Source organism: Curcuma longa, chromosome 1 (assembly GCF_044706935.1).
Source record: "Curcuma longa cultivar G26 ecotype Majalengka, Jawa Barat chromosome 1, ITB_CL_G26_1.1, whole genome shotgun sequence".
NCBI classification, from domain to species: Eukaryota; Viridiplantae; Streptophyta; class Magnoliopsida; order Zingiberales; family Zingiberaceae; genus Curcuma; species Curcuma longa.
The window spans coordinates 26,385,569-26,457,657 of record NC_133861.1 but is presented as its reverse complement, the minus strand read 5'-3'; the positions used below and the strand labels follow the sequence as shown (position 1 = coordinate 26,457,657).

The window sequence follows — 72,089 nt, the reverse complement described above, 5'->3', positions numbered from 1 at the left end:
TCTTCTGGTTTCTGGTTCAGGTGGTGCGCGGCAGGTGGTTCATGTTCTTCTCCTCATTCCTGATCATGGCCGCCGCCGGCACCACCTACATCTTCTCCATATGCTCCAAGGACATCAAGACTTCCTTTGGCTACTACCAATCCACCCTCAACACCCTCCTTCTTCAAGGACCTTGCCGCCAACGTCAGAACCCTCTGCAGCTTCAAAAAGGATAATGTTGATATATAGTTTTTATTTGTACAAAGTTGAGTGTGAGAGCATTTGTACAAATGAGATTTAAATTGGCTAGATTAGTTTCAAACTAAATCTTAGAATTAACTTAATCATCAACATATGCATTTTAATTAAAGCTTGAGTCGACTAGTCAATTGGTCCAAAATAAATAGAATATTTTTATTTGTCTCTGTTTATAATCCAGTTGAATAATACTTAAAGCAGTTGACTGATATTAGTTTGGGGCAATTAAAGAATGTTTTGTATTTACCTTTACTTGTAATTCAGTCGATCAATCAATTGATTGATACAAATTTGACTTAACGAAAAAAATAGTTTTTGTTATAATAGAACAATTAGTTTGTTGGTACTATTGAAATCTCAAAGTTTCTATAAGGTTAATTTATTGAGCATTGAGTGAACTAATGGACTAGTTTAATAGTTGTAATGGAATACTTACATGTTACAACAATGATAATCTAACGCCTTCATGGAAGATTAGTAGATTGATATATATGGCTAGTAAAATTGTTGAGCGACAAATAAAAGTCAACTAAACCAGTGTAGAGAAGACATTTTAAGGGTTGGATGAAGGTTTGATGAGCTACAAAATAAACTACTAAAAGTGCTTAAACTCTACTATTTTCTCAAGCTTAACTTTATTCTCTTGCTCTAATTGTAGCTTTTCTCTTACGCCAAAAGTTTCCTTTGTAAGAAGAGATATTCTAAGAGGTTTCTCTACTTTTGAAAAATATCTAAAAATGAGAAAATTAGTGAAATCTTGGGATCGAATGGTCAAGGTCATGAAGTAGAAGTCGGTGCTATTGAACCATGTAAATTCTCTTATCAACATTATTTTTATACTTGTCTTTATATTTGATTTTGTTTGTACGTGTTTTGTGTTATCATTTTTTTTTTACTACGCACTAACCTATTATAAGTTACTATTAACTATATATTCACCCACCCATGCACTTGTTCTAATCTTTTTTTGATCTTGCAATTGGTATCAGAGCAGAGCTTTATTTATTTCTAAAAAACTAATTTCCCAAGGAAGATCTTCTTCACATGGCAATGCAAAAAGGAATTAGTGCAGCACAACCATTCTACCTTGATGGCGCGAACTCCTTTTATTAAAAAGATAGAATGGAGTATTAAATGATATAATTGGTTTAGTGTTGTAGAAGGATTTGAAATGCCCATGGATGAGTTTATATATTCAATCAAATCGAATAATTAGATGGTGGAGATGAAGAAAAAGGTCAAGCAACAACAACTCTCTAATTTGACTTATTTCCTGAGCAATAAACTAAACTTGGACCCTTAAAGAGTATCCAAGATTTATACGACAAACTCATTGAACTTCATGAAAGTACACACCAAGATAGGATTATATGAAGGATTTTAGTTTGGTTCACTACCACTCTATTCGCCTTTAATTTGCATAAACTCATTCACTAGCAAAGAAAATAAGAGTAGTTATTTATTCTCTTCTTTCTTGTTTGTTATACCTATTAGATGTTATTTATCATTATTGCATAAACTTGTTACATAGATAATTAAATAAAAATTAACTGACTTGTATGATTAATAATATAATGTGTTCGTCAACAAAGCTTAACAGTAATATATATGGAAGATTGATCCCACGTACCATTTGCTTAGCCATTAGACATGCATATTGAAATAAAAAATAAAAAAATTTGGAAAATTATGAAATTTATTTGTTCTTTTATTGTACTTAGATGTTTGACTATCAAAGTATAGTGTAACTACCCAAATTCTTCCTGATTTATAAGGCTTGGCCTCAAAGGGGTTTTCACCCAATAAACCTAGTTTTCTTCAATTGGATCCTGAACCAAAGTTGTAGAGCATCAAATTATCTTCAATTTGGATGGTAGACTGACCCATAACTCCATTTGAGCCGAAAGTTATGTTGGTTCGAAGTTTGGTCTGCAGTTTGGGCAAAGCACCCAGCGCGACCGTGGTCAGGAGGCACGGCCGTGCCATTTAGCATGGCCTAGAGAAGTCATCGTTCTGTACACCCTGAAGCAAAGTTGTAGATCTTGAAGTTAGCTACATTTTGGTAGGTGGCACGGCCTGTGGATCCACTTGAACTGAAAGTTATATCCATTTTACTTTAAGTCTACAAAACTGTCCAGAAGGGAGACACGCCCCGTGCTTTCCGTCACACGGCCGTGCCTAATAGGCACGGCCTGAATAGGCATGCTTCAGGAAAATAGGCACGGCCTTCACCTGGTACGCCTCTGGAAATGAGGCACAACCGTGCCTCATAGGCACGGCCCTGGTGTGGTCCTGTGGTGGAAGTGGGCACGACCGTGCCTGATAGGCACGACCCCTTGCTATCTTCATTCTGTTGGAGGGACACGGCCGTGGGTATGTGAGGCACGGCCGTGTTCTGCTTTGTTGCTCCTTCTCCTCCATTTCTTCGTGTTTGCTACATAAGAGACTCGCTCGTAATGACGAGCACGACCAGTGCGAATCTCTTTTCTCCGCTTTTTGCTCCACCATCAATAATGCATCGTTTTGGCTCTAAATCGCATCCTATCAATCAAAATATACAAAAAAACAGATCTCTAAGCAAAAGAGTATAAATAAGCAATAATAAATGAAATAGGTATGACAAAGTAGATTATATGCAATGAATTACAAATAGATGAGCGTTAAACAATGCTAAAAAAATCATATATGACATACGCTCATCAGTGCTCGGAGAGAAAGAAAGCGGAGAAGAAACCGAAATTAGGGGATGAGATTTCGGTAAGTTCATTTAATTGCAAAAATACCCATAGGGTTTCCATGTTATATTTAATTGTGTTAAAAAGTAAGATAATTTTGATAATTCATAATTAAAAATTAATAAAAATAATAATTTCAAAAATTCAATAATAGATAACTTAAATAACTTAAAAAATTTAAATCTAGATAAATTAGAAATTTTAAATAATTTAAAAAATTCAAATCTAGATAAATTAAAATTATTAAATAATTTAAAAAATTCAAATCTAGATAAATTAAAAATTTTAAATAATTAAAAAAATAAATTTAGATAATTCAAAATTTTTAAATAAATTAAAAAAATTTAAATCTAGATAACTTAGAAAATTTAAATAAATTTGAACAATTGAAATTTAAAAAATTTAAATTTAGATAATTTAAATAATTCAAATTTGACCAATTTAAATAATTCTAAATTAATTAATTTCAAAAATTCAAACATAGAACTTATCAACAATAAAAATCCATCTGATTTGAATAAACTAATTAATAATTCTGAATTAAATAATAATTTTACTAATTCAAATTTCACAAATTCAATCATTAATAATTCAAACCTAAATTTAATACATATAAATAAAAAATTAGATCAATTTTTTAAATTATAATTCATAATTAAATAATTTAAATTTAAATAATTTAATAAATCTAAAAATTAATAAAAATTTAACTAAATAAGATAAAATTAATAACATTCAAGATAAATTGAATAATTCAAATTTACTTAATAATTTAAAATTAAATAATTAAGATAATCTTAATAATAAGATAAATTCAAACTCCACCAAGATAAATTCTAAAATTAATAATTTAATAACTAAAAATTTAAAATTAAATCTTAAAAATTCTTACAATAAATATTCAAACCTTAAAAATAATCATTCAAATTTAAATTTTAAAAATTTAAAATTAAATAATAAAGTTAATTACAATCGTATACCCATTAATTTTGAAACAATGAATAATTTTAAAAATTTAAAATTAAATCTAAAAATTTGAAATTAAATCTTAAAATTCAAGAAGATAAATCTATAAATTATAACAAGTCAAATTTAAAAACTTGAATTTATATAATAAAATTAATTATCATCAAATTTCATTTAATTATGGAACAAAACTTAATCTAAAAATTAAATCCCCAACCTTAAAAATTGATAATTAAATATTAAAATTCAAATTCAAAATTCACTTTAAAAATTAAATTAAAATTTTAACGTTAAAATTCAACTTTAAAAATATTCAAAACAAATTTAAAAAAAAACCAAAATTCAAAATTCAAAAATAAATTAAAAATTCAAATTTAAAAGCCATGAATCTAATTATAATAAAAATATTTATAATTATGAAACTAAATTAAAATATTACAAAATGAAATAAAATTAAACTAAAATTCAAAGTGTGTCAAAGTGGGTTGACACATTCGTGGGTCCACATGAAATGTATCAAATCAAGAATTTGATACATTATTAGAAAAAAATGCTCGAATTGTCTAACTCATGCATACTTGTCATGCACATGCATATCTTTTATTTTAAATGCACATAAATATCATGTCATCATATTTACTTATTGCTTAATCTAGAATGGTTAGTTAAGGATACATGAATGATTGACACTTGCCAACATAGTACCAAAGTGGGGTGAGATTATAGTACATTAGAGAAGCTTGTTCTAAGTAGTCAAGTGAGATAAGAGGTACCTTGCTTGGTCTGCTTAGCTAAGTGGAACTGACCGAAGCTACCTCACCACATCCTAGACTAGTTAGACAAAGATTTCTCAAGAAGTTGATTAAGGTCATAATTTCTTAAAAAGGCTTTATCTAAGGAAGTGGTCGTTGTTCCGATAACTAAGAAGACCCTTGCCTTGCCACGACCTGAAAGTCAATTTTTGAAATGTGGACTTAATTTACTGACGGTTAAACCTGAATCTAATACAAGGTCAAACTCTCATTAGAACTTAACTGAAAATTAATAAAGATAAAATTGATAATCCATCTCATAAAACTCATAAGTTAACCCTTGTATGTCATGTACTGAGACACTTAGAATGGGTAAGATGATAAGGATAATTAAAATACAAAATTTTGGAAAACTTTTTCAAAAATTATTATAACTATTTGTATAAAAACTATTTTTGAAAAATTGATACTTACTTGAAATATAGTTTTCAAAATATTATATTTGAAAATTGGTTGACCAACACTTAGACACAAATCTCTAGGTCAAAACTAAGTCAAGAACTCTAAGACACATAGGCAGAAAATCCTTATGGATAACAAGGATGTCCTAAGAAGGTGTCTAGTTGAAGGGGAGGTTATTCTTGGAAGACCTTATTTTCAAAAGACTTTTTCAAAACTTGTTGGAAAACTTATGTTGAAAATATTTTTTAAAAAATAAATGTGTTGAAAATTTTACAAATTGTGTTTTTAACTTGGAACAACCCCTAAGACACCATAGAGAGATATCTTTGTAGTTAACAAGTAGTCCTAAGGGAGTGTCAGATTTAGGGAGAGTCCAAACTTAAAAGTTCAATTAAAAATCATATTTTGAAAAAACTTTCAAAAAATCATAAGTTATTTACTCTATTTTGTTTAGATTAACCTCTAAGATAATTAGGGAATTTATCTTGTGGTTAATAAGGAGCCATAAGAAAGTGTCAGATTTAGAGGAAGGTTCAAATCAAAAGAGTAAAATTATTTCAAAATTATTTCTTATAAGCTCCTCAAAATTAGTTTTTGAAAAATATTTCAAAATCTTTAAAAATTATTTCAAAATGATTTCTATATTATCCATTATCCTTTTGATTTGGGTCAAATCCTAAGACATACATGGAGATTGCTTTATGGTTAACGAAGAACCTTGAGGACGTGTCAGGTTAAGGGAGAGATTCTAACTTAAAAGAGTAATAACTAACTTTTCAAAAACTATCTATTTTAGAAATACCTATTTTGAAAATACTCTTGCAAAACTATTTTGAAAAAGCCTTTCAAAAATTATTTTGAGGAAAACTTTGAAAAATTAATTTAACATCTTTTTTCAAACATATTTTGAAAATCATCTCAAAATTTATGCTGGAAATACTATTTCAAAAGAAATTATTTCAATATTTATTTTGAAAACTTTATTGCACAACTATGTTATCTTTCAAAAACTTAGTTTGAAAATTTTTTGAGAAATTATTTTGAAAAGGGTTTTTGAAAATTATGATAAATTATTATGAAAATATTTTTGTGAAAAACTCTTTTCAAAATTATTTGAAATCCACCATGGTCTTTCAAGAACTGTCAAGACTAAGTTGTGACCATAGGCATTACCATAATTGTTGGTGCAATATTGAATTAAAAATATTCTATCTTTCTAATGTGTGAAAAGGGGGAGAAGGGATTGAAGTTAATCATATAGAATTCTCCCAGATTGTTAAATCCTGATTTGAATTAACTTAAAAAATTGTCAAACATCAAAAGGGGGGAAATTGTTGGTGTAAGAAGCACTAGATTTGGCCCTAGAGTTTTGATGTTTGATAATACACCTAGGTCTGGTCAGTTTGACCAAGGGTTGATTCAAACATGACCTAATATTTGGATGTGAGTGAAGTCTAGTCAGGTCAGTTTGACTAGAAGACTAGCGAGAAGTCATAGTCGGTTAGACCAGGCAAGAAGAAGTCCTAGTTGAGGATAGGCAGGGAAAGTCCTAGTGTGGAGTCTAGGCAAAGAAAAGTCCTAGTGTGAAGTCTAGGCAAAGGGAAATCCTGGTCTGGAGGACTACGCAGAAGTCTTGACGGATTAAGTGCACCAGGTGAAAGTCTAAGCAGGTCAGGTGGACCAGATACATGGTGGGAAATCCAGGCAGGTCAGGTGAACCAGATGTCGAGTGAAAGTCTATGCAGGTCAAGTGGGCCAGATGTCTAGCAACAAATCCTGGGAGACGATGATTGAGGCTAAGCGGAAGTCCAACAAGTCTGGAGGACTTGATTGATAGGTAAATTTTTCCGAGTGGAGTGGGTAAGGGCGCATTCCTAGTGTGGAATAGTAGGCGTCAGTCTAACTCAGGATTTCATTAGAAATGCGAAGTTAGGTTGCTTGTGTATTTGGATGCTTCTTTGCAGGAACCAGGAGCTGGAAGCAAGATGGAGAAAACATAATTGGAGCAAACAAAGGCAGCCGAACCAAGCCTGGGGTCAACTCAGGTCAAACTCGAGTTGACTGGATCCAGACACTGTAAAAATTTTCAGGTGTCTGGTCGGTCCAGGCACCCCTATCTCTTCCAAGCACCCCGATCCAGAAGACTCAGCCCGGATAAGATCGAGGAGATCGGATTGGATCAGATCTTATCCAGGCGCCCAAATAAAATTTCCAAACGCCCAAAAAGGGCTATATAAGGGATCTCGGCGTGAACCACAAAGATACAACTTCTCAAAGCCATTGTCTTCATCCACTGGCGCTGCTAAACGTGAACGAGGCTAGACTCGTGTAATCGGGGAAGTTCCAAGAGGAGTGCGTGGCGCTCAGGATTTCTGGATTGCTACTACATGTGTTTGGAGTCTAAGTGAGTTGGGGCGTTCGAAAATGATCCAAACACCTCTGTGCACTCAATCGCGGACGAAAATTACTCACCAAAAAATGTACATGGTATTAAAATCCTATATATATAGTCATATAATAATACCAAATCAATATAAAAATTATTAGTAAGTTTAATAATCTATTATAATATTTGAAATGGATAAATAATAATAAATCTGATCTAATTTAAATTAATAATAATTTTAATAACCTAGTCTAAACGAATTATTTGAATATGTTTTGGGATCGTATCAAACTTCTAGCAATTACAAAGCTTCCGACTTCAACAAATTAATTATTGAAATTTAATATTACCTGATATAAATAATATTTTATTTTTTACACTTATTTATTTTAAATTTTAATCTATCACTAATATTTAAAGCCGTCAATTTAGATTAGATCCACGGTGGTCCGCCCAACTAAATAATTTAGATAAATTACGTTATAATTTTATCAATTCATTTTAAGATGTGTTCAAATAGATTAACTTACTTAGGCTCACGATGACCTACGTGGATTCGTCCACGAACTTGAGTTGATTTACGAATTGAAAAAGTTTATTTATTTATTTTAAATTTTAAAATTAAAATAAAAAATTTAATAAATTAATGAATTTGATCTATGTAAATATAAATTATAATTTAAACGCTCGTATAATAACCTGGTAATAAACGCTACTTTTAAAGCACACCTAAGCCCTAATCTATTCTCATTCTCGTTCGTCCCCTGCGATCGACGCACGCCGTCGGTCGACCCGTTCCCGAAATTTCAAGGTCTCCTGGAGGTTCGTCTCAGTCCTCCCCCCTTCTACAGTCCATACGTCGTCATTTGCCAAGGAAACTTGCTTCCCTACAAGACACTTCAGGTACCGTGCTGCTCCCCATTTTGGGGGTCACATGTTTGGTTCCCACTTTAATGTTTTCCTCCTATACGTTGATCATCACTTAGTTGAGAGTATATTTTCAGGAGATTAGAACTTCTGATAGAGAAAAACTTCTAATTATATTTTATACAAAGGATGGACAATTTGATGGAGGGAATTGAATGAACACCTCCTAACTTAAAAGTACTTTATCAGTATCAAGCACTACAAGGGAAAGAGAAGTTGTCAATATTATTCCCACTGTATCTAGGTAGGGACAAAAGATCAGTGTAATTGTTTTCCTAAAATCATTACTGCCCTAAACAATCAAATGCTTGATAGGGGGTTTGGTAGTCACTGAATATACTTAAAAACATATAACAATTACGACTACCGTATCCAGTGCTTGATAATAACAGTTCTCCTAACAAAAGTTTAATGATTTTCTTACCAAACCTCTTAGTATTGATATTCCTGATCCTTAGTTTTTTTTTCCCTTTTTTTTCCCATTCAGAACGCCGTATGTTGTATGCTATTGATATCATCCTAGTTCAAACACTTCTGTATAATTTTATGTGACATACATAAGAAAAGCAATTTATTTCTGTAGAGTAGCTCATTTAGACAATTAAGTTTGAAAGGTGGGTTGAGATAGATACTTGTTGCAAAAGATAGTCCTTGGGCTTTACTGGTATGCATGTACCAGACTTGGAGTTCAATGTCACATAAGGAAATGATGCATCAACCCTGTGGTATAGAGATAATGACATTAAGATACTGAATAAAGCTCCATAGTTTCCTTATCAATTAAATAGATCAAAAAATAAAGAAAACATATTCATTTGGTATAAACTTGCTGGCAGTAATGAAACAATCATTCTTTCAGAATTGATTAATCAATAGAGAAGCAAATGTTTGCAAATAGAAGATGTAGGAAGTGGAAATAAAACATCCATGTCTTATATTGCTCGAGGTGTCAACTAGACTAGGCCACAACCAACCCGATCCAGATGAAAATGGGCTTGGTCGAGCTCGGTACCAAAAGTGAACCTATAATGCATGGGGTAGTGAACCCAAGCCAATTGAATTAGTATCATATATAAAATATTTTTAATAATATAATAATAATGCTATAAGAGTGAAGATTCCACATGAATTAATTGAATCATTTCCTATAAAGATAGTGTTATATCGAGGACACATCTAAGATATGTTAGTATGGTGCATATTATTTGCAGATGATATTGTTTTGGATGATGAAATACTTGAAGAAGTAAATGCTAAGCTCGATTTGGCAGGAAACAGTCTAGGTAAAAGGTTTTAAGCTTAGTAGAGTAAAAATTGAATATATGAAATTTAAGTTTAATAATATTAGACATAGCAAGATAATTATAAAGATAGGAGATGATAAATTACTTTTAACTGAGAGCTTTAAGTATCTAGGATTGTTTTTGCGAAAGGATGAAGGGATTGATAGAGCAGTTTTACATATAATACAAGCAGGATTGTTGAAATGGAGGGATTTGTAAGGTGTTCTTTATAATCGTAAGGTATTTTTAAAACTTAAAGGGAAGTTTTACAAAATAGTAGTTAGGCTTACTACGTTATATGAAGTTGAATGCTAGATTATAAGTCAATTACACGAGCAGAAGATGAAAGTCGTAGAGATAAAAATGTTAAAGTAGATGTACGCGGATGGACAAATAAGAAATGAGAATATTAGAGAGAAAGTTAGGACTGCACTTATTATTGAGAGAAAACTTTGAAAGATGTGTCTATGATGATATAAATTATATACTTAGACGACTAATAAATGCTCCAGTTAAGTGATGTAAGATTTTGACAAATATACAAATTAATTAAGAGACACCAAGCAAGACTTGATTAGTAACGATAAAATAGGATAAAATTCATTCAAATATATATGAGGATATAGTAGGAGATCGTGTCCAATGACGTAGGATGATCCATATACCCAACCCCACTTAGTGTGATAAAAGTTTGATTATTATTGTATATAATAATAATAAATTTACTAATATTTATTTTAAGTTTATTTTTTAGTAATTTTAAAAATAATTATTGTTGTTGGCATGATAATTGCCCAACCACAACAAATTGTAAAATGTGAATCTAAATTGGCACCACCAATATTAGCTCAAGCTTGGCAGTTGGAACGATCAAAATTATCAGAATAGGTTGGCATGGTTCGAGCTGCCCATGCTTGGCATAGTTCGAGCTGCCCATGCTTGGCATGGATCGAGTTGCATGTGGTTGGCATGGTCCAAGCTGCCTATGCTTAGGACGGTCCGAGGTGCCTGTGCTTGGCACGGTCCGAGCTACACATGCTTGCACGGTTAGAGCTCTCTCTGCTTGAGTCCACTATATTTTGACTTGAGTCTACTAAATGGTCAAATAGTTAACTGAAGTTGCCCAAGTTGACTGTTAAGCTGACTTATATCTAACTTTGAATTTGAAATTGATTAGGAACACTTAGATGACTTTTTTTTGCCAAAGAAGCTTGTGGTATAGGATATGAGTCGATTGAAAGTATTTCAAGTCAATTAAAATATTGACAATGGTGAAAATATTAAAGATGTATCCAAATGAGTCGACTAATGATATAGATAGTCGACTGATGGTATAGATAGTTGACTAATGTCAATTGTCGGAAGATCGGTCCCAAATCTATTCAAATGAGTTGACTGATGACGTAGATAGTTGAGTAAGTCTCTGCATTTACAAGAGCAACAAAAGAAATTTGAAGGTTGCATCTATCAATCTTCTTTTAAACGCATGATGTTCTCAACAAGTTGTATCAGAGTTGTTTAGCTTTGAGTGGACTTACAATCGACATAGTAGAATTAAAATTTTATTTTATAAATGATGCTCTAAGAGGGTTACAACATGGCTCAACCTTTGTTCTCGACTTCTATTCTTTGATAGGCAAACTTTTCATATTTTAAATCTATAATGCAATATTTCTTAATGACATAATTCAAGAATTGGATTGTCATGGACAACTCCCATTGATGAGCTCGAAGAACCTCTGCTATACAAGCTATGGATGAATTAAGCAAAGGAGGCACAAGTAAACACAAAAGCTATTCTTGTTTTGCATTGTGGGCCTTCTCTAAATTAGTTGAGCCCTTTAATAATGCTAAGGATCTAATGGATAAGCTTCTTGAACTTCATGAAGGTACATCAAACTCATACCTCCTCATCGAGCAACTGCAAAAATTCCAAATGAAGGATGGAAAAATGATTAACCATATACATGTCTGGTTCATAGAAATTATAAACAGTCTTCATGCCATAGTTTTGCACGTTAACAACCACGACAAAATAAGGTATATTTTAAAATCATCCCCTATAACTCACCTTTGGACATCAATGGTAAGAAATCTTTTGACTTATCTACCATTAAATTGGATGGCTGCTTCTGTGAAATAGGACTACATTAACAATCTAACCTAAATGCAAAAAAAGAAAGAAAAAAAAGAAGAAAGTTATAGCTTTTGTTGTAGATGATGAGAGTGTTGTGCATCTAGAAAGGGGATGAATAGATGTAATATGTAATTTCAAATCTCTCGCTGCTCTTGCAAATGCAATGGCTTAGTAGCAATATGATAGTAGTTCAACTATTAGAAGTAATGTAACGGAAAAATTAACAATAAATTATGTTAACACGGATCTTTTTACGTGGTTTAGAAATCCCTAGGCTTCTATTTTATGACCTATGACTTGTTCCTTGAATCAGTAATCAAATATACTTATCCTTTTAAGAGGTGGAGAAACCTCCTAGTTTTGTTTTTACAAATAAACAATATAGGATAAGATAAATTATAATAAAAATAACTTGATCAAAGAACCTTCATTGGTTTAGAGTGAAACACTTTAGATCATAGAATACCAATAAATAGGTGCACAAAACGGAGCAATATAGACGTGATCAAGACTTCAATGTTCAAAGTGCCTTCGCTCGATATTTATAAAACGAAGCACATGACTAACAGTCGATTGAAAATTCCAACTAGTTGCTTGATTCATCAATTTTGGAGCCCTATTCACCACAACTATTACTCAATTAGTCAACTCAAACCTACTATCAATTTTTTTTATTAGTCAACTTAACCGCGTTCTTATCGACTCCTCTAGTTTAACCTTTAACTTGGACCCAATTTTCAGACGACTATGTCATTATTTGATTATCTTAGATAAACTTTTGATTTTTTTTACCGTTAATAAGGTTATAATTGATTCCAAATGGTTTTAGTCGACTCACATTCTCTACCATGAGCTTATCCTGCATAGATAAAGTTATGTAGTCGTTCTTGGTCAATTTCAAATTCAAACTTAGATATTAGTCGACTCAAGTCTATTGGCTCAAGCCAGAACAAAGAAGTGTTCGTTCTCAAACAAGTTGACAATTGACTACAGTGTTGGATCTAATTAATCAACTGCAATCAAAATTGATCTTGCTTGACCTCAAGCAAATTCATCAACTTTATCCTAAATAACTTCTATCTAAAAGCCAAAATACATTTCACTCGATTATTCATCTCATATGTTCATGTTGATCATGCTCCTCCTTTCGAGACCTCCTCGATAAGCCTCTATCCATAGAGGTTTGCCTTTGAGTTCTACTCGAGTTGGGTTTACGGTAGCCAACACCTCTTTAGACATGTAGATGATTTTTAACATACGTTGAAGTTGCCAATAGTTCCACCTCACAATATTTTTTCCTGCATTATATTGTTGCATTGTTTTTTTATAATTATAATTATTAGTATTTAAATAGGCATGATAAGCAAAAACACTATAACTATTACTAGATATTAGTGAGATCTAAATTTTAGTAGTGAGATATATTAACCACACTATACTCATATGAGGACTAGAACAAACTATTTTAGCAATTTAATAGTTATTATTCTTCAAACACCTTTTAAATTATGGAATAACATGTGCACAAATTCATAATCACATTATCCTATGTCTAGGAAAGCATTAAATTATTTTTCTAAAAAATAATAATTATTGTACATCTATGGTGCCTCCACTTTGCACTTGTATACAACATGACGCTTTAATGCACCTAGGATTTTAAACCTATTTAAAATATCATTGAAAAGATTAAAAGTTGTCTAAGTCATCAAATTTTTTTAACTCGGTTATATTTCTAGAAATAGTTAGGGACTTTTTAGAATAGTTGAATTGATTTTTAGAAAAAATCAATTAGTTTTATTAAGTCATTTATTATTTTATGAGGAATAGCACAAGTGTTATTGTCATTTTGAAAGAAACCACATATAATTCCATATATCAAACGGTTTTTGGATTAATACCTTTATTCTCTTAGTGATGTTTTATTCTTAGCTGTGAGGTTCGCCTTCTTATTCATCCATTTGGCTCCCCCCCCTAATGACAAATGCTCATTCTGAAAATCAAAAATGAAACATTTCATCACAATTTATGTTCTTTGGATCAGTGCTGAAATGACAACTTGTGTTGAATGGCATGTGAATCAACTTATTTGGACCAAACAACAGTAAGTTCACTTATATCTTATTCTTTGTTATCATCAGGTCTTCCAGTCTTGTGTATTATGGATATGGACATTCAGGGAGTTGAAAATGAAGCCTTTGGTTTCCTTGTGAAACAGGGGGCAGAAGCTGTCAGTACTAGTGCACTTTGTGCATTGTATTTTTGTGTTTATATAATATCTGATGCGTATTAGCTCTTTTCAGAGGGTGTTCAAATCAACTTTTGTGGGTCGTTTGTCAATTGTGAAACAACGTTTCTCCAAGAAATATAGGCACCCCTTACTTGATGCAAAGTTGACAGTGAAGCGCTTGAACATGGTTTGTTTACTTACACACATCCTTTATTATCCTGAATGCCTTCAATTAACAGAGGTAACTATTTAGTGTAACTTCCAAGATCTAACATATAAAAAATTACTGACTTTTATTGACCCCACTTAGTGGGATAATGTTTGGTTGTTGTTGTTGTTGTTGTACTGACTTTTATTGACCATTTTTAGAATTTCTTTTCGTCGCCAAAATGTCGATAATTTTTAAGATAAATGCCCTGTTGATCAGCCAAAATATATTTCTTTGGTTTTTTTCCATATGCTTTCATCTTGTAGGCAGTTTGTCGAAATGAGAATTATATCCATACATGGTTTTAATATTTGTCAATATAGGAAAAGAATAGTTGCATATTAATCTTGGATTTAGATCTCCAAAAGATTCAATCATATTTATATATTATGTTTGTTTATTGTGAAGCTATTTTTGGATATGAATCGATTTTAGGAGATTTCACGGATGTTTGGACTGAATGATGACCATAACTCAGAAACTGTTTTGAAAACTTATCATGTTATAACGATGACGGGAATAATTTATAGTTAAGTTGGCGACGAATTAATTTTCGTCGCAAAATTCGTTGTCAATTGGCAACGAAACTGTAGTTCATTGCTAATTGGCAACGAAAATAGTGTTTGTCGCCAAACTGCGACGAATAATTTCGTCGCCAATTTACGACGAACGCCATTTTCGTTGCAGATTGGCGTCGAAAATGATTTTCGTCGCCAAATTCGTCGCCAAAATGTCGATAATTTTTAAGATAAATATCCTGTTGATTGCCAAAATGCATTTATTTATATTTTTTCGTTGCCTTTCATGTTGTAGGCAGTTCGTCGAAATGAGAATTATATCCATACATGGTTTTAATATTTATTTTGGCCGATATAGGAAAAAAATGGTTGCATACTAATCTTGGATTCAGATCTCCAAAAGCTTCAATCCTATTTATAGATTATGTTTGTTTATTGTGAAGCTATTTTAGGATATGAATCGATTTCAGGAGATTTCGCGGATGTTTGGATTGAATGATGACCATAACTCAGAAACTGTTTTGAAGACTTATCATGTTATAACGATGGACGAAGAAATGTATAGTCAAGTTTACGACAAATTTAGCAACGAAAAACTCATTCGTTGCTGATTTTGCGACGAAATTGAGTTCGTTGCAGATTAGCAACGACTTTAGTAACGAAAATAATTTTCGTTGCTAATTTTGACTAAAAATTTTCTGCCGTTGTTTGTGGTCAAAATGAATTCTCTTATATTTTTTAACTAACCCATTATAAAGACATCATAACAAAGTTGTCAAATAAAGTAAAATATTTTTAAAAAACAGGATAACATTACCAAATTTCGCATTTCATCTCCTTCTTTCATTTGACAAGATAGTTAAGAAATGGACACCATATCAATTGTGTTATCTTTTCCGAATCAATTTTCGTAAATAATAAATTAAGTTTCTAACTGGTTGTATACTAAACAATATATACGCTATTGGTAAAGGAGATAATAATCAAGATTTGTAAAAAATTAATATAAAAGGCATTTGTGGGTTGAATATGAAGTGGAGTGGGATGTTTAGTAAGGTTGGCGACGAAAATAAATTCGTTGCCAAATTCATCGTCAATTGGCAACGAAAACTATGTTCGTTGCCAATTAGCAATGAAAATGATTTTCATCGCAGATCTGCGATGAACCTATTCGTCGCAAATCTGCGACGAAAATCATTTTCGTTACAAATCTGTAATCGATCATCGAATTGATTACCGAACATTCTGTAAAAAATGAGATATCCCATAGAACCCATCGTAATCGATCTCTTGATCGATTACGGACAAAGGTAATTGATTCTTTGATCGATTAGAGGCCACGCTTTACTGAGAAAAGAATTTACGACATTTAATCGATCATTTGATCAATTATATTGAGCCGTAATCGATCATCCGATCAATTAAGGCATCTGCGACTAAAAAATTTTCGTTGCAAACAATTTCCCGAAAATTTTGCCGCCAGTAATTTTTTTCTCCAAATTTTTTCAATTGGCGACGAAAAGTTATTTTCGTCACTATTTTGGCGACGAAACATTAAATTCGTCGCCAATTTGGCGACGAAACTTGATTTTGCCAATTTGGCGACGAATTTGGCGACGAACTCTATTTCATCGCAAAATGCCCTAACTTAACCATTCGCCCGACCCCTTTTCTTCCTTCGCGATTTTCCTTCCAACTGTAATAGAGCACCAACTCAACCTCTTTACGGGAGCCCGACCTATCCGACAAAAGAGGTGGCACTTCTCACCCGACCAGGATAAAATAATCAAGGAAGAGGTCAATAAGCTATTAAAAGTCGGACAAATCAGAGAAGTGCAATTTCTGACCTGGCTGGCCAATGTGGTTTTGGTGAGTTCCTTTTGGATTTCCTTCTTGATCAATGACAACCGCAGCATTGTCATCATATCGTATTATGATACCGTTGTCACGTTTGAGTTCTTTACAAGTACGTATTCGAATACACATCAATTCTCGGGCTCCGCTGTTATCCGCTACATTCAAAAGGGTTTGAGGTTGAATCATATCATTTTATTGGAATCTGTTATTTTAATGGAAAGGATGAAGGAAAGAAAAAAAGAAATATTTTCTGTCCAGAAATAAATAAACTTGTAGTTGTTTTTTCATCCTCAATATACCATTTAGTTCTACATCTCCATCCTGACAAATTTAGTTTGTATAGGCATTTTGGACGCAGCTAGTGAAATAGCTGCTCTGGCTACAGTTTCAGATACTCCACCCATTTCATAAAGTATTCGACCTGGTTTAACAACGGATACCCAATATTCGGGGGATCCCTTCCCCGAACCCATACGTGTTTCTGCGGGTCTTACTGTAACAGGTTTGTCGGGAAATATGCGTACCCATATTTTTCCACCACGACGCACATATCGTGTCATTGCTCTTCGCCCTGCTTCTATTTGTCTAGCTGTGATCCAAGTGGGTTCGAGTGCTTTAAGAGCGTATCTGCCGAAACAAATATGATTGCCGCGACAAGATATTCCCTTCATTCTTCCTCTATGTTTTTTTTTATATTTTATTTATTTATATTTCATTTATATATTTATATCAGTATTGATTATATCAGTATTGATGCTTTATCACACTGCCTTTTATGAGGTGATTCATAGACCATACATATTGGAATCATATATCATTGATATTTTTGTTCTCTCTTTCTATCATCCTTCCATTTATCCACATCCCTTTATTTTTGCTTCACAACCCATAATCATCTTTCTTTTTTATGGAAAAAATGGAAGTTGCTACAACTATATGATCGATCCACCCATATAGTGACTGTTTCTTGGGATTTTGACAATACGAAGCAATAAGTTGGTTATTAATTTATATGGTTACTAAGTTCATAGTAGGGGTTAGTCTATTTTTTTTTTTTTGAATCTCAACCCTAAACTCTAAAGAAAAAACTAACGAGTCACACACTAAGCATAGCAATTATACTAAATGGTCAATCGAATTTTTATTCAACCTTATAGAATTAGAATTGCTCATTTTTGTTTGATTTAACGGAAAAAGAATGAAACAGTTTGTAATTTTTTGTTCTATCACTGGACAGAATGGCAAGACAAATGAAGGTCTATTATTTCTCGTTTACAAATATCCACTCGTTTACAAATATCCAAATTTTGATGCCTAATACTCCATAAATAGTTCGAATTGTATAGGAACAATGATCAATTTTAGCGCGAATTGTTTGTAGGGGAACCCTACCCTCTCTGATCCATTCGACATGTGCAATTTCTTTTCCGTCGATACGCCCTGCGATTTGCACTTGAATTCCTTTTGTATCTGTTTGTTCAGTTAATTCAATAGCTTTTTTCATTGCCTTTCGAAACGAAACTCTATTTTTTAACTGTAAAGCTATATATTCTGCAAGAATATTTGGTTGTCCATAAGGTTTTTCAATTCTTGTGATAGCAATGTTGAGTCTCCGGTTCACAGAATGAAATTCCTTTTGTACATTCATCTGTAATTCTTCGATTCCTCGTGTTTGGCCCTCTATAAAAGCTTTGTGATAGGCAAGAAACTCAAGCTTTACATCAAGATATCCCACAACCAAGCCGGATAAAAAAAAAAGGTCAGAATCCTTGATTTCACAGCTTAAACTTTGCAATAGAGTTTAAAGTCATGTCCAGAATACTTAGAAATTTAACAATAAGGTAGACTGCAAAGAAAGCTCTTAATATTATTAGTTACTTCTCAGCCTACACGCCTTTCATGAAAATAAGGAGGGTGGCCATCCAAAGACTTAACAAATCGTCCCTGACCCTTAAACTGAGCATCCGACAACCGGAGCTTAGTAGTAGACATATATTCCAAAAAGTCGAAGCGCCGTTGTAGCTCACCATCCTTATATGCCCGCAACTCTGCTCTAGCCATTTCACCCTCGGAGCGGACTTTGTTCAATTCTCTCCTCAGCATCCGACAAACTTCTTCCACCTTCTCGGCCCGGGAATATTGAAAGTCGGATGATGCCTTAGCTTCAGCTTCTGACCCTTGCAGTTGTGTGATTAACCAATTCGAGAAATATTTTTCCTCGGCCAAAGCACGTTCCAAATCACGCACTTGGGCCCGGGTTTTTGATAGTTCAAGTTCCAGCCCTTCGATTTGCCTGCAATAGCTAGCCGATGTGACCGACCATTTTCCTGCAGCAAGCTCGGCTTCCTTTTTCTCCCCTTGCAAGCGTTGTAATTGGTCGGAAAGAGAAGAGAAATCCATAACTTATCGGAAAGTATAGGAGAATTGGATAAAAAAACTAGTGGTACTCGATCGATATATATATAGGGAAGGAGGAGGAGACGAATCGACCCTGCAATTAATATTTTGAAAGAGCGAAATACGAGGAGATACAGTCGTCTTTAATGATCTAAGGCAAGCAATAACATATACTCGTCATCATGATGAAGTCTTCTCGACCATTAGATTGTCGGGAAGTCTCTTATTGTCTTATCTTTTAAGTAGTGGGATGAAAGTATTTGTGTCGAATTTAAGTACAGCGTGCGAGTGGGAACTTAGAATAATAGTATTTCTATGATTGGCAGATAGTCTTCATCCGACCTTTAACCCGTCGGTATCATTATATCATGACGAATTAGTTGGATCTATCATCACAATATTAGCTTGGAAAAGATCAGTCTCATTAAAGCATTAGGAGCTTTACAGATAACAAGATAAGTACATTAAGTTTAGGTAGATGGTCGGTCAGTAGGCGCTGATAGTTGGTCGGCGAACACTGGAAGCTGATCAGATGGCGTTGATTGGTCGGCTGGAGCTTGGTCTGCTGAAGCTGAGAGATGAATATCAGAAGCTGGAGCCTGGTCGTCAGGAGCAAGGAGCAGGTTAGATGGCATCAATTGGTCGGTGGCAAGCTGAGCAATTGAAGATGATTCCAATAAACCGACCGATTCTACCGACACAATAAGGGCTTTAGAAGAAGATGGAAGACTCGGTATGGTCGGAGCTGTTAACTCTGGTGGAAAGTCTGCTCGTTCAGACTCAGGTAAGTCGAACCAAACTTTCCTCAGATCCAAGAATTCGAGGTCGTCTTCCTCTTCATCAATGAGATCTGAGTCCAGAAATTGTCGGATGGCCCCTTCAAAACCAAGTTTCAGCATCTTACTTGATCTTACCGCCAGCAAATCAAAAAATTCCTGAGAAGCCAAGAAAGTCTGCTTGAAGTTGGTCAACCGAGTATTTTCTGCAGACTGGAGCTCCTCCATCGCTATTTGGGCTGCATCAAGTTCAGAAGTGAGCTTCTCATTGCTAGCCCTAGCTTCAGTTAATTGTCGGTTCAGCTCCTCTATCTCTTGCTTAGAAGTAGTCTGCAGCTGGGTAAAACGATTCTCGGCCAAGGATGCCTCGACATCTCGTTGAGCAGCCCATGTTTCTGCTCGATGACAAGATTCCCGAGCTTCCTTCTCAGACTGACGAACTCTTGTAACCTCCGCGTCAATTTTAGCAATCTCTTGCTCTAGCTCTTGGACCCGAGACGAAAACTTCTCGGCTTTAGACTGCCATTTTTCTCTTTGAGCCTCTGCTATAGATGTCTCGACTCGGGCCCTGTCGACGTCTGCTAACGCCTCAGATAAACCAACTTGTGGGGGTCGGTCCGCTAGCTCAACTCGCAGGTTGGTATTGTCTTCTTCCAACCGAGCAAGGCGCTTACTTGCTCGGACAATTTGGCGGTGTAGAGCTTTTTGCTCTAAGCCAGCCTATAAAAGTGAATACTCGGTTAAAAAAAAAAGGACTCGTAGAAAGGAGAGGGAAGCTCAACCAAGAAACTTACCTTTATAAAGGACTCGTAGAGATGGTCGCTTACTTCGACCATCCCAAGGTCGGAGATGGCTGCCTGATGTTCCTCAAGGCGAGTCGCGACCTCCTCATTAACTTGCCTTGCGAAAAGGCTCGCGGGGTTGATTAGAGGACGCCCGGGTGATGTGGTAGAAGTGGGAGGAGGAGGAGAAGGAGCTGTGGTCCCTCGATCACCACTAGGTCCCTCCATGACCAAGGGAGGAGGAAAAACGGATGAAAGAGGAAGGGTGTCAGATGTCTCATCCAGCCGACCTTTGTCTCTTGAAGTGGTCGGCTGAAAGGAGGGAATCCCCTCAGTAGTATCTTCAACAGAAGCCAAATGCTTCCGCTTCTTGGACTGTTCGGCCTCCGCGGTGGCATTACACGGAGTCTTTGAAGATTTTTGCCGACCTTCTTCCGAAGGTCGGAGCTGAGAAGGACCTTCGGCCCCAGAGGAAGGCCGGACCTGAGATGGATCGTCGGCCCTGGAGGAAGGTTGGGGCTGACTCGAACTTTCAGCTGCGGTAGTCTTCTTTGATTTGGGAGGACGTGGTGGAGCCTTCTTTTTCTTAGGAGGAGGAGCTTCTGCCGTTCCGGCCGAGCGGCTGGAAGGTGACACCCGAGAAGGGGGAAGAGCACCGGGATCCTCTGCAAGATCTCCCGCCACTCGAAGATTGTGGATTATTGCTCGATCCCATTTAAGAATCTTGCTCATCGAGGCATTCAACATGATGCGACCTGCAAAGATCAACAAGGAGTCAGTCAGCAAAACAGAACAAAGACAGTAAAAATTTCTTACTTAGATGATCCCCGAGAGGAATCTGAATTGGACTTAGCCCTGTCCGGTATAGAAGAGCCTCAGTTTCAACTAAATGGTTGACATTGAAAGACATATCTTCCAACAATGCCATAGTTTCTAGGTAAACTGGGGATTGGCGACTATCTCCTACGCTAGGGAGAAAAGGAAGGTCGGGCGTCCAAACGTTAGGCCAGGTATAAGGTCGGGGGGGGGCTTAATATACACATAGCGGTTTTTCCACCCCCGGTGAGAGGTCGGATATTTGCCCAAAAAACTACCTCGGTGTCGGGCACAAAAGTAAAAAACGCCACGTTCAAAGCAACGCAAGCCATACAGAGCATTGAATAAAACGGGAGTTAAGGGAATATTGTACAGGCAACATATGATAATGGTCCCACAGATAAGTCGGTAAGAGTTAGGAGCAAGTTGTGAAAGGTTGAGACGATAATAATCGGCCAACTCCAAGATGAAAGAAGGGATTGGGAATCTCAAACCACTGGTCATTTGGTCATAAGAAACAGTTATATAACCTGGCAGAGGTTCAAACGGACGATGTTCAGGCATGGGAACGTAAATGATATGGTCGGATGGGATCTCAAATTGGTTACGAAACATATCTACAGCGTCCCTATAATAGACTGTGCGCTGAAGTTCATACCAGGGGGTTTTAGGAGATTGAGAAGCCATGGAAAGTCGGAATCAAATGGTCGGATTATTGGCTAAATACTCGGAGTCCACAACGGAGGAAAAAGTCGGTTTTAAAAGACAAAAGTCGGATTAAAATGGTCAGATTATCTAGTGAAACTCGAAACTTATGGAAAAAAGAGGTCGGCTACAGAAGAGAGAGGTCAGATTGGATGAAAAAGACTAGAGCAATAGTAATTGCGCACAGTAACTTCTCACCTACCCGTAACACGCCTTTTATAGGGCGAGGCGTGGTTGTATCTTCACCGTCGAATGAAGGTAGTTTTGTCTCAACGGCTGATCCACTTCGCACGATCAACTAATCTGATTGGTCTACTCTCTTTCTCCGACTTGTAGCCACTCATCCCGATCGTCAAAATCTTTCAGAAAACCCATCCCCACCGTCGACAGTCTGACATTACAGCAGAACACAATCTCCATTACGCACGTCTTGGCCATTAATGCAGACATGCACCCCATACTTTTGAATGATTGCACATCTCGAACAATAAATGGCATTAAAAGCGATTGGACCTTTCACAAACTCCCGCCATGCTAAGATTTTCAGACCTTATTTGTCGGCTGTTTAGCTCAAATGATCTGCTACTTTTCACCTCTTCGCTTTACGCAGAAAATCCGACCATTAAAATTAAGTCGGAACCGACGATAGGGATGTCGGATTCCTGGTTCCTTAAGACTCTTAGTCCAGTCAGTCGGCATACACCTCCTTCGACTAGACTTGAGGGGGAGGCTTGTGATATGGCGAGTCTTGATTGATCTGACGTGGCATGGATAGGTCAACAATAAGTACAACTAGACTACTCGAATTCCTTTGGATCCGACTAGGTAAAAGTCATGAAGGGTTGACTGGCTTTGGCTGGCCATCAGCGGTCGGGCACACATGTGGTCGGATACACATGCGGTCGGACACTTATGTGGTCGGATACTCATGTGGTCGGATACACATGCGGTCGGATACACATGATCGAATATACACATCGCTGATCATCAATGGTCAGCGCACCCATGGTTGGATATAAACATAATTGATCTCCGATAATCAGCTATGCATATGGTCGGACACCTACATGAGCCTACCACTGATGGTTGACCTCGCATGGTCGGATACATGCTTAATCATATGCACGCATAACTGACCACCGATAATTGGCTATAAGTATAGTCAGAAACATATACAGCTGACCACTAATGGTCGGCCACGCATATTGTCAGATATAGGATCAGCTGACCATCAATGGTCGGGCACTAGCATAACCATGTAACACCCGCAACTTTCCTTCAATACTTCCTTAATATTAATGAATGATAATTCCTAGATATTAACGAATGATAGCTTAGAGGAAAATTTAGTAGAAATACTAAATGGGCCTTAATGTTAAATAGGCTTCTAACCTTAATGGGCCATTAGTAGGATCTATCCTAATGGGCCCTATGGGTTAATGTTTTTTTTAATGGGCTTTACCCTTATATGGGTTAGCTAATGATAAAAAGAAATGAAAATGGGCCTTGAATGATGGATAACTTAAATGGGCTTATCTCATGTGGGCTTTGCCAAAATAAAAAGAAAAAAAATGGAGGTGCCAAGGATTGAACCTTGGACCTCAAGGAAATGGCAAGCCTAGGAGAAGCATGAGATAACCACAAGGTCTAGCAAATGTTCTTGTGAAAATGATAGGGGACATGCTACCTAAAGGTAAGGGTATATGAAAGGTCACATGAGCAAGTGAAGAGACAATTGGTAGCTTTTACTTCATGAATTATGAGAGGTTAATGGAATGGGGGGTTACCTAAGAGAATAAAGGAAGGGAATTACACTTAATCCCTTTCTCCTCATTGTTTTGTTCTTTCCCTCATTCTCCTTGCCGAAACCAACCTATCCTCCTCTTTTCATCTTTTGTGGCCGAACACTTTGGTGGAGCTAGGAAGGAAGCATTAAGGAAAAGCAAAGAGGAAGTAAGGTTCTCAAGTTCTTCTTGTTGTTTTTCTCTCCTCTATTTCCTTCTTTTCTCTTTTGGCCGAGAGGTCCTAAGGGTCCTTCCCTCATCATCAAGATCTCTAGGTAAGGAAGTTAAGAAGGTAAAGGATTAGGAAGGCTAGGAGGAACACAAGGCTTCATCTTCCTTTGTTAGGGTAAAAAACTCTAAGAACTCAAGAACTAAGGGTAAGACTCCCCTCACCTTGCAACATAATGGCTATGATGAAGTTTTCCATGAATTTATAATGTTTTAAGGGTTTGTGGTTGAAAAACATGTTAAACTTGGTTTTGATAGTTTCGGCCATGCATGGAAAAGTAAGGTTAAGTTGTGCTTTTAACCTAGGGATGGTTGTATGTGCTATGAATTGTTTTGTCATGTTTTAGGGCTCATATACTTGATTCTACTTCATGCTACTTGTCCTTGAAGTTTCGGCTATAGCATGTTTAGGGTTTCGAAGTAATATTTTTTTTTACCAAGCCATGTTGCAAAAGAATCATGATGATGTGTTATGTTATGAGGGTTTAGGCTTTTTCATGTGGATAAATCTAGGGTTTCATGCTATGATAAGTTTCGGTTAAATAAGAAAACTTAGGGTTTTGAAGTTGTGTTTTAACTTAATAATAGTTGTATGATAGGTGATGTTGTAACATGCTTTGGCTTAGGGTTCATTTGATTGAATCTACTTCATGTTATTGCCTTTAAAGGTTTCGGCCATACAATGATGCAAAGGGGCCTTAAGTGTTGGTTTTTCCGAGCCGCAAAAATCGCCTTTTTGTGTTGCGGAAACCTCGGAAGCCCCAAGCCAAAGGATCCATGCAAAGTAAAAATTCAAAACTTCATATACATGTTTCTAAGACCTAGATCTACATTAGATCTACATGAAAAGAAGTTTACCCTTGATGCGCGCCCTTCGCAAATCCCGCTCGCTCCGTTCTTTGCCGGATCTCAAGGTAGTAAACTAACCACCTCTCTATGGTATCCACACAAGCAAAAATGTGGAGAAATCCTCCTCTAGAGTGTGCTAGCACTCTTGATCAGAGAAGTTTCGTTCAAGATGAGGAAGAGAGGAGGAAGAAGCAAACAAGAGCAAGAGAGGAAGAAGAAATAAAGTGGAGAGTTAATCCAATTAATCAACACTTCCCTTTTAATCCTAGTGGCCGGCCACTTTTGTAACTCCTCATGGAAACCTTTTGTAACTTCCATGATGTGGCATCCACTAACTTTCAATGATGATGTGGAGAACTATAATTGGCCACTCAAGCCTAGTCATCCAATGAGGTGGCAACAAAGTCAAGTCAACATGACTCTTCACCTACCTCTTCCACATCATCAAGTCAAGTCAACATTCTTGATGATGTGGATCATCATTGACCAACTCTTGACCGGCCCCATGCCATGTCACCATGACATGGCATTTGGTCAAGTCAAAATTGACTTTAGTCAAGTCAAACTTTGACTTTCTTCTTCCTCTTGATTAAGTCAAACCTAACCACTATATCTTCCATGGTTGATCAAATTCAACCATTGATTCAAGTCAATTTCAATTTAATGAATCTCTATTCATTAATTTAAATTGATTTAATGAATCAAATCTCAATTAGACTCATTCAACACTTGAATCAAACTTGAGTCTAACTCAACTAGTCTAACTTGGATTACTCTTAACCCAATTTGGTTCATCTCATGAAACCAATCCTCTTGGTCCATCATATGGATCTAATCTCCATCTAATTGCCCTTAGTGTGTGACCCTATAGGTTCTTGTAACGTTGGCAATGCCCCTAAACACATTTAGGAACATAAGCAATGAGAGGTATCTAGCAACACATCATTGCTACCCAAGTTACAAGAATGTTGAGATCCAACATCACCTTGTGACTACTAATTGTGACTCTCACAATTTATGATAATGTCCTTCTATACCTGACATCTAGAATGATCAAGCGAGGCATAGACCGTGTCATCCTCAAATCATTCACTACAAAAAAACAGGGTATTTGCGACGAATTTTGCGACGAAAAAATAAAAAATTTTCGTCGCAAACTATATTTGCGACGAAAATGGCGACAAAAATTTTTTCGTTCCGAACAGCGTGTCGCAAGACCTGGCGACGAAAAAATTCAAATTCGTTGCTAATTTTGCGACGAATTTATAATTCGTTGCAAAATTCGTCGCAAATATTTGCGACGAAACTATATTTTCGTTCCAAAAAATTGCAACGAAAATAATATTTCGTCGCCAAATTTGCGACGTAAAACTTATTTGTCGCTAAAATTCGCGTCCCCGAACCAAAAAATTGCAATAAAAAAAGATCATATTCGCGACGAATTCACCAATTCGTCGCCAAATTTGGCGACGAAAAAAGTTAATTCGTCGCCAAATTTGGCGACGAATTAGTTAATTCGTCGCCAAATTTGGCGACGAATTCTCTGAATTCGTCGCCAAATTTGGCGACGAATTCAGAGAATTCGTCGCCAAATTTGGCGACGAATTCAGAGATTCGTCGCCAAATTTGGCGACGAAACAGAATTCGCGCAAATTTGGCGACGAATTCAGTTTTTTCGCCAAATTTGGCGACGAATTAACTTTTTTCGTCGCCAATTTTACGATATCAACAGTATATATTTTCGATATTTTGGCGACGAAACCCTGTTTCGTCGCAAAATTCGTCGCAAAACAAAAAAAAATTCCACAGGATCAATCTGTTTTTACGATATATGAATCCTGTTTACAATAATAGATCCACAAATCATTCCAAACTCATAATCACAAATACATCCACACACATAATCACAAACACATCCATAAATATAATCACATCCTACTTAAACATCCATATAAACACATCCTAATGATCAAACAATACAAAACATTTCCAAATATAAACATAACATCCAAATGATCATAATATACATAACATCCAAATGTAAGAAACTCCAAATATAGCAACTACAATGTATCAACTCATCCAAACTTCAAATGTATCAAACATAACATCCATAATAAACAAAACACCAACTCCAAATGTATCTAAACATAACATGCAAATACATAAATAAGGTGGAGTAAAAGCTGAATGACCAGAAAGATAAGTATCACCGTCCACAGATTCAACCTCAGGTAATACTTTCTGCATCACTGATTTGATCATCATCATCAATTCTTTTTCTGTTCCTACATCAAAAAATAGAAATATTAGCACATTAAATTTTACAAATAAAGTAGAATATGTAAAAATTGACCTCTTCGCCATCCTTGGTTTCATCAACCCTGTTCAAATTAAAATAATAATATGAATTAGTAAATAAAAAAGAGTTACAAATAACAATAAGCAAAAACAAAATTAAATGTGAGAAAAATTAAAATGATACACAACTAGGCTATCAAGAATCATCGTCTTCACCGTCTTCACCGGCATCATCGTCATCATCGGGAATATGAGGAAGCTGACTCAGAGCGGAGCCTAACTGAAAATGCTTCATAATCAATTCCTGCTGTCTGCGCATTTCTCTCATTTCTTCAGTCTGTTGTCTGCGCATTTCTCTCATTTCTTCATCTCTTTGATTAATTATTCCTTTTAAATGAGAGACTTCTTCAGTTAGGTTGTCTATTTGAGCCCTCATAGCCGGTTGAGTGGAAGAAGAAGAAGAGGTGCCAGGAACTCGATGAGTTCTGCTCAGAGAACCCAATCCCAATATCCTCCCCCCCTTCGATCCTCCAGTCACCTCCAACCAGATATTCAAGTCATTTCCTACGGAGGGCTCAGATCCATCACTGGCACTTAAACTCCTCTGAGCTAGCTCGGCCTCTTCATATTTTTCCTGTACGGTTAGGTTTATTCTTTCTATACATCCAACCTCTTTCATTCTGCATATTTCCTGTTTTCAATTTATTCAATTGTTAAACAAAATAATAGCATGTAAACACTATCATAATGAAGCATAAATTTATTCACGGTGTGGAAAAAATTAATGAAGCTATCATTCATAGGACAAAGTTGAGATAGATAGAGGAATAACTAAAATATATCTATATAATTTAATTTAATTATACATAAGCAAGAAACTATATGGACATCTATTTACCATTAGTTGAAATAAACAGTAATATTTGTATATCACACATTACAATCCTTAAGGTTACAACCTTATGGTTAACTACACCAAGTTGAAAAATTTAAGAATGTTCTTACATGAAAAACATCTATTTTCCAAGTTACAACCTTATGGTTAACTACACATCTATTTTCCAAGTTTTCATCCTTCCATGTAAAAACAACAAAGTTCAGCTAGAAATTAACAAAACTGTAAAAAATCATCCTTATGATTTCTAGCTTAAGTTGGCCAAAACTGTAAAAACTACATGCATCTATCACACATTGGTCAAAACTGTAAAAACTACATGTAAAAACAGTAATATCCTGCAGCCGGCCAAAGTTGGCCACAACCAGTGGTCCCCCGGCAGTCAGCGGCCCGCCGCCGGCGAACAGCCCACCACCGGCGAACAGCCCACCGGCGAACAGCCCCTAAACAACACTAAAATGAAGCAACGAAGAAGAGTCTAGGGTTTACCGTCGCCGACAATCACCTCGTCGTCGTCACAGTCGCCGGAGGAGGAAGAAGGACGTCACAGTCGCCGGAGGAGGAAGATATCGCGCAGGAGGGAGAGAAATCGCGGAGGAGAAGGCGTCACAGTCGCCGGAGGGAGAGAAATCACGGAGGAGAAGGATCGCCGGAGGGATCGGGAACGCCGGAGGGATCGGGAACGCCGGAATCGCCGTGGAGGAGGAAGAAATCGCGCAGAGAGGAGAGAAATCGCGGAGGAGAAGGAAAAGGGGATCGGCGGAAGGTAGATCTAGGTTTTCTTTGCGACGAACGCGTTTTTCGTCGCAAACTTTGCGACGAAACATCCTTTTCGTCCCAAATTTGGCGACGAAACCATTTTTTCGTCGCCAAATCGAATAAGTGATGGCCCCACCTAACCCGCGTGCCCTATATTAAATTTGGCGACGAATTCGTCTTTTCATCGCCAATTGGCGACGAAACAACAAATTCGTCGCCAAATTCTAGAACCCTAATTCATGTTTGGCCCCATCGCCCGCGTGACCCGAACCCAATATATCAAATATGGCGACGAATTCGTCATTTCGTCGCCCATTGGCGACGAAACCACCAATTCGTCGCCAATTGGCGACGAAACCACCAATTCGTCGCCAATTGGCGACGAAACCACCAATTCGTCGCCAAATTCCAGAACCCTAATTCAAGTTTGGCCCCCATCGCCCGCGTGACCCGAACCCAATATATCAAATGTGGCGACGAATTCGTCATTTCGTCGCCAATTGGCGACGAAATTACTAATTCGTCGCCAAATTCCAGTCAAATTGGCGACGAATTTAAAATTCGTCGCAAATTTGGCGACGAATTTTGAAATTCGTCGCCAATTTGGGACGACTTTAGCAACGAATATGTATTCGTTCCAAGTTTGCGACTAAACTTTTTTTGTCGTAATATTCGTTGCAAATTTGCGACGAAGATTGTTTTTGTCGCAATTTTCGTCGCCAATTGGCGACGAAAAATATTTGTCGCAAATCATCGTCGCAAAATAGCTGTATTTTTGTAGTGATTCAACCAATCGATTGATATAGATGTGAACCTACTACTCAAGGACGCTATTATACTTATTTTATTTGACACTAATACAAGTAAGTATAATAACAAAATACCTTTATATATATGTAGAAATATGATACATCGAGTCCATACAATAATCATCTCATGATTGGCTCTAGGGCTCTTACTAACATTAAGCTATGTTGCAACAAGCTTGGTTACCAATGATATATGATGATGACATAGTATGAATTAGCCTACATGTGTTAAAATATATATATATATAAAGAACTAGGGTTTCCATGAGGTTAAGTTTCGGCCAAGCAAGAATTTAGGGTTTCAAGTTGTGCTCTAGTAAGGTAAAAGTGGCCTATGTTATGTTATGTAATGGTGTGTCATGCTTAGGGTTCAATTGGTGAGTTTCAACCCATGCTTTTACACCCTCTAGGTTTCGGCCAACATGGGGTTAGGGTTGAGTTATACTATAAACTTAACTAGGGTTACATGAATTGAGTCATGATGGATTTAAATTCATGTGGTTAAATTTTTAATCTAGGTTTCCTATCTAGAGGTTTCGGCCACATGATGATAATTAAAGAAGAGTTGAGTTTTTACCTCAACTATGATTACAACCCTAGTTAATGATGCATCATGAAAAGATAATGTATGAGGGTATATGGTTTAGGCTAAGAACCTAAGGAAACCTTATAAGAGTTAGGATTCTTGCTCGAATAAGGATTTCCATAATGTGAATGTCATGTGTTATCTCATGCCAAGCTTAATAATGAGATTTTGACATGATACATCATGTTATATGAATGAAATGAATTGATGCGTGAATGTTCATCATGAAATGATGAAGAAATGTTAAGGGACATTCATGACGGAATGAAAATGAAAGCATGAACATTATGTTATTTTTAATGCATGGCTTGTACCGGATCCTGAAAGGGTTTCCAAGGGATGAGCACCTTAAGAACGCCTCTAGGTCGAAGGACGTTAGTGAAGACCTAGTTACTAAATAGTCGAGACTAGCTATCTCGTACTATGCGCGCAATGAATGAATGGGTACAAGCCGGGGACCCCAATAATGATGATGATTATTTTTATCTATTATGATATTATGTTTTCAAAGACATGTTCATCATTTATATGCATATGATTTCAATGTTAAGATGAAAGAATGTCCATGTGCTTTATGCAAAGTTAATGTGCTTCCATGTTATGTATTCAATATGCAATGAATATGCTATGCTGTATGTGACGATTGATTTTTGGTGAGTAGGAAAGGAGCTTACTAAGCCTTATGCTTATAGTTTTCTTTCTTATGTTGCAAAGCCAAATAGCAGTCACTAAGCGATGGGAGGCAGCAGGAAGGGGCTGTTAATGATGTGTGTGGTGGCGACTTGACTGAGTTCTTGGAAATATGAAATCTGATATTTGCATGTTGACTGTTTAGTTTGTTGAATGGTTGGTTTAAAACTTGATATGCTAAGATGTTTAAATTAGAACTTAATAGCTAGACAATACATGCATATGTAGGTGTTATTTATCACATATGAAATCACTACCATGTTATCAATTTTATGTCTTTCCGCTGCGAAGTTTGTGGTTTTTCGTATGTGATTATATCAATGTATGAATGAAAGTAAACTGTAGCGTCCGTCGAGGTCCACGTAGGGACGGGCGTTACAAACCAGACACGTGACTACTATGCGTGGTCAATATTTGCCTACAGACTCTCCGGTATTCTCGGAAGATAATAGGAAACTATACCATTGTTGGTATTAAATCATAACTGTCGGTATCTCCGGTATGTAATAAGAAAGTTCATCACCTTTGGTATTAAATCGTAATCAACCGAATCAGAACAAGGGGAAAACTATCAATATTATCCCGTGAATAGCGGATATTTCCCTAATAAACAGGGAGAACAGGTCTCATCAAACCCTATATAAATCTCTCGTAGGTTCGTGTTTTGGCTCTCTAAGTTCTCTTCAAGACTGCTACTACTTTTTTTTGAGGTGGCGTCTGTTTGAGGCACAATTATCAAAGTTACAAAGTTTCAATTAAGTAGCAACTGCCTTTTACATAGGCTTTTAGACTTAGTTAATAGCTATCCTTGTTTTATTGTTCTTTTGGATTCAATTTCAGAGTCTTTGGTTTATATCCTTCTTTATTATTCAGGTTGCTGTTGTAATTAGTTTGTTATAATGTTTAGTTGTCTTTCATTTTCTGTTGTGTACATTTAGGGTGGCTTTGTCGTGTTAACTTGAAGTTTTGGAATTTCAAGTGACTTGCCCAGCTGTAGAAACCTTGTAGGTTCAACTATCAACACTTTTGGGGAATCTTATCTTAGCAATAAATAACCAACGGGCTTCCTTTGGGTATACTTTTCTATATGGAAATCCTTGATATAGATAATCTACTTGGCATGATCAATTTTCGCATTATCAATTTTCTGTTATGCCCTATATATTTTTTCTGCATGTTCATGTCAAGGCTGCAGTAGTATATTCTAGGCGTTGGCTAATAGCTAAACCTGATACTTTATTCTTGAATATGTACCAAACTGATTGGATGCCATGTCTTTCTTTGGAGATATACTTCCACATTCATGTTATACAATCCTGACTGAACTATTGCAAACTCATTGTTCATAGTACGAAAGTAGAGGCAAAAGACAATATTTTTGTGTATGATAACATGCTTTTATGTTTCTGCTAACGAGACACCATGTTTCCATCTTTTACGGTGATTTTCATAAAGGCAGTGTCTTCATTATTTCTTGATACAATTTGCAACGAATATCTCATTGTCCATAATGACAACAGTGAGTGCATTTTCCTTTTCGTGTTAACATGTTAACTCATATCATTTTTCCTTACTCTGAATGTAGTATTTCTTTCTCACCCTTTAGTTTTTGTTACATCTAACTCTATTCAAAAATGTAAACATTGCTGATGTGCCCATCTGATGTAGCATGGTATTTATTATGCATGAAACTAACTGGCCTATTTGCCCAATAAATGATAATATGCATGCCAGCTTGGTTGTGTCTTATCTTCTACAAAGCAACATTTTTTCTCTTCACTATTTTATGTTTAAACTCAAACCATTTTGTCGGGAATAGACTAGGTACATATCACCCTTTGCATGGAGCAATTTGCTTTTGAATAAAATAAAAAGACTATTGGTAATGTTTAGGTCTTCATCTGATGTCAGTTGCAGTGCTTGATTGGAGAAAGATGCTTTTGATGTCGAACTGTGCCTTATGGATCAACCATGTCAAGCTGATCTGCTACGTTTCTTCCTCTTTTCCTTCTTACTTGTTGTGCCTCTTCCACTTTTTCGTGCCAGACCATCCAGGCTATTCCACAGTAGAATAGGAACATCAGTTGTTGCAATTTTCCTTCTGCCACTATTTGAAGGTAGCAATGCTATCCTGTCACCTTTACCATGGATCAAGTACCATAAATCCACATCATTGGCACCAAAGGGAAGCATGTAGAGAATGACCTCCACACATCCATGCATATCAAGCTATTCCATTCCATAGCTTCACCTGATCTTGGGTTCGTGTCTGCAGCCAGCGAGGCCTTCTAAAGAGACATGACTAGGTGCTAGCCTCACTCTAAAGACTTTGCCAATCCAAAATAGAATAGTCTCTAAAAATAAAATGCTACAAAGATAACAATCTTAACTGCTCCCCAAATCATCAAAGAAGATTGGAGTGCAGCATAAAAAGAAGATACAAATTTCTAATATTATGTACACAATGATATGATTTACCTAAGCGAATTGAGTTATTCCCTTTAGGTCGAGGTAATAAGATAATCTATGCATTCGACAAAGATGGCCATCATCATCATTCTTAGCTTTCCAGATATTGTTCATTAGCTGTTTCCACTTCGATGTAGATACAACATTGCATAAAGCAACATGTTGACCAAATTTATATCTAAGCCTCTCTGATCTAGCTTCAAGTGACCCTTTTTCTATATCATCACCGGCAACGGCAACTTTACAAGCATCGATACCCGCGAACCTAACAACCCCTTTTGGCGACAACATTGCTCTAACTCAGAAGTCGCTGCATAATTTTCCTATTCATAAGGTTCTTCTGCCTCAGCTTCAATCACATATTGCTTGTCCTTGTTTAACATAGCAGAACCTAGACTGCTACTACCATCAACATGGTTTGCTCGGTGTCGATCTCGGGGCACACCAGAAAGAAAATCTGCAAGATCTTCTCATTCTTCCTCATTCAATTGAACCCAACGCAGTGGCTGCTTCCCTTCTTCAATCAGTGAATCATTTAGCCCTTTCTCGACTCGCAAAATTTGATTCCCAATAGCAGAAACAAATTGCCTATGCCTAGTGATTACATTGCCCTCGGAAGAAAAGCTTCCATGGCTTAATTCGACAGCCTTCTCAAACTCCTCAAGCCGCACCACACCGAAAACACTATTTATGAAATTGATAGAAATAAACAACTAAAGACAAGTTTCGTCATCAAATCATCATAAATTTATCTACAGATAAACATAACAAATAGTATCGAATAACTAGGGATGAAGCCAACCTGCCATTTAGCAATTCCAAGGGCAGTTTGAATCTCCCTAAGCAGTTTGAATCTCCCTATTAAATTTTAATAGAGACGTATATTATGGAGATCGGCTTTTGAATGTGTATAAGTTATATTTTAAACTTATTAATAAGTGAATTAGAAGGCAAGATCATCTATATTTAAAATTAAAATAACCGACGAAAATTGATCCAACGTATTATTTTCAAACATTTTTCGTCAACAACACATTAGGCGAGGAGAATCATGCAATCCAGCGTATTATTTTTAACCCATTGTGTGTTTTTCTTATTCATTTTCATTAATTTTGGATGCAAAACAAAAGTTGCTCTAAATACAACATACAAAGTGCTTTATGGACTACGTGGTGCAGTGGTAAAATACTTAACTTTCATGTTGATCTTGAGTACGTCAACCACATACGAATACACCTCTACTTCTTGTATCCTTGTATTCACTTTTATCCACACTATTGATGTTTGTACCCTCATTACATGTTGTTGCTCTTATCCTTGTCACAAATTGTCACTTTCTTCATTGCTAGCTAAGCTACTATTTTGTTGTGTTGTTGTTCTCATCCTCATCGTTGTCGCTCTGTCATTGTTGTTTTTGTGGTTGTCAAACCTCTCATTGTTATTTGAGAATAGTTGTTGCTGAAGTCCTTTATGCTGTGTTTACTCCAAAGAGCGGATGAAGAATACAAAGGAATCAATCGTGAAAAACTATCATAGGGAAGAGGAAGGCGAAGGAAAATAGATTAGAGAAGGAAATGACAAAGGATATATTAGAGAAGGAAATGACAACGGATGAGAGGAAACGGAATCCTTATGGAGCGGAGACTGTCGGGATGAAGGAGCCGGAGAGCGAGATGATGTCGAAGCGGCCATGAAGCCAAGGGCGAAGCCACCTTGTGACTTACTCAGGCTATAGTCTGGGGTCCGACGACATTGAGAAGGAAAAAAAATTTGAATTTATCGACGGAAGAAAGAAAAATTTAAGAGAACGAAGAAGATATAGCCGGGGGTGTTGTATCGACGTAGCTCATAGTCCAGGATCAACCCGGGTAAATCACCCGAGCTGACTCCACCATTGTATGAAGCACAACAACAACTGTGCTAGATGATGTCGTGAGTGGCGGAGTGTGACATTGATGATGACACATCTACTGCTGAGCATTTAGATGCAATGACAGAGTCAGTCTAGTAGAGCTATCCAAGTTGATCTTCGACTGTAGGCTATGAGTTCCAATGTGACACCCTGAGCTACTTTGTTCATTTTCTTAAAATTTTCTTTCTCCCATCTATAAATTTGAGTTTTTTTTCCTTCTCAATGCCGTCGAGCCCTCGAGCTTCAGCACGGGGTTGTTTGTAACGTGGCTCCACCCTTGTGTGGATGTAGTGCCGCCTACGGTAGATGCTGGCCGTACTAGATCCTCCATGCGACCCATTGTAGGTGGTTGCTAGTGGCAATGACAATGCTTGGATGTTTGGTGCGGCAGGCGGAGTGCTTCTGCATGAAGTCTAATGAGAAGGTGAGGGAGATTTTGAGGTGGCACGTGGTGACATGGAGGAGATTATCTCACCACTAGCTTTCACTCGATTTAAGAGGACGATAAAAAAGATAAAAATAATTAATTGATAGATTTGAAATCCATCCATTAATTATTTTTTTTCTATATAAATAGGATGACTCTTTCATCGTTTTTCTAATCCACTCTTCAAAGTAAACACCGTCCTTTTTCTAATCCATGTTTAGGAGTAAATAAGGCATTAGAAAAAAGGAAAAAAATTTAAGTCATATTTTAGTTATAAGTATTTAATTATTTTTAAAAAAAATTTTATAAATGATGAAATGTAAACATTTTATCCCTATATTTCAAAATGTATTACTTTTTAAATACTCTAATTAATATCAAAGGGCCCTCAATTTTAATCACATGTTATTGTTATTAACAAATAAATACATTAGGTGGTAATTTGAAAAGGATAGACAAATATAGTTTGACCCTACAAAGGGAATACTTTGACAAGCAACTAGAAGTACTGAAGGATATTTTGATATTAACCAAAGTCAGGAAGGATTTAAAAAAACTAATAAATGTTAGGGCCATTTTGAAAACTACCTTTTTGAAAATCAAACCAAAATATTAGTTCGGTTTAATTTTGAGACAAGAATGAGAAAATATACACATTTTGATTATTCAAAATAATATATAAATTATTTTAATTTAAATATTTTAAATAATTTTATATCGAAATAACCACAACATAATACATCATTATGCCACAATTAATACATAGTTAATATAATCCAGATCGAGTTTATGGGCCGGCCCAAATTTTCATTATTGGGCCCCTCGATCAGAATTAATTGGAATATCAATAAACTTCGTCTCTCGAACAAACCTAACTCCGCAAACCATCATCCTGCTTCCATCCGACGGCGTGGGCGAATCGGAGACGGAATCAAGGCCCTCGGTTGCCGCCGGCTCCGCCCCCTCGACTCGCCAGGAACAGGTACATTTTCCTCCATTACTGTCCCCTTGTCGTGTGGGTTTTTTTTATCTCCGGAACCTACATCCATTCGCTGAGGTTTATCTAGAGGTGACGAAAATCATATTCTGTTATATGAGACCACAGTTGCTGTGGTTTCTTCTACCAATTTTGTGCGTTTTCTGCTTTTTCCTAATCGATCTTTGTTTCGTGTGAACTATCTCGTTTTCTGCTTCACAGTAGCAAAGCGTAAAAGGTGAATGATATGTTTTCTGTAGCTGAGGTTATTCGGCTTTTTTTTTTTGTTGCATACTAGTTTTCTGTATTTTGGCAATATTTGTTGTTTCAGACAAGAGGAAAGCCAATGGGAGAGCAATTGAGGATGATATGTTTTTTGTCAATAGTTTCTCAATCATGCATAGGCTCGGCAATTGGTTTGTCATTTTTACTGCTAAGGGTGTCCAGCATCATTTACTAACAAGCAATGTTAAATGACAATGGATGGCATTATGAAGAAACTAGACCTAAGAATGGGATTTCAGAAAGCCCAAAGATATATTTGTGTGGCTTTAGCTTGACAAAGAAGTTTGCATTGTGTAAAGCTCAATAGCATGAAGAAGTCTATATATCCATTCCTAAAATTTTAGTATACTATGGCTTGTTGCTATATTCATTTTTATTAGGATTTTATGCAATGATGTCTCAAAGATTTCACCAGGAACCTCCCAACATTTTGAACTTGAAGATGGTCAAGATAATGCAATGAAGACATACAATGTCGAAGCAAAAGAAGATGAGACAGTCGATGAAAGTTCACGCTGATATAACAACTTGCATGAATGACTACAAACCCTACAACCATACTTTTATCATAGTCTCCTGCTGTTTTTTTTGCTAGCTTTGCCCTGTAGATGCTTTATAGTAGGCATTGGTAGGTTGAATTCCCCAAAAATGACATCTCTGAAATCTTCGAGATCCTAACTGGATTGGAGTTGATGTATGTGAAATCCTTTGCATATTTGGAAAGTGCTCTACCAAGTAGTTTAAGTTTTTATTGGACTCAGGGAAAGCCATTTCCTCTCTTTTGCTAGAAATGGCTTTCCATGAGAAACCTCACGGTGATAAAAAATTTTTACACAAATGACTACCAAACCATACAATTATACTACTATCAGAGTTTCCCACGGGCTTTTTGCCAGCTTTTCGTATAGATGCTTAGAGGGATAGTAGGCATGGGTAGATTGACTTATCAAAAATTAATGCCTCTGAAATCTTTGCAATTCTAGTTGGATCAGAGTTGTGTTTGAAATTTTCAGAAAGGATCCTGCAGAGTTGCTTAAATTTTTATTCTAGTGAAGGAAAGACATTCCCTCTCTTTTGCTAGAAATGGCTTTCCCTGAGAAACTAGTACTCTCTAAAACCAAATTACAGAAATCTAACTGAATCAATGTTGCATTAAATCCAAAACAATGATGATATTTTGGCATTAAAATTTGCATCAATCTTCCACGTTATTTTTGTTTTTCAGATCATTTTAACTATGGAAATTCATATTCTCTGCTGATTTGGATTTGCAGCTGTTCGTTCCTCATTTCCACTTAAATCATCCTGGAGAATGGCCAGCAATCCACAAGCCTCTGGGACTCTGGTAGGTGCTTCGCCATAAATGATTTGCTCACTTATATTACTCTTATACATTGCCTCTTTTGTATGCTATGTAGCTGTGGTATTGTCTTCTGTAAGTGAAATTATTCATTTCATCTAGTTTCTATTTCTCTCTCTCTATATATATAATTCTTAAGTATTTATTAGGAGAAGACAAAACTATAACAAGAGGGATGAGGGATGCTTATTCCGGCTCCAAACAGTTTAAAGAAAAATTTAATTAAAATGCAAAATGATACAAACTTAGCAGCTACACGTGAGTATTATAAGCAAAATGATTTTTCAAATAGGAGAAGAAAATCCATATTAGAAAAGTGAATAGTTAGCTCCCATAGATAAATACTTCCTGATGATTGGTAACACTAGTGTTTATCGTGATATGAAATCAAATAAAATTATTGGAATCCGTCTCTACACTAATACAATATAAGATAATTCAAATCGTCCCTCAAAAATTACAGCAGATGAATTCTAATCATGATCAAATTATTCACAACTAGGTTTGGATTTTAAACTGTAAATGCTAAAGACAATCTAACCAAAACTAAATTACAATTACAATGAACTAAAGAACACAAAGCATTTAACTTATGCATCGATTAGAAAATAAAGAAAACTAATGACGAATGCGACTTAACTCATGCAATTGGAAAAATATGCAATTAACTTAATCTAATCTACTGAATTAGATAAAAATGAATAGTGATAATTTCATTAACCAAGATCAATTAATCAAAGTCTAAATCAAATTCAAATTAAATGTAACCAGAAATTAAGACAAAGCATACATCTAACAATTTGATCAAATGGGAAGGATTACATATTAACAATGAAGAATTTGATAGATCAAAATAAGCTTACAATGCAATCCAGGGCATCCCCTAACTCTTCTCAATCAGATCAGATCTATTCAAGCCTCGGTAGTGATGATAGGAGGGTTGATGATGATCAGGAGTAGAATTGAGACTAGATCTAATGAGGGGAAGGAGTTATCAGATCTATTGAAGGCGTAGGAGAAACCCTTGCATCTTCTAGGTTTCCGGCGAGGGTGAATTTGACTTGGTGGCTGCGATGATGGTTAGGCGTGGCGTGGTCATTGGTGGTTGGATCATTAATGTGGAGGCTCGAGGTTTGAATCTGATAAGCAAGGTAAATCCTCTTGAACTTCTTAGATTGATGGTGCTGATGGAAAAAGGTTGGTGATGGATTGTGGAAGAACATAATCGGATCTTGGTGATGGCATTGGATGAAGACCGTAGATGATTGAGAAAGAAAAAAATCTTAAACCTTGGTAGTTGACGGTGGCGATCGGTTGAGCACTCTTAATTCAATCCCAGCCTTTGATTTCCTTTGATCTCAGATCTACGTCAACGGCTATGATTATTTCAGATCTGAATGTGCGAATGAGATGGCTAGATCTAGATGAATGGTTAGGATCAGATCGAGCTGAATGAAGGGTCTAGAGTCAACTAGATCTCAATCAACGGCTAAGAATTCTCTAAATTTTGATCTAGGGCTGGGATCAATTCAAATCATAATCCAAGACTTCAAATCTTTATAAACGGTGGTGATCTACTCTCTCTTGAGTTGGATGGATCAGATATTTAACGGATGGTTTAGATCACCCTTGATCTTAGATGAACGATTCAGATTACTTCAACACTTGATCTCTTTATTTAAATCCATATTTGAGCTCAATTTAGAATTGCCAATTTATGTTGGATATGTCAGATTGATTTATTCCGTCAAATAATTTAAGTGTATTGGATTAATTATTTGATTAGTCTAAATGAATTTGTCCGCGTTGGTTGAAAATCTAGACGGACGGACCTGAGACGGATTTGAGTTGGCCTAGGGATCGAGGAAATCAATTTCAATTGCAAACTCATAACAAGTTACAAGGTAAACACTCACCGATCCAATGACTGAGAGACGTCAAATAAAAGACCTGCCTATCTTGTAAAACCTACACCCCTATCTCGTTATTTAGAGCCATCAATTTGGGTTAGACTCGTCGGGTTGGCCCATCCAACTAAACAATTTAAGTGGGTTGGTTTGAAATTTTATCAACCTATTTTAAAATAAGTTCATGTGGATTGACCCGCCTAGGCTTACAATGCATGTGAATCGGCTCGTAACAGACTTTGTATTCGCCCGCAGGTAGAAAAAATTATTTTTTTAAAAATATAAAATTAAAATAAAAAACTCAGTAAACTAGTGTGCTTGACTAATCGAAATCCAAATATAAAAATCTCAACCTAACTTATTTAAATTTAATTTTTTAAATAATTTTTAAGATATATATATGTTTACAGATTGGTCTGCTGCAATCCGCTTGATTTGAATTGATAGATCGGAGGAATTCTAATCCGCTGTCATGTTGACGGGCAGGTCTGTCCCCGCCCCCATGGTTCTTGATGGTTGGCCTGCCCTGCCAGCCGTTTGACAGTTCTGCCGTTATCATCCGCCCCCGTCGCGATAAACCCTAAATCTCGAATCCCACTAGTCTGGCTGCCCTTGATCTCCAAGCTCGAATCGGCAGGCGTGAGCCGACGATTAGCAAGCCTGCGACAACCATTGTGACCTTCATCTTCTACATCGTCTCCCCACGCCACCTCGTGAAGGCATCGACCACCACCACGTCCGGGAGAGTAAATTGGAGCTCTTGACTTTCGAGTGGTAAACATTTAGCTTTCACTGATTTTCTTCCTCCTTGTAGACATTGGGTTACTTTGCGATATTATCGTTCCTTATGTTTACGGGGAAAAGGCAAACCTTTTTCTTAGGATATGCACGTGAGCCTAGTTTATCACACAATCTAACTCAATTAACAATTAATTTTAGCTGGTTCTGTTTGCTAGAGATGTGGAGTTACTTGATTGTAGTGTAAAGAACGTTAAGTTGTGCTAGCGCAGTGAGATTACCATTGATCGTTCATTGTACCAAAAGAGCAATAAGATATATTCTATAGCATGTGTTGGGGTTAGGATTGCTTTAGCACCGCCACGTCGTGAAGGCGTCGATCACCACCACGTCGTGAAGGCGTCGGCCACCACCACGTCCACCACATTCGACATCGTCGTTGGGGAGAGTAAATTGGAGCTCTTTTGACTTCCGAGTGGTAAACATTTAGCCTTCACTGATTTTCTTCCTCATAGACATTGGCTTACTTTTCGATATTATCGTTCCTTCCGTTTACGGGGAAATGACAAATATTTTTCTTAGGATATGCACGTGAGCCTAGTTTATCGCACAATCTAACTCAATTAACAATTAATTATAACTGGTTAGCTTCTTTTACTTTCTCAATCTGAACCTTGAGTATCTTGCTGTAGACTGAGCCATCTAACTTTTCTCTAGTTTCTCATAGAAGAATTGTTATGTTCAAGAATTATTATTATTATTGTTTTTTTATGTTTAGGGTATTCTGAACATTTACTAGTGATGCGCCTTGCTTAGTGCTCCATGTAGTCGACCCCAAATGACCGAGACAAATGCGATTTGGTCGCAATGTATTTCAGACACTTACTGCACGGTTGGTTCTGTAGCAAAATATTCATGTGAGGTTCCACCATAACTTGTTAAACAAATAAAAGAAGTGCCACATTCTTATTTGGAGCATGGTTTTGTCCATTCCCTTGGAGAATTTATCGCTAGGATAATAATGGCCTCTCAGTAAGAATTTTGTTCTACATGAATGGATAGTTCAACCAGATTAGCTTGAAAATGTAATATCAAACAAGCTTGAATTAAGAGCTTGATGACATCTAAACGAATCAAGTTTAAACCATGCTCAAACCAAGTTCGAACCAAGCACAAAAAGAAACCACACCAAGCTTCTTGAATAACTAGTTAACGACTTGGTTCATTTTAGGCTTATCTTGGCTTCACTCAGCTACCTTATCAAACAAAGTTGAACAACACAAATCTTGGCTTGACTCGTTTACAACTCTAAGTGTCACCGTCATATGAAGGGCGAATGTTAATATATAATATAAATTTGGACTCTTTCCTAACATATAAACGCATATTGTGGCACACTAAGGTTTCCCAAGAGTAAGATCGAGTTGTAGACCAACTCAACAACTAACTGATTTGGTTCCATCTTGAACATCTCGAAGGTATGGAACTCCTGTCATGGAAAGAAGACTCATACATGACTTCCCAAAAGAACCACTACCTGAAAGCTAGTGCAAGAAAGAATTGTTTTTGAAATCCTTCTCAGGTGGAAGTGATGGAAGTACTTCTCATATTAACAGACCTTGCCCTGAAAGCTAAAGGCAAGGAAAGTGCAAGCTAGAAAGTGAGCTCCTTTTCTGATGTATACTCAATCTCTGGGAGGAGGAAACTCCCCCTTTTTGAATTGGATCCGAGCTCCTAGATCTTAATTAGATTGAGTGTGTTAATTTACTGTTTGGTATGCAATTAAACCAACTAACCCACTAGTGACCTATATCCTGAGGATTTCTCAACTAATGATTGAAATTCTTATTCAACCCCCAAAATGGTTGAAATTCTTTTTTTGAATTCAATGTTCAGAAACTAGGTCGACTTTGTGATTTATATTCTGAGGATTTCTCAACTAATGATTGTATAGTTATTGAACAACAACTTCAGAATTTCATTCATAATATACGACGAGATTCAAATTTTTCTGAAATTAAAGATTTGAGAAGTCTTAGAAAATGGTTGAAACTGTAAAAAATCAAGCTTATCCATTGGTTTATCGTCTGATTGAGATAACATTAGTTCTACCAGTTGCGACTGCTTTCGTTGAAAGAGTATTTTCTGCAATGAAGACGATAAAGATTGATTTACGCAATAGAATGGGAGACGAGTGGATGAATGACAGTCTAGTCGTATACATCGAGAAGGATATCTTTTCAACAATTGAAAATGAGCAAATATTGCAACGTTTTCAAAAGATGAAAGCCTTTGGTCGTCATCCTTTTAACAGTGTGTCATCTCTTTGGTCATCTCTTCATCACTATCAGAGGACTTTTGCTCGAATTCGGATGATTCTTCTTTTTCCTTCTTTTTCTTGTCCTTCTTTTCTACAAACAAAGCAATACCTTTCTCTTTCGTGGACAAGTTAGCTTGCTCATATAGCTCAAGCTCACAAAATAATTCATCTAGTTTTACATTAGACAAGTCCCTTGATACCTTATAAGCATTGACCATTGATGCACATAGAGTGGTTCGAAGAAAAGCTTGTAAGACAAACCTCACTAGGTCACGATTGTCGATCTTTTCTCCTATGATGTGGAGCCCGTTTACAATCTCCTTGAACCGTCCGTGCATGTGGCTCACATTTTCGTTGGTCTTCATTGCGAAGGATTGTAGTTGACCTACCAAGAGATCCCTCTTGGCTCGTCTCGATTCGCTCGATCCTTTATTCAATTCGATAAGCTTCTCCCAAAGCTCCTTGGACGAATTGAAAGGACCCACTTTGCTTAGTTGCTCCTTTAAAAGTCCACACTGCAGTGTAGTCGTGACTTCCGCATTCGCTTGTGCCTTCTTGCATATATCTTTGGACCATTCTTTTGTGAGAAGAGGCGCTTCAGATGCATCCTTGGGTTTCTCGAATTCGTCTATAATACTAAACCAAATGTCAATGTCGTTCATCAAATAGTATTCCATCCTACCTTTCCAATACGCAAAGTCGTTGCCATCGAAGTAGGGCAGTCGTGCGGTGCTGTATCCCTCTTGAAACGCCATTAATGATTCCGGTTGAGCGTTGATTCTTCCGGAGGTAACCCGCTCTGATACCACTTGTTGGGATCGAGGCGTTCACTTGATACTGATAAAGTACTTTTAAGTTACGATGTGTTCATTTCAATTCCCTCCATCAAATTGTCCATCCTTTGTATAAAATATAATTAGAAGTTTTTCTCTATCACAAGCTCTAATCTACTGAAAATATACTCTCAACAAAGTGATGATCAACGTATAGGAGGAAAACATTAAAGTGGGAACTAAACATGTGACCCCCAAAATGGAGAGCAGCATGGTACCTGAAGTGTCTTGTAGGGAAGAAAGTTTCCTTGGCGAATGATGACTTGACCAACTTGGTTGTGAAGTGCACACTTCTCAACTGCTAGTATGGTGCCAAGAAGTGTTTTCAAAACCAAACTGAAAATCAAACCGGAAAGCTATAGGTCACTAGTGGATTAGTTGGTTTAATTGCATACCAAACAGTAAATTAACACACTCAGTCTAATTAAGATCTAGGAGCTCGGAACCAATTCAAAAAGGGGGAGTTTCCTCCTCCCAGAGATTGAGTATACATCAGAAAAGAAACTCACTTTCTAGCTTGCACTTTCCTTGCCTTCAGCTTTCAGGGCAAGGTCTGCTAATATGAGAAGTACTTCCATCACTTCCACCTGAGAAGGATTTCAAAAACAATTCTTTCTTGCACTAGCTTTCAGGTAGTGGTTCCTTTGGGAAGTCATGTATGAGTCTTCTTTCCATGACAGGAGTTCCATACCTTCGAGATGTTCAAGATGGAACCAAATCAGTTAGTCGTTGAGTTGGTCGACAACTTGGTCTTACTCTTGGGATAGTGTGCCACAATATGCGTTTATATGTTAGGAAAGAGTCCAAATTTATATTATATATTAACATTCGCCCTTCATATGACGGTGACACTTAGAGCCAAGATTTGTGTTGTTCAACTTTGTTTGATAAGGTAGCTGAGTCAAGCCAAGATAAACCTAAAATGAACCAAGTCGTTAACTAGTTATTCAAGAAGCTTGGTGCGGTTTCTTTTTTGTGCTTGGTTCGAACTTGGTTTGAGCATAGTTTAAACTTGATTCGTTTAGATGTCATCAAGCTCTTAATTCAAGCTTGTTTGATATTACATTTTTAAGCTAATCTGGTTGATATTGCAAGCATGTTTGTTCATATAGAAAGTTTATTTATTTACAAGTATAATAAGAGTCTTGTTGATGAACATGGTTTACGAACTTTCCGCCTAATTATTGTTCATGAATACAACAACAACAACAACAACCAAGCCTTATCCCACTAAGTGGGGTCGGCTATATGGATCCTTCTACGCCATTGAGCTCTATCTCCTATTATATCATTTATATTTAAATAAATTTTATCTTGTTTTATTGTTGCAAACCAAGTCTTTTTTGGTCTACCTCGTCCTCGTTTGATGTGCGTATTTGTCATAGTTTCACACCGCCTAACTGGAGCATTTATCGGTCGTCTAAGTACATGTCCGTACCACCTTAAACGTGTCTCACGGAGTTTTTCCTCAATAGATGCAACTCCAACTTTCTCTCTAATGCTCTCATTTCTTATTCTGTCCATCTTCGTATGTCCACACATCCATCTTAACATCCTCATCTCCGCAACTCTCATCTTTTGCTCATGTGCTCGAGTCATAGCCCAACATTCAGCGCCATATAACATGGCAGGTCTAACTGTCGTTTTATAGAACTTTCCTTTAAGTTTTAGAGGCACTTTACGATCACATAAAACACCTGATGCCCTCCTCCACTTCAACCATCCTGTTTGTATTCTATGTAAGACATCTCTCTCAATCCCTCCATCGGCTTGCAAATATGATCCTAAATATTTAAAACTCTCAGTTCCAGACAACTCACCATCTCCTATTTTAATACTTGTCTCATTACGTTCAATATTGCTAAATTTAAATTCCATATATTCTGTCTTTACTCTACTAAGCATAAAACCTTTCTCTTCTAGTGTTTCTCGCCAAGATTCTAATTTAGCATTTACTCCCTCACGTGTCTCATCTACCAACACAATATCATCTGCAAACAACATGCACCACGGTACGGTATCTTGAATGTGTCCAGTAAGTTCATCTATGATTAGTGTAAAAAGATAAGGACTTAGAGCTGACCCTTGATGTAACCCTATCTTTATTGAAAATGCTTCAATTAATCCGTCTGAAGTCTTCACTCTAGTCGTTACTTTCTCATACATATCCTTAATTAGGTCAATATATACTACGCTAACACCTCTCTTTTCTAGAATTCTCCATATAATTTCCCTTGGGACTCTATCATAAGTTTTTTCTAAATCAACAAATACCATATGTAGATTTTGCTTTTGCTCCCGATACTTTTCAATTAGTTGCCTGAGAAGATGTATAACTTCTATTGTTGACCTACCAGGCATAAACCCAAATTGATTTTCGGTGACCATAGTCTCTTTCCTTAATCGTTTTTCTATTTCTCTTTCCCAAAGTTTCATGGTATGACTCATTAATTTAATGCCCCTATAATTTACACAATTTTGTACGTCCCCCTTATTCTTATATAAGGGAATTAGAGTACTTACTCTCCATTGATCCGACATTTTTTTTGTTTTCAATACCATATTAAATAATTTTGTAAGCCATTCAATACCTTGTTTCCCTAGGCACTTCCATACCTCTATCGGGATATCATCTGGTCCAACGGCTTTTCCATTTTTCATTCCGTTTAAAACTTGTTCTACTTCTGAAATTTGAATTCTACGGTAAAAATTTAAATTTCTATACTCATTTGATCTGCTTAAATTACCTAAGTTAAGTTGATCACCTACACCTTCATTAAAAAGTTGATGAAAATACCTCTTCCACCGCTCTTTTATTTCTCCATCATTTACTAATACCTTATTGCATTCATCTTTAATACATCTTATTTGGCTAATATCTTTTGTTTTCCTCTTTCTTACTTTAGCTATTTTATAAATGTCTTTTTCTCCTTCTGCTCAAAAGTTGTATTTTTAGTTTCATTCACTGTTTTTTTAGCCTCTTTCTTAGCTAATGTATATTTTTTTTAATTTTCTTCATTTTTGCAAATATATAATTTCTTATAGGCTATTCGTTTTTCCTTCACTTTTTCCTGTACTTTCTCATTCCACCACCAAGATTCTTTACCTGGTGGTACATGCCCCTTTGACTCGCCGAGTATACTCTTGGCTATTATTTTCAACTTTTGATATCATCTTATCCCATGTCGTAGTAGGGTCACCGTCTATTTCACCTAATACTTGTCCTTCTACCTTCTCCTTAAATATGTTCTGTTTCTCATCCTTCAACTTCCACCACTTAATTCTAGGAGTAGTGTATATTTTCTTTTTATGGATATTATGCTTAAGACGTATATCCAATACTACTAACCGATGTTGGGTAGTTAAACTTTCTCCAGGAATAACCTTACAATCTTTACAAATCTTTCTATCCCTCTTCCTAACCATAAGAAAGTCAATTTGCGATTTATTATTCCCGCTTTTAAATGTGATCAAGTGTTCTTCTCTTTTCTTAAAAAATGTATTAGCTAGTATAAGGTCATATGCTGTCGCAAAATCCAATATAGCTTTACCTTCCTCATTTCTTGTTCCAAACCCATAATCCCCATGCACCCTCTCATATTCCTCATTTTTCACTCCAACATGTCCATTTAGATCACCTCCTATTAAAATCATTTCATTTGATGGAATATTTTGTAATACTTCATCTAGGTCATCCCAAAACCTTGATTTGGTATTTTCATCTAATCCTGCTTGAGGTGCATATACACTAATTACATTCATAATGTCTTTCTCCACTACTATTTTGAGAGCTATAATTCTATCCCCCTTTCTATTTACTCCTACAACTTCATCCTTTAACGAACTATCTACAATAACACCAACTCCATTTCTTGTTTTACTCTTTCCTGTGTACCATAACTTGAAACCCGAGTTCTCTATCAACTTTGCCTTTTCGCCTACCCATTTTGTCTCTTGTACACACAAAATATTAATTCTTCTCCTAATCATCGTATCTACTATCTCCATTGTTTTACCAATAAGGGTTTCTATATTCCATGTTCCAAATCTTAGACTATTAATTTTCCTATAATCTTTATTCTTACCCAACCTATGGTGTGAGAACTTTTGCTCATTTAACACTACACCCAAGTTCTCATGGAGATGTAGCGGTCCTTGCCGAGACGTTACAGTCGGACATTGCAACGCGTTCCTTCCGGGGAACATCCTAGCATTAACACAATTGTATAATGGATCCATTCATAGTGTTTGCCTTAGTTTAACGCTGGCTGGCAACCTAACGCAACCCTCCTCCTTTATCCGGGCTTGGGACCGGCAATGATAAGGTAAACTTATCACAGGCGGAGTTTATTGTTCATGAATATTATTCATAATCAGTTCATAATATATGTTCATGAAGATTAACAAACTGAACACATATAAATTCAAGTTTACTATTTAATTTAATGAGTTATTCAACCTTGTTTATTTAATTGATTTTATATCTATTGAAAAAAAAAATGACAGCCCGATTAATGAAGCTTCTACCAATGCAGTCCCAGAAAGGGTCTATTGTACATAACCTTATCTTGCATTGCAAAAGGCTGCTTACGTGATTCGAACCCGTGACCACCAAGTCTCACAGCAACAACTTTACTGTTGCGTCAAGGCTCCCCTTCGTATATATTGAACGAACATAAACAAATTATTAGCAAGCCAAATATCAATCTTGCTCACGAATGTTTGGTTCACTTACAACCCTAGTGACACTCCCTCTGCATGTATGGATGGGATACTTGACTTGATTGGCTTAATCCACCACATGCAGTAATAGCACAAGTGGGATTCAATTGCCCTCACGGGCTTGCTCACATGGTTAGCGTAGGGCAGTTGATTACAATGAGGTCTTGGGTTTGAACCCTCCCCTGCGCTAGCCATGATGAGAAAAGGCCAAAATGGCCGTCCGTGATTTACCCCCTCTAGACACTTGTGGGGCCGGGACCAAGGGGCCGCTAAGGTGGCGGATCCACCTTTATGATTACAACAAGTGGGATTCAACTCCTTGACCAACTACTTTGATACCTAGTTAAAGTTAATTGGCTAGCTACTTATCCCAAAACACAAGGGTTTAGAAAAGGAACCGATCTATATTTATTTGTTAACATAAAAACAATAGGTATATCAGTACAGTGCATTTATGCTTGTAGATATTAACCTTGCAGAAATGGTTCTAATACTTAATAAATATATATAGTCATGAATTTAGCTATCATTTAATGAAAACTTGATTCCTAGAAAAATAAATTCAAATTTTAATATATTTGAACTAAACAATACAAGAACCCGAAAAATATGAGATTCAATCAATGCAATTTATCTAACATATTTAACCATTAATTCATTTATGGCAGCTTTTTTTTCTTTAACAACGTAAAAAAAATAGTAAAAATGAAAAGAGAGACAGACAGACAGAAATTCTCCTAAACGTTGAAGTTTGACCAAACGAAGCCGTGACTCAGATATTCAAACGAACATGAACTTGCGCAATTCCAAAATCAAATGACATCCGTTGACAAATCACAACATAATCTTTTTTTTTATGGAATCCATTGAATCAACGACCAAAAATCCAAAATACAGATTACAAACTATAGTGAAAAGAATTATACCAAAGTTACGCAGCAAACCCCAGCAGCGACTCCGACAGGACTCCAACAGGGGCAAACGGACTCTCCGGTGGCTGGAAAAAATTTTCGGCGACGGAGAGCGCTCCGCAGTAACTCCGACGCTCCGGCAACAACTTCACAAGTCGTCGGCCTTGGACAGCGATCTCCGCCAACAACTTCACAAGTCGCTCGCCATGGAAGACAAGCTCTGGCAGGGAGAAGCTGGCGAGGGAGAGGAAACCCGATCGGGCGACGCCGATATCGGGAGGTGAAAACATCGCGCTCGAGATCGCTCACGGGAAGAAAGCTGCGGCTCAAATTAGGTTTTCTTCGCTCACTGTAGCATAAAAGATGAGATGGGTTATAATAAATGGATGGTTGTGATTAAATTTAATTTTAATCTTACTTATTTGTTCTTTTTTTAAATTATATTTCATATACCATTTCTTTTATTTGATATAGATCGTATTCAAAATTCTATTTCTTAATTTAATAATCAAAATTCATACAATTTAAGTTTGATTCAAAATTATATTGATTGAATTTGATTAAAACTAAATTATTTAATTTAATAATTAAAACATCTTCAATTAAAATCAAATTAATTTAGTTTATTTCATCTTTATCAGATAAAGTCCTTCATCGCTTTCGAAGATGTTTTAATTATTCTATTGTTTTTATGGACTTTATCTGATCAAGATGAAATAAATTAAATTAATTTGATTTTAATTGAAGATGTTTTAATTATTAAATTAAATAATTTAGTTTTGAATCAAATTCAATCAATATAATTTTGAATCAAACTTAAATTGTATGAATTTTGATTATTAAATTAAGAAATAGAATTTTGAATACGATCTATATCAAATAAAAGAAATGGTATATGAAATATAATTTAAAAAAAGAACGAATAAGTAAGATTAAAATTAAATTTAATCACAACCATCCATTTATTATAACCCATCTCATCTTTTATGCTACAGTGAGCGAAGAAAACCTAATTTGAGCCGCAGCTTTCTTCCCGTGAGCGATCGAACGCGACGTTTTCCTCTCCCGATATCGGCGTCGCCCGATTGGGTTTCCTCTCCCTCGTCGGCTTCTCCCTGCCAGAGCTTGTCTTCCATGGCGAGCGACTTGTGAAGTTGTTGGCGGAGATCGCTGTCCAAGGCCGGTGACTTGTGAAGTTGCTGCCGGAGCGCCGAAGTTACTGCGGAGCGCTCTCCGTCGCCGAAAATTGTTTCTGGCCACCGGAGAGTCCGTTTGCCCCTGTCGGAGTCGCTGCTGGGGTTTGCCGCCTAACTTTGGTATAATTCTTTTCACTATAGTTTGTAATCTGTATTTTGGATTTTTGGTCGTTGATTCAATGGATCCCATAAAAAAAAAGATTATGTTGTGATTTGTCAATGGATGCCATTTGATTTTGGAATTGCGCAAGTTTATGTTCGTTTGAATATCTGAGTCATGACTTCGTTGGTCAAACTTCAAAGTTTAGGAGAATTTCTGTCTGTTTGTCTTTCTCTCTTTTCGTTTTTATTTTTTTTTTACGTTGTTAAAGAAAAAAAGCTGCCATAAATGAATTAATGGTTAAATATGTTAGATAAATTGCATTGATTGAATCTCATATTTTTCGGGTTCTTGTATTGTTTAGTTCAAATATATTAAAATTTGAATTTATTTTTCTAGGAATCAAGTTTTCATTAAATGATAGCTAAATTCATGACTATATATATTTATTAAGTATTAGAACCATTTCTGCAAGGTTAATATCTACAAGCATAAATGCACTGTACTGATATACCTATTGTTTTTATGTTAACAAATAAATATAGATCGGTTTCTTTTCTAAACCCTTGTGTTTTGGGATAAGTAGCTAGCCAATTAACTTTAACTAGGTATCAAAGTATCTGGTCAAGGAGTTGAATCCCACTTGTTGTAATCATAAAGGTGGATCCGCCACCTTAGCGGCCCCTTGGTCCCGACCCCACAAGTGTCTAGAGGGAGTAAATCACGGACGACCATTTTGGCCTTTTCTCATCATGGCTAGCGCAGGGGAGGGTTCAAACCCAAGACCTCATTGTAACCAACTGCCCTGCGCTAACCATGTGAGCAAGTCCGTGAACACTTGTGCTATTACTGCATGTGGTGGGAGGATTAAGCCAATCAAGTCAAGTATCCCATCCATACATGCAGAGGGAGTGTCACTAGGGTTGTAAGTGAACCAAACATTCGTGAGCAAGATTGATATTTGGCTTGCTAATAATTTGTTTATGTTCGTTCAATATATACGAAGGGAGCCTTGACGCAACAGTACAGTTGTTGCTGTGAGACATGGTGGTCACGGGTTCGAATCACGTAAGCAATCCTTTGCTAAATGTGCAGGAACTTAGGTACGGAGGAAGTCGAGCGTAAGACGTAGCGGACGAGAAGGGTTGCACGGGGAAGTGAGCCGACAGGCTGGGTGCAATTCGAGGGATGCGGAAGCGATGGAAGAGTACGCCGGTGGAGCGAGAAGGATGTGTGTGACGTCCGAGGGACGAGAAGCCAGGAGGAAGCACGCTCGAGGGGCGAAAGGTCGGAGTCGGGTTCGGGTGAGCCTAACTCTGGTTGGCCAGAAATCACCCGAAGATCTACCTACAAAAAGTCAGATTGACTTTGACCAAGTCAACTGAGGTGACTTTGACTAAGTCAACACTTGACTTGACCAAAGTTGGAGACTGACCAAGTTTGAAGTTTGACCATTGGCGAGCTGACTTTGACTAAGTCAACACTTGATTTGGACTAGGCTTGACCAAAGTTGGAGGCTGGTCAAGTTGGAAGTTTGACCGTTGACCTTTTGATAGTTGACTTTGATTATTCACTTTTGACCATTGATCTTTGACCAATTTTATCTTTTATCATATAAATGATAAATACTTAATTTTTATTAAGAATAATTCTCTTTATCTTTTATTAAATATAAAGTTTATTCTTATTTAATCAACGCTCGAGATTTAAGGTTATTTCCAATCAACGGTTAGGATCGGATCAACGACCAAGAGAAAGTTCATCTACGATTAACGATCCAGATCTATTCTGTTGGTCTATAAATAAGACTTAGAGTTTAAGAACTCAGATCATCAATTACTTTTGTAATTGTCTCTCTAAGTCTACAATTGTAAAGGCTTCTCCGTCAAAAAGAGTTTTTAATTGAGCGCTAACTGTTTTGGAAGCAACGATCCAGTTGCAACCAAATTTTTTTAAGACGAGTGCTATTCTCTTAACCGTCTATTCATCGCCCTCTAGCCAGTCCAATCTGATCCTATAGCCTATGCTTAGGATGGTCCGAGCTGCCTGTGCTTGGCACGGTCTGAGCTACACATGCTTGCACGGTTAGAGCTCTCTCTGCTTGAGCTCACTATATTTTGACTTGAGTCTACTAAAATGGTCAAATAGTTAACTGAAGTTGCCTAAGTTGATTGTTAAGCTGACTTATATCTAACTTTGAATTTGAAATTGACTAGGAACACTTAGATGACTTTTTTGTGCCAAAGAAGCTTGTGGTATAGGATATGAGTCGATTGAAAGTATTTCAAGTCAATTAAAATTCTGACAATGGTGAAAATATTAAAGATGTATCCAAATGAGTTAACTAATGATATAGATAGTCGACTGATGGTATAGATAGTTGACTAATGTCAATTGTCGGAAGATCGGTCCCAAATCTATTCAAATGAATTGACTGATGACGCAGAAAGTTGACTAAGTCCCTGCATTTACAAGAGCAACAAAAGAAATTTGAAGGTTGCATCTATCAATCTTCTTTTAAACGCATGATGTTCTCAACAAGTTGAATCAGAATTGTTTTAGCTTTTAGTGGACTTACAATCGACATAGTAGAATTAAACTTTTATTTTATAAATGATGCTGTAAGAGGGTTACAACATGGCTCAACCTTTGTTCTCGACTTGTATTCTTTGATAGGCAAACTTTTCATATTTGAAATCTATAATGCAATATTTCTTAATGGCATAATTCAAGAATTGAATTGTCATGGACAACTCCCATTGATGAGCTCGAAGAACCTCTGCTATACAAGCTATGGATGAATTAAGCAAAGGAGGCACAAGTAAACACAAAAGCTATTCTTGTTTTGCATTGTGGGCCTTCTCTAAATTAGTTGAGCCCTTTAATAATGCTAAGGATCTAATGGATAAGCTTCTTGAACTTCATGAAGGTACATCAAACTCATACCTCCTCATCGAGCAACTGCAAGAATTCCAAATATTCCAAATGAAGGATAGAAAAATGATTAACCATATACATGTCTGGTTCATCGAGCCATAGTTTTGCACGTTAACAAAATCAGGTATATTTTAAAATCATCCCCTATAACTCACCTTTGGACATCAATGGTAAGACATCTTTTGACTTATCTACCATTAAATTGGATGGCTTCTTCTGTGAAATAGGACTGCATTAACAATCTAACCTAAATGAAAAAAAAGGAAAAAAGAAGAAAGGTATAGCTTTTGTTGTAGAGGACGAGTGTTGTGCATCTAGAAAGGGGATGAATAGACGTAATATGTAATTTCAAATCTCTCGCTGCTCTTGCAAATGCAAGGGCTTAGTAGCAATATGATAGTAGTTCAACTATTAGAAATAATGCAACAGAAAAATTAACAATAAATTATGTTGACATGGATCTTTTTACATGGTTTAGAAATCCCTAGGCTTTTATTTTATGACCTTTGACTTGTTCCGTGAATCCAGTAATCAAATATACTTCTCCTTTTAAGAGGTGGAGAAACCTCTTAGTTTTGTTTTTACAAATAAACAATATAGTATAAGATAAATTATAATAAAAATAACTTGATCAAAGAACCTTCATCGGTTTAGAGTGAAACACTTTAGATCATAGAATACCAATAAATAGGTGCACAAAACGGAGCAATATAGACGTGATCAAGACTTCAATGTTCAAAGTGCCTTCGCTCGATATTTATAAAACGAAGCACATGACTAACAGTCGATTGAAAATTCCAACTAGTTGATTGATTCATCAATTTTGGAGCCCTATTCACCACAGCTATTACTCAATTAGTCAACTCAAACCTAATATCAATTTTTTTATTAGTCAACTTAACCGCATTCTTATCGACTCCTCTAGTTTAACGTTTAACTTGGACCCAATTTTCAGACGACTATGTCATTAGTTGATTATCTTAGATAACCTTTTGTTTTTTTAAACCGTTAATAAGGTTATAATTGATTCCAAATGGTTTTAGTCGACTCATATTCTCTACCATGAGCTTATCCTGCATATATAAAGTTATATGGTCGTTCTTGGTCAATTTCAAATTCAAACTTAGATATTAGTCGACTCAGGTCTATTGGGTCAAGCCAAAACAAAGAAGTGTTCATTCTCAATCAAGTTGACAATTGACTATAGTGTTGGATCTAATTAGTCAATTGCAATCAAAATTGATCTTGCTTGACCTCAAGCAAATTCATCAACTTTATCCTAAATAACTTCTATCCAAAAGCCAAAATACATTTCACTCGATTATTCATCTCATATGTTCATGTTGATCATGCTCCTCCTTTCGAGACCTCCTCGATAAGCCTCTATCCATAGAGGTTTGCCTTTGAGTTCTACTCGAGTTGGGTTTATGGTCAACACCTCTTTAGACACGTAGATGATTTTTAGCATACGTTGAAGTTGCCAATAGTTCCACCTCACAATATTTTTTCCTGCATTATATTGTTGCATTGTTTTTTTTATAATTATAATTATTAATATTTAAATAGGCATGATAAGTAAAAACACTATAACTATTACTAGATATTAGTGAGATCTAAATTTTAGTAGTGAGATATATTAACCACACTATATTCATATGAGGACTAGAACAGACTATTTTAGAAATTTAATAGTTATTATTCTTTAAACACCTTTTAAATTATGGAATAACATGTGCAGAAATTCATAATCACATTATCCTGTGTCTAGGAAAGCATTAAATTATTTTTCTAAAAAATAATAATTATTGTACATTTATGGTGCCTCCACTTTGCACTTATATACAACACGACGCTTTAATGCACCTAGGATTTTAAACCTATTTAAAATATCATTGAAAAGATTAAAAGTTGTCTAAGTCATCAAAATTTTTTAACTCGGTTATATTTCTAGAAATAGTTAGGAATTTTTAGAATAGTTGAATTGATTTTTAGAAAAAATCAATTAGTTTTATTAAGTCATTTATTATTTTATGAGGAATAGCACAAGTGTTATTGTCATTTTGAAAGAAACCACATATAATTCCATATATCAAACGATTTTTGGGTTAATACCTTTATTCTCTTAGTGATGTTTTATTCTTATCTGTGAGGTTCGCCTTCTTATTCATCCATTTGGCTCCCCCCCTAATGACAAATGCTCATTCTGAAAATCAATAAATGAAACATTTCATCACAATTTATGTTCTTTGGATCAGTGCTGAAATGACAACTTGTGTTGAATGGCATGTGAATCAACTTATTTGGACCAACCAACAATAAGTTCACTTATATCTTATTCTTTGTTATCATCAGGTCTTCCAGTCTTGTGTATTATGGATATGGACATTCAGGCAGTTGAAAATGAAGCCTTTGGTTCCCTTGTGAAACAGGGGGCAGAAGCTGTCAGTACTAGTGCACTTTGTGCATTATATTTTTGTGTTTATATAATATCTGATGCGTATTAGCTCTTTTCAGAGGGTGTTCAAGTCAACTTTTGTGGGTCGTTTGTCAATTGTGAAACAACGTTTCTCCAAGAAATATAGGCACCCCTTACTTGATGCAAAGTTGACAGTGAAGCGCTTGAACATGGTTTGTTTACTTACACACATCCTTTATTATCCTGAATGCCTTCAATTAACAGAGGTAGCTATTTAGTGTAACTTCCAAGATCTAACATATCAAAAATTACTGACTTTTATTGAGCATTTTTAGAATTTCTTTTGGTCAATATTGATCACAACTGGTCTGCTGATCCACTCAGATTTATCCAATTTTGGCATTCTGAGAGGTTGCACTATGAGATATGAGTATGTGACAAAATGGTCAGTTAACTGTATTTTTTGTTATAGGAAGTTCGCTGCATGACAAAAGCCAGACGTCTTGGCATCCCCACTCCAGTATTATATGCTGTCGATCCAATTCTGCATACTCAGACATTTGAATACGTGGATGGGCTCTCTGTGAAGGAGATCCTATTAGATTTTGGATCAAATGGTATTGTTGAAGAACAACTAGACGATATTGCCATACAGATAGGAACTGCAATGGGAAAAATGCATGATGGGGGTCTTATCCATGGTGATTTGACCACTTCAAATATGATTATTAGGAGAGAGACTAATCAGTTGGTAAGCCTTAAACAATTCATGTTGCATTTACTTTTTTGAAGTTGCTGACGTAGGAAGTATTTTATGTCCATCAATATGTTAATTATTGATGTATATGCAATTTTGTAAAATTTTCACTTCAATACGATGATCATTCTTGTTGGTACTTTTTCTCGGCACAGGTTCTTATAGACTTTGGTCTGAGTTTCACATCAACTCTTCCTGAAGATAAAGCAGTTGATCTATATGTGTTAGAGAGAGCTTTGTTATCCATGCATTCTTCATGTGGAAACGTGGTAAGTTGATTGTTTTATGTTCATGAAAGTTAATCTGTTTGTTTAAATATTAGGTCACATGTAACAGTTTTCCGATACCATCTTATCCCTGATGACTTTTTCCTGCTTCTCTGTCTCTTAACTTTTCTTTTCTTGATCTGTGTATCAAAACAAATTCGTCTTTCCTTTCCAACATAACAAATTTCTTTCGACATCTCTATTTGGAGGCAAATCAAAACTGTAATTAGTTTTCCATCCAATCCTTGTATTAATGGATGATAACTCTTTGCAAATGATCATATGACTAGAGTGCCTTTTAGTAAGTCGTAATAGTACCTCTACATTGTTTAAGGACCTTATCTGGCAGATGAATAATAAGTGCAAGGTAACAAAATTTGGGTTCAGGGAAGGTTACTCAGAGTCCTACCTCTGAATCCCACTGATGGTTAACCCCACAACGACACTCAGGAGGTACCTTACTGCTATTATATACTGATCCTCTTCCGGTGTGCAAGGTGCCGTTCACTTTAGTTAGAGCTAGAGATTAGTCTGAACATCTCAATAAGGTTTAAGCTCATTTGTTTAAGAGCTCACCTAGCTTGATCTATTACTATAGGTTGGCTTGAGCTGGACAATATGTTCAAGTTAAGGTTAATGAAATCCAACAAGCTCAGCTCAGCTTGGTTGAGGTGGCAGATAATCAAGGTAGAAGGGAAGGAACTGCAAGAAAAAGGAGTAGACAGGGGGTGAAAAATGGAGGGAAAAAAGGTGAGGAAGGAGAAAGAGCACGGTGGATTAAAGGTGCCCATTATTTGGTTTCAACTGAAAATTGAAACCAAATCAAAGAAAGTTTTTTTGTGTTCCTTGAGGAACCATTCTCAATGGTTTCCTTTGAGAATTTAGATTTGGTTCAGTATATGAAAAATTCATGTTCATTTGACTTGTTTTGGGTTGCATTAAACTTAATGCACTATTTTGAGACCTCTTGCTATAATCTAATCAATCAGTGACTAGTTTGCACCCATCATTCATTAACTGATGTTTATTGTTTAGTAGCCATTGAGTATCAAATCGTTGTGTTGCACCCTTACCCTCCATTTGTAGACTGCCCAGTCACTCCTCTTTTAAATAGAAATATTATGTTCACTGGCGCTATGGGCTGACTAGACTTTCCAATCAGCTCAACCATCGAAGTTGACTGATCCAAACCAAAACATAGAACACTCTTTGGGGTTCTAGGTTTCTTAGTCCACTGAATCTTTTCATCAATTGACTCATCCACCAAATGATTTCCAGCTACAATCATCCTAATGCTCGAGTCTGCTGAAGTTGAATTCAACTATTATCCTTGCTTACACGTCACTCAACTCTCACAACTCATCATGGAGTCCTACTATCGTAACTTAACTTTGCTCCAAGGCTATGACTTCTCGTCCCTTGTATGCCCCTAGTCTTTACTCCTCCACATGTCATCCTTCATGCTTTGGCTACGTAGTTTATCTTCTCTGATTGTCGTCCTCATTGCACCTCGATGCTTATTGTCCTATGGTCCATTAATCACTTTGTGCAATCTTCTCCCGATCTCTTCGGACCTTGAGCCACCAATCATCCAATTTGGCTGTGCTAAATCATGCTTCAGAGATGCTTCAACAGCACCTCAATAATTCTAGGGTCTCTCGATTGCCTCGTACTATCTTCTTCAATATCCATAGACCTCTAAGTCATTGAATGCCACCTTGGTCATGCCAAACCATTATCCATCATCACTTGACCTCGTCGAGTTATTCTTCAAGTTCCATATGCGCTATTGCAATTCCCTGCACAATTAAACATATATCAAATCATAAGCCAAAGATCTAACATAAATCTTTTGCCCAAACATCAAAATCCAAAATCACACTAGACTATTTAGGACATGAGTGCACTAATAATCCATTTTTTCATATCGGTAATTAGTTTAAGTTAGGTTTCATAAAAAACAATCATTATGTGTCTAATGAATAGATCAGATTATTTTAAGCAAAACTCTATAAAATTCAATTTAAAATTATAAAGTTTCTAAATTTGGATTTAATTTTATTAAAAAAACATGAATTTAAAATTTTCAAATTTGATTTAGTCGAATTTTATGTTTTTTATTTATATAAAATAAATTTAATTAAGAAATTTAAAATCTATTGTTAACCTAAAATATAAATATTTTATTTTCCAAATTTTGAAAAATTTACATATCTTTATTTTTTTGTCCATTAAAATAGTTATAGTTAAAAATTAAATTAAATTAAATTAAAATCAGATAATACATTTCACAACATTCAATTCAAGTATTTTATTTATCTTTTATCAAACAAAACACAAGAAACAAAGAGATTTATTAGGAGAGTTAATGTTAAAATTTCATGTCAAATACTTATGAATAAATTTTAAATACAATTACATAATGTGGAGTCCTGAGGATGGTCGGACCATATTGGGTTTATTAAATATAATTTTACATTGCATTGCAAAAGACTATTTTTGTAGCTCATCACATGAAAATAATTTTACCGTTGTGCCAAGACTTTTCTTCATTTAAGTATAATTACATTATCCCATAAAAATATATATTCATTTCAAATAAAATTATATCGTTAACAATTATAGCCTTTTGCACCTTTAAATTTGAAATTCCCATAATGTTATATAATTCAAAAGCAAAATTATCCCAATTTGTAGAAAATCATGAAAGGTATCATTTTCTCATTGCTCATTAATGTGATTTAGCTGCAAAAGTTAAATAGATTATAAAGCAAAAGAACTATATAATTTACATATGACTAAACATAAAAAAGATTACAATTTAATTATTTGTAAGATTTTTAACTTTAAACATTGAGGTGATCAAATTTATCAATTAATAATTAAATAACTAATTAATTTTAATAAAAAAATTAAATAAAAGATATAATATATACAAGTTAAGATTAATTATATTATTAATAATTTAATTAAGTAAGAATCGGAGTTGTACTGGTATAATGTGATCCAGCATTCAAACTGTATCATTCTTATTAGAGATTTGTGCCAAGTACCTTACTTAGATGATTTACATGTTGGTTGTTTTGCCTATACAGATGGAAAAAATACTGTCTGCCTATAGAAAGTCTTCTAAGCAGTGGTCATCCACGATGAACAAGCTAGCTCAAGGTGAACGCTTACTATAATTCTTCCAATTTACATGTTCATGTCCTCACAATTACTTGTTATCTCAAACCACTTTTCACAGTGAGACAGCGAGGTCGAAAGCGTACCATGGTAGGATGATACTTGTGAGCTCGACGCCCACCGGCACCAAGTTAGTAGGTCAGGTTACACTTTACTGTTAGATATTGAACTCTTTATATTTACAAGTATAATCCTAAATAGACAATTCATCATGTTTGGTGCCATGCAATCTCAATACACTGTTTGGTGTTCTTGTAAGTACTCTGTTGTAGGGTTTGTCATTCATAGAAATATTGTAAAACCCTAAACGGAATGATTATTCTCAATGTGGCTAGGGCTGTAAATGGACTAAATGTTCGTAAGTAAACATAATAAGAGATTATCTATGTTAGCAAGCTCCAAGTTAGTAGGTCAGATCACACTTTGTTGTTAGATGTTGAACCCTTTTTTCTTGCAATTATCTTATCTTTTAGGAGAAATTCATATTTAGTTTTATTTCTGTTATGAGAGTACTGTTTCTTTTGGTATTTCTATTATATGGGTAATATAAGGTGTCCTTATAGAAGTACCTTGGTGAATCATGGAGCTTGGTTTTGCAAAATACATCTTAATAACGTGGCATTGTTAATGTATAGAATTTCATATGTTAATTTCTGAGGATCTTAGTAATAAAAAAAATGGTCTTATTTGATTTTGATAAGTTTTAGGATTGTTAATGTTCTTTGATTGCCTAATTTTTTTTATTTGAAATGTAAATAATGTTACTATATAAAAAATACACATTTGACAAATTAAAAATAAGTCAAAGTTATATCTAGTGTTATAAATGGTGGTAGGACAGTGGTGGGGGCAATTGGTGATCGCTTAGGTGGTTGTTGGTTTATTTTTACTATATATATAATAGAATAATTTTATTAGGTTTAAATATATTAATTTAAAAATAAAAAAGTTAATTTAATTTTTTAAAAATAAAAATAAATAATTATATATATTAAATTAATAGGATAATTTTATTAAGTTTTAATTAAGTTTATTTAAATTATTTTAATTTGATTAAAATTACTAATATAAAATTTTGATTAAATTCTAAGTTCAAAAAAAAAAAAAAACTCTCCGTTGGATGTGTTCTACGTTTTGACGGCATCTCTTTAGCTTTAGATGCGTTGACAAACTCGGGCATGTGTCTAGATGTGTTGCCTAAGGCTAGCAACGAGTTCGGACTTGTCGTCTCGGCTTGGCAACGAGTTTGAATCCATTGTCTTGGCTCGGCAATGAGTGCGCTACTCGAGCTTGATGATGAGTCCGGATGTGTCGTTCGAGCCTAATCTAAGGCAGCAGCGATGGTGATGATAGTGATGATGGACAGCAACAAAGATGGTGGTTCGAGGCAGAAGGAGGCGTTATAGGGTTTTTCTTAAACCTAAGTTCCATCTGAACCATTGCATCTCACAACTGCAGTGTAGTTGAGATTCGTCTTTTGTCCAAGTGGTTGTCTCAATTGCCATTTAGAACACTGATTATATCTTTCAAAATCAAATCAACATGTAATTATATTTACACTGGATAATTATACTTAGTCATTATATTACGAGTGTTAATTATCCACTGCTCAAACAAGACATGAAGATTTGGGTATAAAATAGATATAATTTTATACATTTAAAATATTATTTTGTGAATAACACAAGATTTCGATATAGAAGTATACTCAAATATCATCAGATCGTTTAGTTGCGAGCCATCCATGTATGATTATTAGTACAAATTATGGATATTCTCCTTGTTCTGTTTTGTCATGCGGTTCTTTCTTTATGCATTCATTTGATGGCCCACATTGCTTATACGTCGAATGAATGGAAGTCAAGATAATGTTCTCCCTCGTAGTAATTAATTATAGTTTTTTGATTTACCTCTATCGTAAAATCGACCGGGTAGGTCCGCTGGATGATAGATTTCACCTTTACTGAAGAGTATCTATTAAGAAAATTACAAATATAATCTCAATTTCTTTAGTAGATTTGTAGGTTGTTTTTGCAAGTAAAAAAGAAATGAGTTTCTTAAAGTTCAAGGATTATAATTGTTATGTCATTTATGTTTTTACAAAAGCAATGATATCAAAATCACTTTGATACACAACACAAAAAGTAAAAGCATATATGATTTTCTATGAATTCAAAGAGTATAGCAATGGCATAGTTTAGGTTTTTAAAAAGGCCTACTAATATCATCAAAAAAAATTTTGGACAATCACAACTTTGTTGTAAAAAATATCTAGATGATCTTAAACTAATAATGGAAAATTAATGATAAATATGAGTTTCTTGGAGCTTGTGTATGATCCTCATCATTTTAACACTATTAAACTATTTTTCTCTTAGTTATTTTGTCTAAAAAATTAACTCAACATCTCAAAAGTATTTCTCTTTTTCTTTTAAAAGATTTTTTTTACCTAAATAGTAAACGATGACTTTAAAACAACTATGATAATAAAAATGACAAATTTTTCCAAATTAAATAGATTTGAAATTGAATATTTAATTTTTTAAATTTAGTCAACCTGGTAAACTTCCTAATGGTATGAAATTATATATAAATAGTACCTTGAGGTTTCTTGCTCATGACAGTCTCTCAACAAGTTCTTCTATTTCATTTTGAACCAAATAATCTTTGCGAGCTTTTTGTGTGTATATTACATATCGCTTAGTTTCTCTTCCAACGTATTTTAATTATACATTTTAGTATCGGATTCAATTTTTTTTCTCTTTTTAAATAGTTTTTAGAGTTGTCAATTTAGATTGTATATGTCAGATTGACTCGCTCAATTAAACAATTTAAATGGGTTGGATTGAAATTGTATCAACTCATTTTAAGGTGAGTTCAGATGGATCAATCCATCTAAGCCTGCAATCTGCATGGATTGGCTCGTGGCGGATTTCGATCAGCTCACAGATTTAAAAAAATTTATTTTTTTAAAATTTAAAATTAAAATAGAAATTCAATAGATTAGTGGATTTGATCTATCTAAATCACAATTTAAATTTAAAATTTTCAACTTGATCCGTTTAAATTGTAATCAAATTTAATATTTTTAATAATTTTTTTATTTTTTGACAGACTTATGGATTTACCTGCTAACTCACAGTCTGTCTTGGGTTAGAACGGATTGGAGATTTCTCAACTTGTCAAATTGGTAGATCATCTTGCTCTTCCATATGATGAGTTTCTGACGGTTTGGTTCGCTCTGACATAGGTTGATTCATTTGATAGTTCTAATAATTTTTTGACATGATTCAATGGTAAAACATTTAATAGATTAATTAAGTATTCACGATTCGAATCTCAATTATAATATATTATTAGATATTTTCCTTTGCGAGATGAAACAGCTCGTATATCTAGATTATCAAAAAGAAAAAAAAAAGAAAAGTGTTTACATGCGACAGGGTCGTTAAGGAGGGGGCTTATTAGGATTGCTTCTTTATCTATCTTTACTTTTGTTATTGCAATCATTTTTTTTATCATTGCCATTTTTTTGTTTTTTATTTTTTTTTGCATTTGATTTTTCTCTTTGGATTACTATAATTAATTAAGAATTGGTGTTGTATGAAACTTTTCTGTCATCCATGAAGAAGAAAACATAGGGTGATCAACCAATGGATCATAAACAGACTAGTAAAATATTTGAAAATTATTGAACCACATTATATTATTTTGTTTGCTATGTTTTGTATTTTAATTTAGTGTTTACATTTTTAGTTACATGCTAACCGTTATAGACACACTAAAAAGTAAATGTAAAGCGAGCGTCAATTCATTCTCCACCCCTCTAACACAATCACGATCCTAATACAATTATCATCTCATAAGATGCTTATTTATTTATTTATTTTTAAAAATCTTTATATCTAATTTGTCCTATGAAAATTTTTCATCAATCATCAAATAAATTCAACAAATACAAAGTGATCTCACTCACAGTTGAACTTTTTAGAAAATAATCACGCTGAATAAATATCCTTGTTGGGAATTTACTTCAGTTTCTATTTATGTCATTCATATCTTCCCAGTGTATCTCGAGGAGTTTTACTGCTTATTTATTGAATCCTTGAAAGGGTTGTGTTATACCTACCAATAGTATTTTTTTGGAAATCATCACCCCTTTTGAAGTAGTGATTAGTTTTACATGTTAAATGTCGAGAATATATACTTATGTACCTAAAGCAGTATTAAGAATATATAATTGCTCTTGAAGATGATAATTAAGAGTTAATTATTCTATTTAATTGATCATTTAATTAAAATAAATTAAGTAGTAAGAAAGTTAGTTCTATCAATTGCTCTGCTCTATCGTAAGCAGTAGGGAGATGTGGGAACTTAGATTTGCAATGAGTTGCTAGAAAATTTAGAAATGAATTAACAATCGATCTTAATTCGACCGTGAGTAGGAATGTAAATGAGTCAAGCCGCTCACGTGTTCTTCGGATCTCGGTTCGAAAAAAAATTATTTGAGTTTGTTCGATTAAGTTAATGAGACAAGTTTGAACTTAAGCATGATTTTCAAATCGAAAACATTATCGAGCCGAGCTCGAGTTTAACAATATTTGATTCGTGAGCTCGTGAACATATTCATTTAGAGGCTCGCGAAAGTATTCGTTAAGAGGCTCGTTTATATATATATATATATATATATATATATATATATATATATATATATATATATATATATATATATAAATATTTTATATTAACGAGTCGAGTTCGAACTAAATTCGTTTAATTTTTTTATAAATCATTTTCAAATTGAGTTTGAACTAAATTCGTTTAACTTTTAAACGAATTATTTTCAAATCGAACTTGAGTTGTTCATGAACTATTTAATTTCATTACGAATTGAACTCGAGTTTAAGAATTAATGCTTGAATTGAACTCAAGTCAAGTTCGAGCTCAAGCCTCTTACTATTCAGTTCGGCTCAATTCAAGTACACCTCTAACCCTGAGTACGTACGTATAACCTTGAACCTAGGGGTAGAAGATAAAGCATCTCTTCAGTCGGGAAGTCGAACAAGTAGGCCCTGCTAACACACTGATCCAGAGTCGAAAAAGAAACCATCATCATCTGGCGTGACTAAGGAAAGGGCGAAGACAATAAAATATCATGCAGATTTATTAATGAAACTATATTCAATTGTTCATCTTAATTATCTACGAAAGCGAAGAAATGAAATTGTCGACCTTGTCATTCATCTTCCTCGACAGAAACTTCATGCAGATCGGCGGCTTCACCTGAGCGAGCGCGAGCACCGCTTGCGGCAGGCTCCATATTCCGTCGCCACAAATCAAACCAGACGCCACCGCCGGAGCAAAGCGATCTGCCTCCGCCTTGCTCCCCACCCTCTCCCATACAAACAGTATCGCACTCCCAATAAACATGTCGACGGCGAAGTACGATCCGATGTAGAACGGAATAGCCATCGCCATCGGGATCGGTATGTACCTACTGATCTTCTCGCCGGAGACATCTCTCATCAAGTTGACGATGATCGCGAGAGCAAAGAAAACATAGCAGAGGGTGAGGCAGTGCTTAGGCAGCGAACCGAAGCCATCCACGCCGAGAATCGCCATGTTCCGGTAGATGATGGCGTAGGGCGCCGGGTACTGACTCTCCGACGTGCCGATGTCTTCGAACGCCTTGAGGAAGAGCCAGAAAACGCAGGGGCCGATCACGCACCCCATCGAGGTGCCGATCACCTGACTCACGAACATCGATCTCGGCGACGCCAGAGTGAGGTACCCGGTCTTGAAGTCCTGCATCAGATCGGAGGCGGTCGAGACGATGCTCATCATGACGCCGCAAGCGGCGAGTCCTGCGAGGACGCCGCCGTGGGCAGAGCCAGCCCAAGCGCCGACGACGAAGATGGCGAGCTTCCCGTAAGTGGAAGCCAAGGACCAGTCGGTGAGGCCGCAGCCGTAGGCGTTGCAGAATGCTAGAACAGGGGCGAAGACGTAGGCGACCAAGATGAAGTGCCACTTGAGGGGAGGGAAGATGTGAGGGAGAGCGACGATGGAGACTGCAGCGATCACCACGTAGCCTACGTATGCAACCCATAGTGGAATCTGATCCTTGAGGAAGACTTCGGCTCGCTTTTCGTCGTCGTATGATGCGACAGCAGCAGGAAGAGTGTTGGAAGAAGAAGAAGAAGAACCCTTGCGTGCAGCGACGATGAAGGTGGAGAGCGTTCGACATAGGACCTTGAGGAAGTTGTAGAGGCCGTCGCCGAGAATCATGGCTATGCCTATGAAAACCTGATCGATCGATGAACATATATATATATATAGAAAGAAGAGGATGCAAGAGTGAGTGAGCATGAAAAAGTATGAGATTCAGAGAAATGCATGGTTGAGTGTTAAATAATTACTTTGTAGCCATTCAAACCATGAAAGCTGCTGTGAGGGAGATCAGCCGGGTACCAGTGACCTTTCTGTCGATCTATAAGCGGCCACATGATTCCCCATGAGAGGATGCCGCCGAGGAGGACAGACACGTTGACCAAATAGGGGCAGATCATTCCCACTCCGACATAAGTAGCAGAGAAGTCGAAGTAAAACCTGAAATATTATCGAACTGATGTTATATATACTTCAGTAAAAGGTGGAATCCATCACTCCAACGGCTCTACACAATCAGCTCCACAATTATATGGCTCCACACAATCAGCTCCACAACTATATATGAGAAGGTTAATTAAAAAGTTGTAATTAGTCACAACGGATTTTGACCCTTGTCCACTTCAACAAGTCTGTTCCGTGGAAAGATGGAGCCACCTTTTGAATTACCCGGGCTATATCCCGGACAAGAGAAGGAAAAAAAAACTTGATTGAATTTACAGTTAAAAGTAAAAATAAAATAAAAGAATGAAGATGGTAGCTCAGATATTGCATCCACATAGCCTACAGTTTGAAATCAACCAAGGTAAATCACTTAGGTTGGCTCCTCCATTGATCGTAACCAACTCAATTGTGCTCCGGGGATGACGTTTATATATACATGTGACAGGTTATGTTGTTCAAGATATCAAGCCTACCTGTTCTCGTAGGCTTTAAGACCGAGTGAAGGGAATGCTGTAAAACCACAATCATCGCCAGCAGTATAAAACCACTGGAAGAACCCCCACAAAAAGCTTCCGATAAAGCATTTGCCTAGCATCCATACTTGCCTCCTGAAAAACACAAAGACAGGTTCTTTGACATTCCATTCTCTTCTCGATTCGAAAATGAGAAGACTAAAAATTCATAAGATTGTTGTTACTTGGCAAGCTTTTCGCCCTGCGATGTATGGAAGCCATTGATAAGGTAAGCAGTAGCAGTACCACTCGGATAGATCAACTTGTAGTCGATGATCATTATCTGAAACATGTATAGTTAGTTAAGCAAGCATGATTACGAATCGACTTTTTTTTATCTTAAAGAGTACGTTAGTGAAATGGATTGACCTTTCTGAGGGCCACGACGGAGAACAATCCGAGAAAGCTAACGACGAACATGAATCCGATCATCCATCCTAAGCTGGGGTCCTTTATATTCTGAGCATCATTTTGTTCTGTTGCCTGGGCAGCAATTTTTGCGCTCATGCCGAAAAGATAACTTCCGAAACCACCTGTCGACGACATTGCAATCAAGTTATAAAGGCAGCAAGTTAATTACTTATTTCGATTACAATGTTGAAAAAGATATCACAATTAGAGATAGTTAAACACACTAACAATTTCTAAAGCTACATCAATCAAGATTACAAGTTAATACGTAGACCTCTTGGTGTGTTTACGATAGGATCCCAAAAGAGAATTCAAATTACTCTTTCTTTCTATAAAAGTGTTCAATAATTTTTCCACTAGCCAGCCATGAGTTTGGTTAAAGAGTTGAAGAAAGTGAGTAGGATAGTTTGCAACAATATATCCTTCCATAATAATTGTTAAGACGATCATTTACAACAATATATCCTTCCATCATTCAAGAGAACAAAGCAACGATAGCTCACCATCATCGACAACTTTCAAGTAATTCCCTTTAAGCTACATTATCAAACTCGCTTCTACTTAGAGAAAAAATGTCATAAGATGTACTCGATGCACTAACTACTAATCAATGAATTATGGTGTATAATATTCTTTTGTAATAACTTCAATGGAAGGTAAAGAGAAGGCAGAATATAGTTTAGTGCACTAAACTCCCATCAATATAAGTTTTAAGAATGATATATTCGCCCCCAGGGCGTAGCACAAACGGTGGACGCATTGATAACGTAATAGTCAGGGGTCGATTCCAAGAGGTAATGACTTGGGATCGATCCCACATGTGCCTAACGTCTATGTACCTACATGAATCTCCCTCCATATTTGTTGAACCGGTTCTAAGAGGCTGTTGAAGTAGCATATCTATCTTTTTTTTTAAAAAAAAAGAATCTATTATATGCAATCTTATCCTATCGTATAAAAAGTAAGTTATTTACGTGACTCGAACTCATCAATTTCACCGTTGGTGCATAATATTCTTTTGTCATAACTGAATGGAAGGTAAAGAGAAGGAAGATTATAGTTTAGTGCACTAAATTTCCATCAATATAAGTTTTAAGATCGCCCTTAGGGCATAACATCATGCACTTAAATGTCTGTGTACCTATATGAACTTTTTTTCATATTCGTGGGATCAATTCTAGGGGATCGTTGAGGTAATAGATATGCAATCTTATCCTATCTTATAAAACATTATTTACGTGACTCGAACTCATCAATTTTATGGTTGAATCAAGATGTAAGCGTAAGCATAGGTTTCTATAATGCAAATCCCTAGAGGACGAGAAGTAAAACAAAATCGGAAATGAAGAAAAAAGCAGAAGAGGGGAATGCGAGAAAGCGGCGAATTTTAGGGTTCTGAAATGGCGTACCGCTGAACGCGAGGCCGTAGGCGGCGACGACGCAGGTCTGGATGACGGTGTTCTCCTGCCTCGTGAAGGGCGTGCGGAGGAGACCGGTGTGCTCGAGCGCCTTGGTCCAAAGCTTGACGAAGAAGAAGCCGAGGAGGCCGGCGGCGACATTGAGCGAGGGGATGATACCCGTGGTCAGGTTCAGCTTCATCACGATGACGCTGAACATGACGGAGAGGATGAAACTCACGATCAGCGCGCGCGCCGTCAGCTGCTCGCGCCAGGGCGGCACGCGCTGCCCCTCGAACGTTCGCTCCACCGACGGATCTTCCGCCTCTTGCTCTGCGCCGTCCTTTTCGCTTTTTTGCCGCCGCCGCAGGTTGCAGTCCTCTGTGGCGGCTGTCTGCGCCTCCACCTCGTCCGACGCCATCACACCACGAGAAGGTCGATTGCGGCGGGGGAGTGAGAATGGTAAGGGATGGGGAGTCGGCGGCCATGAAGTAGGGAGGCCTCTGCCTTCCTCCGCCGGTTGATTCGAAGGAAATGGTCAAATTTCCGGACTCCTCGGCTCGTTCGACGGCTAAAATGATGTGAATATGATAAACCAACGAACTATCTTCGACAGAACTCAGCAGCCTTTTTTTTTCAAAAAAATAAAAAATATATATATCATATTTTTCATCGTTGAAAATATCTTATTCCAACGGGAATAACTATTACAATATATTTAAAAACTATTTTTCTTTTTAATTTAATCTAGTAAAAAATATTAGATGGAGAGTATTTTTATATTAAAAAATTATTTATAAAAAAAAAATAAATCTCAATTAATTTCATTGACTATCTTTAAAGATGATCGACTCGGTCTTACAAAAATTTTCCACCGACATGGTAAATCGGAAAGAAAGTACTTTGATTAACATGATCAATAAGTTTGATTAATGGGTATTACGATTATTTTAAAATAATTTTGATCATATTAAAATGATCGATTGTTGTTTTTGGATGGAAAACATATTAGGATGTTGTTTTAACTTTTTATAAGTAAATAAAAGCAATAATTAAGGGCCCTTTTGATTTTTTTACTTATATATATATATATATATATATATTATTTAAGAAAATTATGTGCAAGATATTTTTGTAATGCTGAAATTTAAGAAGCCTTTTGAAATATGGTAATTTCCCAAACGGCGTAGTTGATTATGCAATTATCTAAGTCATATTGGTGATTTTGAGATTGTCCAGATCTCAGTCTGACGTGAGTTCAATTCTCATTCTACCCTTGATCCGATTGGCACGATAATGTCACGTGCATCTAAAGCAAAGATCACTTTGAATCATGTCCACATTTTCTCGGATAAAGCGACCTTCATCCAAACCAAAGGCGACAATCATGCGAACAGTACAGCTTATTTTCTGACGAATGGTGATCTTTTACATAGCAATAAAGTCAAACGGAAAGAAGATGATAAACGTCGAACTGGTGCCTAATATTTTTCGACAAACATTGCATCTTCTTGTCAAAGAAAACGAGGAATGGAGCATAGGTTAAAATCATCGCTCTGATGGAGTTTCATATTTGACAAATTTTCAACTTATTGTACGTGGAAAAGGGAATTGGAGAAAACCTAAAAAATATAGCTCTGGTGCAATTTCTTCTCTAGTGAACAATATAGTTTATGTCTCCGACGATCTTCAAAAGGCAATTGCTCCCAACCACACGCCACTCTTTTGACCACTAAGTTGAAACTGATGAAATCTCGCTCCAGGTAATGACTTTGCCAATTCTCTATTATTGTATTAGAGCAGGGTTCAAGCGAGGTGTTGGCCGTTGGGTGTAAGTAATTATAACGCCTACTTGAAAATTTTCAAGTACTCATTAAATTTTGTCAACTTGCATTTCAGATAATTTGTAAACCACATAGGTGATAGTAACATCTCAAATTGCCCTTGCGAAATTGTAGCTTGGGACATCTTCATAATATTGCCTAATATTTTTTTATCATTGTAGAAAAATAATCACAGTGATAGTTGAAATCATAGTGTGAACACAATTTTACATACTAATCAATCTCATGAACATGTTAGTTTTCTTCTATTAATCTATAAATGAATTAATATGATATATAAATTAGCATTATATGGAGTCTTGCCAATGTGATTTAGTAAAATAATACTGATTATCTTGTGTTGTTAATGCTATGCATCTAGATTTTATTATCTATATTTTTATCTTCAAAGATTCATTGACAATATCCTTAACCAATCAATAAATTGTGTGGTTGTGAGCTCAAAGTTGATTGTTTGTGAAATGTTAAATTTTGAAATGTGTAACTACAAATTTAGGAACATGTGATGATGTATTGACTTTCT

At 36.0% G+C, this 72,089-nt stretch overlaps 2 protein-coding genes, 1 long non-coding RNA gene and 1 pseudogene across 6 annotated transcripts; 2 read left to right on the top strand and 2 right to left on the bottom strand.

Moving 5' to 3' along the window:
• Positions 1-8,284: 8,284 nt before the first annotated feature.
• LOC141825058 (uncharacterized) lies at positions 8,285-14,277 on the top strand. 2 transcript variants are annotated; one of them, XR_012601483.1, is made up of 3 exons: positions 8,285-8,441; positions 14,027-14,115; positions 14,189-14,277. It is a non-coding gene; the product is annotated as an uncharacterized LOC141825058 (long non-coding RNA). The 2 variants fall into 2 exon arrangements; XR_012601481.1 differs by having other exon boundaries at positions 14,027-14,277.
• Positions 14,278-33,553: 19,276 nt separating this feature from the next.
• LOC141827022 (uncharacterized) lies at positions 33,554-43,834 on the bottom strand (annotated as a pseudogene).
• Positions 36,773-61,187, top strand: LOC141830163 (uncharacterized). Of its 2 annotated transcripts, XM_074717650.1 has the most exons (7): positions 36,773-36,865; positions 56,521-56,609; positions 56,683-56,796; positions 57,057-57,335; positions 57,497-57,610; positions 60,703-60,775; positions 60,855-61,187. In XM_074717650.1, exons 2-7 carry the CDS (start codon positions 56,541-56,543, stop codon positions 60,890-60,892), a joined length of 687 nt encoding a protein of 228 aa, XP_074573751.1. In that variant the 5' UTR covers positions 36,773-36,865; positions 56,521-56,540; the 3' UTR covers positions 60,893-61,187. The 2 variants fall into 2 exon arrangements, with proteins under 2 accessions (XP_074573751.1, XP_074573757.1); XM_074717656.1 differs by lacking the exons at positions 56,521-56,609; positions 56,683-56,796.
• A 4,808-nt stretch (positions 61,188-65,995) lies between these two features.
• Positions 65,996-70,192, bottom strand: LOC141830145 (putative metal-nicotianamine transporter YSL12). Of its 2 annotated transcripts, none has more exons than XM_074717632.1 (6): positions 69,735-70,192; positions 68,284-68,447; positions 68,100-68,197; positions 67,876-68,010; positions 67,210-67,399; positions 65,996-67,042 (listed from the first exon to the last, which is right to left on the bottom strand). In XM_074717632.1, exons 1-6 carry the CDS (start codon positions 70,141-70,143, stop codon positions 65,996-65,998), a joined length of 2,043 nt encoding a protein of 680 aa, XP_074573733.1. In that variant the 5' UTR covers positions 70,144-70,192. The 2 variants fall into 2 exon arrangements, with proteins under 2 accessions (XP_074573733.1, XP_074573741.1); XM_074717640.1 differs by having other exon boundaries at positions 65,996-67,096; positions 69,735-70,158.
• Between the last annotated feature and the right edge of the window lie 1,897 nt (positions 70,193-72,089).

What these genes read in the sequence shown, in the direction of transcription:
- LOC141830163 (XM_074717650.1), top strand. Translation starts at nt 56,541, where the DNA reads ATGGATATGGACATTCAGGCAGTTGAAAATGAAGCCTTTGGTTCCCTT. An exon ending in CAGTGAAGCGCTTGAACATG is followed by an intron (nt 56,797 to 57,056) that starts GTTTGTTTACTT and finishes TTTTTGTTATAG; the next exon opens with GAAGTTCGCTGCATGACAAA. An exon ending in GGAGAGAGACTAATCAGTTG is followed by an intron (nt 57,336 to 57,496) that starts GTAAGCCTTAAA and finishes TTCTCGGCACAG; the next exon opens with GTTCTTATAGACTTTGGTCT.
- LOC141830145 (XM_074717640.1), bottom strand. Translation starts at nt 70,143, where the DNA reads ATGGCGTCGGACGAGGTGGAGGCGCAGACAGCCGCCACAGAGGACTGC. An exon ending in CAGGGCGAAAAGCTTGCCAA is followed by an intron (nt 68,011 to 68,099) that starts GTAACAACAATC and finishes TGTGTTTTTCAG; the next exon opens with GAGGCAAGTATGGATGCTAG. An exon ending in CTTAAAGCCTACGAGAACAG is followed by an intron (nt 67,400 to 67,875) that starts GTAGGCTTGATA and finishes ATAATATTTCAG; the next exon opens with GTTTTACTTCGACTTCTCTG.